We start from the raw sequence: 72,089 nt of genomic DNA, 5'->3' as shown, positions 1-72,089 counted from the left end.
AGAATTGGGGTAGTTCAGCCTGGAGAAGAGCAGGCTCTGGAGTGACTATTGAAGCTTTTAAAGGGGGCCTATAAGAAAGACGGGGACCGTTTCTTTTTTTTTTGCAGGGCCTGTTGTGACAGGACAAAGGGTGATGGTTTTAAAGTAAAAGAGGGGAAGATGTAGATTACATCTAAGGAAGAAACTTTTTACAGTGAGGGTGGTGAAACACTGGCACAGGTTGCCCAGAGAGGTGGTAGAAGTCCTGTCCCTGGAAGCATTCCAGGTCAGGTTGGATGTGCCTGTGAGCAACCTGACATAGTTGAAGATATCCCTGTTTAGTGTAGGGGGGTTGGACTAGATGACCTTTAAAGGGTTCATCCAACCCAAATTTTCAATGATTCCATGACTCTAAATGTTCCTCTTTGGTATCACACTGGGAAAGCAAGAGAAACTAGAAATTGTGCCTATATACTTGCCAGAGAGGAAGTGCAGCCTGCTTGCAGCCATCACATTTCTCCCACGAGGATGAGATACAACACTCCATTTGCTGCTCTCCATGTTAAAGTCTTCTAAGATTAAGAGATTTTCCATCTCTGGGTACAGGTTCAGCATCTATCAGTTCCATGCCATGCTGACTTTATTTTATGAGCTATGAGTCTGAAACTCTCCAGCCATATCCTTCAAGTTATGGCTGCAAGAGAGAAGTTAACAACCCATTTTAAACTCCCAGCCCCATACCTGTGGGCTTCCCTACAGCTAAAGGGGATGGTAATGACATCTTGCTGGCAGAGGAGATAGCACAGAAACTCCTGTTACCACCATAGCACTGGGCCAGCAGTGGATGTGCTGTGTTTCTAGGGCTGGACCAGCTCAGGACCCTTCAGATCCACCCACACAGAGGTGAAAGACCAACGTGGCAATGGGAAACAGCAACACAGGGCAATTGTTGTGCTGGTTAATGTTTAAGTAGCTCTTGGAAAGCCCCCTCCCTTGCTGCTTGCACTCTCTAACAAGGGGGCCCTTTCAACTCTTTGGCAACTTCCCCATCCTTTTGCTGCTTCTGCCTGTTTAAAACGTCCAAAGGCAGGAGGGGGAATGGCAATGTTGCAGTTTTTGCAATGTATTCTTGTCCACCCCATTTTCTCGTGATGTACTATGCTGCTTCCCTGCCAGCCTTAGAAACCTAAACCTAAGATTACTTAGAAGGAGCAATCTGTTAGATTTGGATGGTACCAAGATGACAACAGGTTGTGGGGAAGCAAAACAAACCAAAAAAATAGCTACCTACCATCCATACACAATTCTTGGAGCATGTGCATGGTTGTTCCCCATCCAGCAGAGCCATCTCTCCAGGAGAAACAGCCTTTAGCCTTCCCCAAGCAGCTGCACAGGTCTTTGTCTTCCATGCATGGCCAAGGAGTAGCATCTGGTGGACCCAGAGAGATGGGGGACATCCTGCTGATGTCTCCCAGGCTAGCCCTGGGACCTGCTGGTTTACTTCTGAGACTTAACAGCAGCTCTGGAGCATCTCAGACTAAGACTGGAGCAAAGATGGTTTAAAACTATCCCCTGCCAGTTTTGGTTACATTTTGAGCAACCTGGTCTAGTGGAAGGTGTCCCTGTCTATCACAGGGGAGGCTGGACCTAAGGTCTCTCCCAACCCAAACCATTCTATGATTCTGGCACCAAAACCAGCTGTCTTCCCACCCAGCCCAGCCTCTCCTAAGGTGCTGCCCCCCTTCATCACAAGGGGGTGATGCAGAGTCCCATGATGATTTGTCCCTCATCAGCTGCAAAACCTCACACAGGGTAAACAGCACATCTGAGGCCCCTTCCTCCTTACCCAGTGAGACTTGATTAGAGCAAAGTGGGTGGTAAGAGTGTTCATTAAACCTCAGCATCAGCATTTCTTTTCAGCCTGGCTGCTCTGTGTCCCTGGTAACTGCTAGGGTGTAAAGGGTGAAACTCAAAAGTGTGATTGCAGGCAAGGAATTCCCAGTGTGACGATGTGTTTGAAGAGAGCAGTGGAGCATGAGGACATCATAAACCTGCCAGAAGGTCACCAAAGGGACTGGTTTGGGAAAAGTGAACTCTGCTGGAGTTTTACTGCTGTGGCCTGAGGATTTATACCCCCTGAGGATGCTCTGAGCTGAGCAGAGCCTGTACTTGCTCATTTTAAGCCTGGGAGCTTAGGGTCCCTGAGCAATGTCCTTCCCACACCATCCTTATTGCAGGGCTGGAGTCCAGGTGCCTCTTGAGGCAGCAGCTGCCAATCCCCACCCAATTTATGGGTTACTAACACCAGAGCTTGATGTTTATCTTGTGGCTACCCATGGGAGACTTGGGTGCCCAGAGCTCCTTTATTTTTAGCTGGAAAACAGAGAGAGTGACGCAGAAGGATGGGAGGGAGAAGGGCTGGGGCTCTGTCTGCTGAGACAGCCTCAACCTTCAAGCTTCTTATCTGTAATTACTTGCCAATAAATCCTCAGTATGTTTTTATATATGTGTCTATGCACATTTATAACCAATCCATGTTCTGGTATATATATTTTATATATATATGTATATATATATATAATTCACAGCAGAAGAGTATACTGCAAGTAGTTCATTAGGTCTTGTATCATCAGGACCTCATTTTCCGGAGGGTTTCAGTCCCAGCAGGTAACCATACATCAGTGCTGGCATGGCAGGCCAAGTGTATGTTAGGAGAGGGACACACTGGGCTCACTTCAAACACAAGGTGAAGCTGGAAGAGCCTTGTCTTCACCAACTGAAGCATCACAGCTTATGAAAGCTGCTTTCCCCCATCACGTTCCTGCACTTGCCTGATGGCCCTGGGCACTGGGGTGAGGTGGGAGCCTCATGCCAACGCTGAGCTGAGTTGTCGCTGCCAGCTTGTGAGATTGAGGTCTGGCATAGGACTTATCAACTCCAATCCTTTTAAGAAGCCTTCTTGTCTACTGGCTGAGCCAAGGCAGGGCCTGGGCAAGGTAAGGTGTCCTTTTGGAGGAATCTGTTTGCCTGGGCAGATCACATAATCACAGAAACCTTCAGGTTGGAAAAGACCCTCAGGATCACCAAGCCCAGCTGATAACCCTACTCTACAAGGGTCACCCCTAAACCATATCCCCAACCACCACATCCAAATGACCATTAAACACATCCAGGGTTGGTGACTCAACCACCTCCCTGGGCAGCACATTCCAATGCCTGACCACTCTTTCTGTGAAAAAAATCTTCCTAATGTCCAGTCTAAACCTACCCACTCATAGCTTGAGGCCATCCCCTCTTGTTCTATCACTAATTACCTGTGAGAAGAGACCAGCACCAGCCTCTCCACAGCGTCCTTTCAGGTAGTTGTAGAGAGCAATGAGGTCACCCTTCAGCCTCCCGAGGGGATGGACTAACATTTCCACTAAGTCCTGAACTGGGAGTGCTGCAGTGGTGCTTTCCACTGGGCCAGCACGGGGATGGCAATCCAGACCCCATCACAGCCTACTCTTGGACAGACTCAGCCCTGCAAGGTCATATCTTGGTGATCCATAAAGCAGAGTGAGCGAGGCCTCATGCAAAACACTGGCATCTGTAATGGAGATGTTTGGAAACTATCCAGTGCTCCTCCTCCCTTGCCATCCAGACCTGAGAATTCATCAAAAATCAGCCATTTCATGGAAACACTGATGGCAAAATGCCACTACAAGGGTGAAAGAGAAGCAGGCTGCAGTGACCTTGTGCATTTGGATAAAGCTGAAACAACATTTCTGGAACGGATCATGTTTGCTTTGAGATGGCTCTTCACTGCAAATTTTTAAAGCTACGTTCTGTTGTTAAATACATATATAATAAAATCTACCTCGAAAGCCAAGGGGGGCACAAGGGCAGCCTGTGCTCCACAGTATCTCTCCCCCCCCTGCACGGCATCTCTGGCCTCCTCCCAGTGGGGTGATGTTCCTCAAGAGAACCTCACTCCAACACAAACAGGTCCTCTGGGCTCTCTGGGGAGGTCCTTCCACATCTTCTCCATGCTGTGGCTGTTTTCCCCCTGGGTATCCAGGATCTCTAGTATCAGTAGTCCAGAAATCTCAGGAAATTCTTGGGAGCAGAAATGGCAGCAGAAGAAATCCTATCCCTTTTCCCCCTGCTCCCAACCTCCTGCCCCGTTAGAGCTTCTTTTATGATGAAATATGCAGAAAATTGTTGAGTTGCTAATGATTTGAACTCCTTCAGTCAAGACAAGACTTGGCTTGCAAAGAATGTGAATAATTTATCTGAAGATAATAATGAGAGGGAGAGCACAAGGAAAAGGGAGTTTTTCTTTCATTTCCCTTGGTGCTGCTCCCAAGGCTTTGCCCTGCCCAGAATAGCTATTCCTGTTTATCCCAGGTGGGTGATTTATGTGGGGACCTTCTTTGGGTTCCGTGAGCAGAGCCTTCCTTTTGCTGTAATGCAATCCAGGATGGATGTAATTGCTAAATAGGAGGGAGAAAACAAATAAACAAAACAAACAAACAAACAAAAATCCCCCCAAATTTTTGTCCCTAGTATCCTAAACCTGTATTCTTTCTCATCCTTGCATATTCTGGACTAGCTTTTCTCAGCAGAAAGTCCTGGTAACAGTGCAGTAATCCAGCTTCCAGTTCCAGCTCCAACCTTGCTAACACAGTGACTCACTCTCAAGAAAACTCCTTGTGTTGGCTAAAACCAGAAGTCCTGACACTTCTTTTTTTTTCCTTTTTTTTCTAATTTTTTTTTCCCCCTGGGAAACCCTAGCAAGGGCAAATACTTACCTTGTGAAAAAGTATCATGGCAGAAAAAAAACCAAAACACCCAGATTTAATATTTGCAATGTCAGGAGGTTTTTTGACTGCAGGAAAATGCCTGGGAGCCTTACATGGTGTAATGCAACTTTGAGAGGCAGATTCAGTTCTTGGTTCTGTATAACATCCTGCAATGCTTCAGTGGGCCAAAGGCATAAAAATAATTGAAGATCTACAGCTCAGCTACTCTTTGCAGCAGGGGGAAATGTTGAAAAGGAAGGGGAAGGTGTTTGGAAGTAGGAAACAGAGACTCCAGTACATCTCTCCTCCTGATGTGAGCTCCCAGGACATTTCTAAGGGCAGATCATGAAAAGTCTACTCCTGCTGTCAAAACATAGCTGAAGGCAAGGAGAGACAGCAGTGGTTAGAGCTGAAAAGGTAATTCTGCTTAGAGATGCCCTTTTTGGTGATTGGCAACTTCAAGTCTGATTCACAAAATAATGCAGGGAAATTTCTGAAAAGCTCAGACTTTGTTTTTTTTCCCCCTCCCTCTCCCTCTCAAAAGGGACTGATCTGTTTTGTTTCAAGCAAAGAAAGGTTAAGCCTAAAAATCTAAATTCCTCAATCCATCCTCACACTGCTTCTTCTCTTGCCCTGTCTTGACCTTGCTGTTCACTGGGTCACTCAGAAAAATAAACCAACCTACATGGATAATTTCTCTCCTTCCCATCCTCAACACCTGTCTTTAGCAGAGGCTAGGAAGGGAATGAGCTTGGTTTTCTATCCCTGCTTGAAACCTTCTTTAGCCAGACCCCACATTAATGGCAAAACCCCTAAGGGTGATGTCTTGCCTGAGTGAGAAAGGACAGAGAGGGAGCTTTGCAAAGACAGTGCCTAATTAAGCTGATCAAGTTGCTTGGTGCAGTTATGTTGCATTCTGATAAACAAAAGATGCTACTTTGACAAAACTAGGTCAGCCTCTTGCATAGATCCCTCTTCCCTCGACACTGTTGGGGCAGGTGCAGACGGGAGCAGAGTCCTGCTGTGACTCATCTGTTTCTGGGTGGCTGGTGACAGTGGGGAAGCTTCCCCAGGGACATCCCAGGTGTGCAGTGGGGCCAGTGGAGAGGGCAAGCAGAGTCCACAGTGATGCATGGCTTAGAGCTCACCCTCTTGACTTCAGCTCTTTGCTCAGACAAGCTGGTGTAGGGCTGTGCAGGACGGGCACAAAAACGTGCCTGCGGATAACGTGACTTTAATTGCTATTAATTACTTAGTTGTGCTCTCCACGGCCTGCTTAAGACAACCATGTTAATTGCTCACAAACAAGCTCTGGACATGTTCAAGATGTAACAGAGACAGTAAGTCGTTTAAACCTCATCCCCTGCAGGTTTGGCACCTTGTCATCCTTCTTTCAACCTGCCACACAAGACACAGTTTCTGGTGCTCCAGGGTTTCTGTGTTAGTTTTCTGATCATTTTCAGGTTGACCTGGTGCCCCAAGGTCTTACTTCAGGGTGCTTCTGTCTCCTTGGGGACTATCATCAAGGCGTGGAAGATAACTTCCCACAGCTCAAGGGGCACATCTCAAGCTCTGTGTATCAAGGTCTGGAGGTACAAAGGAGTCTTTTCCCTACTCTGGTACTTCTTTTCTAGTTTAGCTTAGAACTGGCTCTCAGTCATCAGGAGAACTGGGAAGCAAGAAGAAGGAATGAAAGCCCAGGAGCCTTGCAAAACCTTGGCTGAACTGCATCCAGTCAGGCTGGATGCAACAACTTCTGCAAGACAAGAACAGATTGAAAAATTCAGTTTTGGGTCAAGAGTGCTTGGACTAGAGCTAGCATCTTCGAGAGAAAGCAGCACATCCTAACTGCAGGAGAATTAAAAGGAAATCTAACTGCAGGAGAATTAAAAGGAAATCAACATACAAAACAAAACACTGGCAGAATCTCAAACTGACATGGGCTCCAGGCAACAAAGTCAATCAACATCACATTTATCAGGCCATGTTGGTCTTCAGATAGAATCTTAACACAGGGTGGGAGGAGGAGGGGGGAAAAAAAAGCAAAGAAATTCATATGGGTGGAACCAAGAAAATCTACAGTTACAGTACCAAAAGCCACATTAGCCAAAATACAGGAAAGCCACATGGCAACCATTCCAAAGATGAGACAGAAGGAGGATATAGAGAGCATCAGGGCTTGGACAAGCTTCTTGGTCCAGTCACCATGACACTGTTTCAAAAGAGCTTTTTTGGCTTTGCTAGAATACCCTTACCACCTTGCATAGTCATGTTAACACCCCTTCAGCAGCAGCTGCTGCTGGAAGTTTACTGTGGCAGGAGACTGGAAAACCCACCACTGAGTAGCCTTTAGCCCCTTCATCATCCACCATCACTCCACTTCCCACCTCCCTGACCAACAACAGGGCAGCCAGAAGGAGCTAGAAGGTGTTTCATCCCCACCACCAGGGTTATTGCATCAGCATCTAAAAGAGAGGCATGTTTGAATCAATCTGATGATTCTCATATCCCCTCCTTTCCCCCCCAAAATAGCTCTATTATAAGAAAACAAAAGCAGAAATGTCTCAGAGTCTGGGCAACCTGACAGCTTTAGAGTCAGCCCTTCTCAGGAGCTCCTTTCTTGGATCACCACCTTTGGTGCAGGCAGGGAGGAGCAGATTTGACAGGGGGTGTGCAGGGGTGTGAGTGCACATGTGTGCCTGTGTATCACACCCATTTCACAACCCATATGCAGGCACAACTCTCGACTGATGCTCTTCTCATAACACTGACTCCATCAGTCTCAGTTATAAACAAAGCTACCAGAAAACTCCCTCCCAGGAAAGAAAAATGGTTGATGGGGGGGGGGGTTCCCTGAGCCTCCAAAAGCTCACTTCTGTCAGCTCCAAAAGCATGTCAGGCAGTAATTAATCACTTCAGGGTATTTGCTGATATGTAATTGCGTGCAGTGAAAGGTTTGGCAATGCAGTTTGCCATCATTCATCACTGCATATCACTCATGTAGGCTAGGACATTTCATAACCTGGCTGCCAGTTATTTCAAATGCTAGTTTCAGGTAAACTCTAAACCCCTGGATTTAATTTCCAGCATCTCAACTGTCTCATCTCACATTCCAGTTCTAAACACCTCCAGCAAGATCCTCTCCAGTCCAGCTGCACAGGAGACTGATTCACAGAGTGAAGGTTTCCAGAATCACACTTGGTAAAGTGCAGTGACTTTATGGGCAGTGTTTTATGGGGGGTGTTTTCTCTCTGGGCTGTGTAGAGATTTTCTGGCACACATACTCTCATCCATGAGACATTTACACAGCTGTGCAAAATGCATCCCACACTGTGCAGCAGGTTGTACGTTTGCAGGACTCTGCTGCTTGCTTTTCCTTAGGAACGTTACCGTGATTGCCACTCCTGGTAACTTTATCAGGAGCTTTGTGGTATTTAGTGGTTTAACAAAAGCTAAAGCCCACATCCTGGGGGTAGCTTTGCTCACTGAGGAGCCCTGCCTTCCCTCTCAGAGGTCAGAAGGAAAAGAGAACTTGCAGCCCCACAGGTGACATGGCAAATGAAAAGGAGCCAGTTCTTAACATTAAACAAAAACAACCCTAAAAAGTAACTCATGAGTTTTATGCCAGTTTCAAGATTTTTCAATAGTCTGATTCATGATTTTTATTTTTTTTTTAATTTAAGGATGTAAGGGAGCCCTTTCTACCTGCACATTCTTGATGCAGTCACAGCCCTCTTCCAGAAAAAATGAAATTCATAGCTTTCCTGCAAGTAGTGGCATGGCCCTCAAGTCTGTGGCTGTGCACTGAGCAGCCATGCAGAGGCTCAGTGCTTCACCAGTGCCCAGCTGCCCAGCAAGCTGCTCTCTCTCTTAGCATGTGGCAAGTCCCTTCTGGTCCCTGTCATAATGTGTCCTTGTGGATTTTAACTCTCTCTGGGAGACTTTAGCTTGTCTAACTCTGCCTACTGGAAGTGGTTTTCTTCCTTCTAACAGTCATGCATACAGAATTTGCATGCAAAGCCTTCCTTACGAGTCAGGCTAGGGAAGTCATCTAGAGAAAACACAGGATGACTGCAATGACCACAGCCCAGAGGGCTGGGGTTTTCCACCCACAAGGCAAACAACAAACTGCTGGCAGAATTGGAGATAAAATCCTGCTCTCTCAAAGGTCTGACTTTGTCCTTATCCTCAAGCACCCTGCTTCTGAATGCATAGAGATGCACCTCAAAACTGTGTTTAAAATAAGTATAATCAGCCTCCTGAGGATGGAACAGAGAGCCACAAAAGTCCAAAAATGCCAAGTTAATCATGCAGAGTCAAACATCACATCACATGCTCTCTTCCTTCTATACAAAGGAAAAAAACCCAAGTCTAAGCCCTTAAACAACACTGAGTGTGGGATGCTGTTTGGAAACTCATGTCAGAAGAAGATCTGTTAAGACCCATCCCAGACAGCCTACAAACACAGACCACTCATTCATGGAATCAGAGACACCAGACACAAATTTGGCCCTAAAGCTTTGTCTTGGGTAAAAGTGAGCAGTGACAAAATCAAGAAGCAATACAGCAAAAGGGCTGAGCCCCTGTGCCCTCAGCAGTTGGTTAGTTTATCTCACTGTAAAGAGTGATAAGTGGGGCACTGGGGAGCAGTGGGTGCTCTGCCACCCCTGTGCTGTGCCTCTGCCTGTAGGCCTTAATTAAATCCTCCAGCAACCATTTCGCTCTCCTCTGGGAGACTTAGCTCCCAGCAAAGTGCAGTTCCCATAGTGGATGCAAAGATATGATCTTCCTTCCTTGCTCACCCTCTGCCCATCAGTCACCACCTCTGGCCTCCATGCTAGCATCATTGGAGGAAAGGGGAAGCAGAGATGCAGAAGGAAATTCATCCCTGGTCCAGCTCCAGCCCTCACCCTTGCTGATCCCTCCCCAGGGATGTGCCCCAGCTCCTGGAGCCAAAGAGCGAGATGCTGTGTAGGGATACTCCTGGCTGCTGAATGGGTTGCAGGAATCACTGCAGCAGGGACAGCACTGTGGCTTCATCTAGGGGTGTTCAGTTGCATCCCTGGGGGAGAAGAGGAGGCAGCCAAATGGATGTGGCCTCCAGCCCCAAGTGAGCTGGGTTTGGTCCACCTCCAAAACGGTTCCTTTTTATAACACAGAGTTGAGCTGTGGCTGAGGGATGCACGTCAGAAGTGTGGCTTTTTCACCCTGCCATTTTGGGTAGGGTGGAGAGAGGGAACTTACCCAGGAGAGAGCTGCCAACATGCATTGACAAGCAGGACTGCTCTCAGCAGATTGGGATATTCTCCAGCCCTGTCTTGTCTGAGTAGCCCTGGCTCTGCTGGGCATAACACTTGGTGTGGTGTGGTGTGTTCCTCATGTTCAGCATCACTGTGCCTGCTTAGATCCTGCAGAGGGGCTAGAAAGGAAAAGAGAGAACCTGATGAGAACAATAAAAATAAGGCTACTATCTCAGTGCCAGGGGCATGGCCTCTCTCTAACCCTGTCACAACGTGCCAGCCCTAGGGAAGTCCAGCATCACATCTTTCCAGCTTCAGGGAGGGAGACAGGTTTTTGAGGTAGGCTGGACAGGAGAAGCAACATGCGCCCAGGACAGGGGCAGACTCCACCATACTTTCACTACCCTGTGGAGGACTAGCTCGAAGAGGGCATCCTCCCAGGAGACCCACATCATCCCCCAGCCACTTAGTTTTGCCCACTTGGGGCAGAGAGGACGTAGGGCTGGATGCCAGAGTGGATGAATATGGCTGAAGGTCCCTGTTGATCTCACCCGGAGTGGCCCAGGGAAGGAGCAAGCCCTTTCTGGTGGCCCATGGCTCCCCCAAAGGAATGTGAGCTATGCAAGGACCAGAGGTCAGTGCAATCAGGCACAGGGAAGGGTGGCTGTAAAAGGGAAAGATAAACCAAATAAATCAGGCTGTGGGAAGAGGAAGAGGGCACAAGTGCACAGAGCTGCCGGAGGATGGTACAGGGCAGCCCCTCCACCCCCAGGCAGAGGGAGGGGGGACGTGGGGGATAACCTGGGCCACAGACCAGCTCAGAGATGAGGGATGCAGACCACAGGCAGCACCATCACAGAGGTGACATGCACAGAAGTGCAGATGATGGGGAGTCCTGGGATCTTGGCCGAAGCAAAGGGAAAAGAAGTCTCCTGGTTTTCCTCTGGCAGTATATAAAAAAACCTAAACAAAACAAATCCTAAGTAAGGAAAATGCAGGGAAAAAAAAAACACATAGAAGTGGTGGATTAGATACAGATTGAAAAAGCCCTCAGAATATTCATTTTTGTTGTAATTTGTTTTATATTCATTCCATAATGGGAGATGGCAGCCTGTATTCCCTGCTGAAGCAGAAGACAAGACTCTCCTTGGAGGAACTTACAAATGGTTATGAAGTGTTTTAAAACCTGTCATTTTTTTATGCTTAGACAGGAGACCTCCCTTAGGCTTGAGCATTGTGCAAACATTCATTCCTGCAGCTCCAGCTCTGTGCATCAGACTACCTATCAGTGGCTTAGGGGAGATGGATGGATCTCTTGGAGACTCTGCTGGTGACTTGCTCCCCTTTCTTGGGCCCTCCGGGGGAAAACAGTTACCCAGACACATGTTTTGGAGACACAGAAGTAATCAAGTAGCTACACTTCCTTACCCAGATTGTGGAATAAGCCCTCAGAGAAAAGAAATCTATGTTGGTCCACATCGATTCTGTGTAAGCAGGAGAACTGTAATAAACCCACACCAGATGCTCTGGATCTCATCCCACCTGGTATGATCAAGGCTGATGCACCCTGGAGGAGACAACAGCAATATAATCCCGGCTTTCACAGCAAAACACTGAGAGCCCAGCTCCAGTGCAAATTGAGAAACAAAACGTTACCCTGCTTGTCTGTGTAGAAGCAGACGGGAGATGTGACCCTCGGTGCCTCCAAGAATAGTGAATTGTGCAGTCATGTGGCTTTTAGCTTGATTTCTTAAGATGCAAGGCTTGTGCCATTGGGACCTCCCATCCAGTCCACCATCCCAGTCCTGAGGAACTTTTGAACTCTTTGGTCAGTCTCCCCCAGATTTGGCAAAGGAGGTGAAGAATGACTGACATGAAGTGCCTACGAGCCTTGTGAAAATAGGTGACTTGCTCGAGAAGAAAGAAAAGAGCTATAAATATCCTGAGTGAGGGAAGAATTCATCACTCACTCAGCTCTTATTATACTGCAGAGAAAGCTGTTACAAAAACCACAAAGGCAGGCCCAAGTATGAATCACTCCTTGTGAGATATCAAAGAATCCAACCACAATGGTGAAACCCAAATGGATCCAGACATCCTTGGTGCTCCTGCTCCAGCCCAGGTATTCCTGCTCACTGCCTGGCTTGTGATCCTGTGATGGGCACCCTGTCCCTTTGGCTAAGAACTGCTGGGTACAGAGGGCTATCTGTTTCAAAAGAGATAACATCTTCCTTTGAAGATGCTGCTTGCAAAGGGACTGAAAAGTAACAACTACCAGAGCCTGTTTGCCATCCACAGCCTCGAATGTGCTCCTGAAAAGATCAGGGGACATGGTTTTGTGATGCATAAAATAGAAGAGAGAGGAATCAGCATTACAAACCCATCCTCTCTTCCTCTCACTGTGGCTCCCACTGTGTCTGATCTTCTTTTTGCCTGTGGCTGGACTCAAGAATGCCAGGGACTGGGACCTGCAAGTGAGGATAACAACTGCAAGTCTCAGCTGGACCAGGGGCTGCAAGGACAATTACAGCTCTCTGCTCAAAGTCCATTCCCACAGACCAAGGCATCTCTCAGCTTTTGTGAGCTGTTAAACCAAACACTCTGAATGCTGTGCTCTGGCTCTGTGGGGGTTTAGCAGGCTAAAGGAAACTCTTCCAGCATTGTTTGGTGAAGACAGTGAAATCAGGTGAGATGTGTTGGGGCAGAAGTGGCATGTGACAGAGAGGAGAAAAGGAGCAGCTAAAAGCTGAAGCCTGAAGGTTGTGGGGATGAAACTCCACATGATCATGGAGAGGGCTGGATAATGAATACCAAGATAACGTAGATGCCTAGAATAACCTAAATAGCCCAGATAACCCCTAGTCTGGGGCATGCCATAGCCATCCATCACTGAACTGGAGCCATGGAGCCTGCTATGATCTCACTCAAATCTTCACATACCATAGCAGCAGCTCTGCATTACAGACTTCAGGGTTGCTCAATGCATGGTCAAGGTCTTTGAATCTGCCACAGGGCAATGCATAGGAGGGTGATGGGGTCTGAGGCTGTTGACTTGTGCTGGAAGATTCTGCTGAAGTAACCAAGTTTGCCCTGAAGCCAGTGACAGCAAGCTTTTGGAGAGTAGGAGTGAAATGGATTCAGATTAGCATTGCACACAGGCAGTGGTGCCGAGGACAATGACCAAGTTGAGAGAGGGTCACCAGTGGTGTGAAAGGCCATGGAGAAATGCTTGTAGCATTGCAAATCCTACAGTGTCTATTGCTCAAGAGAGTGACTCCCACTGCACCTGTGGGCTGCTGCTCTCTCAAAGGTATGAGGACAGGCATAGGTTATGGAGGGGAAGGTCTTGATGAATTTGTTCCGCCTGATGAGCTCACATCTTGGCAGGATAAACCTGCAGGTGATAGAAAGCTTAGTGGCTTGTTTTCCAATCTCTCCCCATCCATGACTCAAGCAATGATACCAGGTCTTTTACTTGAGGTAGAAGCAATAGTGAAAGCTTTTCTGAGTCTTACCTGTTTTTCAGCTCCTTCTTCTTTTCTTATCTGTTTTCTCCTTTTCCCAAAGTCCTGTGAGTGCTGCAGCCAAGTCATCTCTGAAGTAAGAGCCTTCCTTCACCAACAGGCCAAACTATTCCCCAGTATAATCTTGGCTAAAACCAAAACCAAAGCCAAAGCCCCACATCTTCTCTCCTCAGGAATTCCTGAGGGTGGGAGCCCCAGGCGAGGAAGACAGCCCTGCTAACACAAGGGAGATGGATGGAAAGGGCAAAACAGATGTGTATTTACTTATTGTGTGCTCTTTGTTGTCTCTGAGAGGCATTTCCTGCAACAAATGATCACATCACAAAACCAGCACCCACAGGAGGCTACGGGAGCCAGCAAGCCCTGTCTCAATTATTACTCCACTCAAAATCAAGAGTTTTCAGCTTAAATTGTGCTTCTCTCCTAAGTCACCTTGACAACACTCAGGTATAAGCAGTTCCCAGGTTGGCATTTTAGAGGCATTTTCAAATTTCATCCCACACCATTCTTCAGGTGGAGTACTTGAGTCATGAGAGTCTCTGTCTCTGAAACCCCTGGGAGATCCCAGCAGCCCTACTCCATCAAGAACAATCAGCTGTAGTGGAGCATTATGCTTTGGTGCCCTGCAGGACATGCACATTGCCTTGATGATTTGACAGAAACTTTCCTTGTCTAACAACAGGCCACAGTGCTTAGTTTCCTCTTCTAGATTAGTCATTCTTCCCAAATTTCCTTCTTTTATATAGGGATTCCCTCTGTTTCCTGCTACAAGCTTCATTTTCTCTGTACCATAAGCACTTGGAAGTACTTATACTGCCAGAGAGACCAACTCATCTGTTCAGTTATTTTTATTCCTCCTGCCATAGCATCTTGAGAATTGTTTTTCCAGAATAATCTCTGGAGGTCAGGAAGGGAAAGAAATAATCTTAGATGCAGTTGAATGGATTGAAGGCAATTTCCTACACAACAGGCTCAAACAATCATGCTGAAGTCTTTAACGTTGATACTTGGTATGGAAGGAAGTTCAAATCAAAGTCATGCTCTGTAAGCATCACCTCCGATGTTCACATCAGGTCTGGGTGCTGAAGGTGCCAGCTCATTGGGGGAACTGCTGGGGAGCTCAGTGCATTGCACTGCTTAAGACTAGAAGGTTTTGGGTTCTTTCCAGGACTATTAAGCCTGAGCTGAGTATCCCTCAAAAATTGCTTTGCTGTCAGCACACTCAGGTCTGGCACCTGGAAAAGTGGAAAGATCAAGCCTCTGCAAATATGGATTTGTTTGGAAAAGGATAATTGAAATATTTCTGGGCTCTGCTCATTCTTCTTGGATGCATTAGTATCTAGGGAGTCAAGTTCCCTCTTGCAGCTTCTTGAAGGCAGCATGGCCATGCTGTAGCCATCCAGCCTTGCCCACCAGCACAGTACATGTGGAGTGTCCTCTGTGCACAGCTGCTCTGTGTGCAGGCACATGCAGGCACTGGCCTGGAGACCAGGGGATGTGCTGTTTAGGAAATACTGCTCCAGGTCAGTCACTGACTGCTCTGACAAAGCTGTGCAGGAGAGAGTAAAGTTTGCCAGTGGCTTCACTCTGGCTTCCACCACCAGCATCATGCAATCAGAATCATTTTGATGGGAAGAGACCTTTAAGATCATCAAGTTAACTGTTAACCCAGCACTGCCAAGTCACTACTAAACCATGTCCCTCAGAAACACATCTGTAAGTCTGTTAGATACCTCCAGAGATGATGACTCCACCATTTCCCTGGGTAGCCTGTTCCATTGCTTTACAAGCCTTTTGGTGAAGATTTTTTTCCCCAAATATCCAGCCTAAACTGGTCAGTGCAAGTTGGCACTCATCTGGTCCCAGCAAGCCCTAACATCTCATCTGTGTCAGCCATACTCCAGATTACACCTCACTTGGGTGCCATAGGGATCAGCCTACACCTGGTGGGTAATTATGGAGGGTGCAAGTCTAAACTAGATCATTCTTCTGAATTACCCCTGTGGATACTTGTAACACAAAGCTGTACTGAGCCACAGTGCAAAAACACATTCTCTTCGTTACATTAAACCAGAAAAAAACCAAACACATTTATTCCTCAGTGAGAACTTTCCCTTTAATCCTGAACATCACATCTGAATCAGTATGGCAAGCTGTGGGCAATCCAGGAGACCCCTGGCATGCAGGGAGGGTAACTTCTTAAGCCTGGCAGCCCTACCAGTGCAAGTGAGCTAGTTTTGAGATGCAGTGCAGGCTTTTGATCACAACTATCAACACTCTGCTTGCTCTTTGTCGTCTTTTAATGGCGTGTCACCAATGGTCATCTAAACCCCTTTATTGCCCACTACCCAGAGACTCAACCAGCTTCCCTACGGCCCTTTCCCTCTTGTTGTCACCATGGCCTCCTCTCTATTGAGGCATCATGCAAACTATCAAACAGGCCTGCTGTTGACTTTGCAGCCTTTGATCATTTATTCACAGGCTGGACAGATTCTCTCCATTATGAATTACAGAGCTCTAATTGGATTGAGAGCCAAGCCTGCACCTTCCCCTGTAATTTAGCTTTAATTAATGCCCATTTATTATTAACTGTTATCAGCTAGGCTTAGGCTTAATGTCAGCTGGTTATTATCCAGAGACCAGCAAGGATTGTTTTCATCTCCTTTATTACCCATTTCAATAATTTCCCCCTCCCTTGTTGACAGATGCACACAAAATGTGCACCTCAGCATAAAGGATCACTCTTAGGGAACAATGGATCTTTCAAAGCCACCTAACTCAAAGGAAACTCTTCCCATGCCTCTAGGGTCACTACCCAGGCCAGTGTGGACAAAGCAAAATACTCCTGCATACAGGAGGTACACAGTTTACTTTTTTTTTTTTTTCTTGAGGTACAAAATCTGTAATTGAGAGTGGAAACTGTTGAGGAACTATTTTGAAAGAATTGGGGCATTGTCATGTTCTTCTATATTTTCCATTTTCTCATTTCTAGCATTAGGAAAAAAAGAACAGAAAAAAAACCCCTCTCCTTCCTCTTCTCTTTTATCACGTTTCCCTCTCCCTGCCCCAACATAGCAGCAGTGAAAGCACCACAAAACAAACTAAAGAAAACAGCAACCCAAGTACTCAGGAGAGGTTCAGAGCCTGGTTAAAGAAAAAAAACGAGAGAGCTAGGGAAGAAAGAAGAATGATTTGCTTCCAGCCTGGCTCCATTTTCCATTCTGCAAAACCATTTCAGGAGGTCTCCTGAAAGTCCTCCAGCAAAGCCAGAAGCTTCAAAGCCAATGCAACCATGCACCAAACTTTTTCTCCTGCCCTTATTTGACCTTCCCTGCAAGCAAAGCATGTTGAAAGCTTTGCTTTCATGAGAAGTGATGAGGATTCTGAAACAACCATGAGTGAAATCCTGGAACAGGTTGCTCAGAAATGTGGTGGAGGCCTCATCTCTGGAGATCATTTAAGCTCAAACTTGATGGGGCCCTGAGCAACCTGGTCTATTTGGAGATGTTGCTGCTCACTGCAGGGGGGTTGGACAATATGACCTTTGAGATCCCTTCTAACCCAACGCATTCCATGGTTCTTGTGACTCTTTGAGATGATGCCAGTGTATCCACAGCTGCCATGCAAGAACAGGACATTGCTTTCACCTCTCCTCAGCCCCCACTCGTAGCTGCTCCCAGCAGATATATATGAAGGCTCAGCAAGAGCCCCAGTAATTTTGTGTATAGCTTGGTCTTTGTGTACTGAGGAGAAACACATCCTCCTTCAACTCCATTGCTACAGCCTGGCTGCAAACAAGACGCTGCCCCTCAGCCTTGCTCCTGACTCCCGGGGTGGATTATCTGCAGCAGAATTGCAGATAAATTTGGCCTCATGAGGTCATAGGCTCTGGGCTGAAGCATCTGGAAAGCAGTTCAGCAGGATCAGCTCTCCCCCACTGGGAATCTGACTCACTGCAGCTACTGTTTTTGCTAAAAGCAGTCAATTCCAGGCTTTACAAGAAGACAGCTGCCTGTTTAGGAGCACTTTGATGGCCAATGTTCAGCAAGCAGTGCGTTTTTAGCTTTTACACACTGTCCCTCCCCAAGACACTGCCCTGGCCAAGCTGTCCAAGAACATGAAATGTGCAGAGGACTGATAAAATGCAGTGTGTAAGAGTTCCTGATGGTCTGGGGTGCCAGTGTATGGCACCAAAACACAAGCAAACATCTCTACCGCATACAGCGACAGGGACAATCTGCGAGGGAAAGCCAGAAAATCAGAGGCAAGAAGAAGTAGTGAGCCAGGGGAAGGGCCCTTTCTCTCTCACCTGCTGTTGAAGACCTCTTTGAGAAAGATCAGGAATAGAAATATCCCCAAGGAGAGATGCAACATCTGACTTCTGGGTCCAGAAACACTGACGACTACTTTTGCTTGACAGTTTCCTCATCCTTAAGGAACATTCCAATTCACTATTTCATGATAATTGTTGTGAAATCAGCAGTTCTGGCCCCATTTAGTATTTTCTCCTTGCTTTGCACTGCGTCAACTCATAGATCTGTCCTGCATGAAGCTCTGAGATTGCAAAGGTGGCTTCTGGTTTTGGTGAGTAAAGAAACCAATATTCCAAAATTTTCTGTGTCAGAAAGACTCCAAATTCTACCTGGATCCCAACTACATACTCTCTGCCTCGGGTGAATCTCCTTAAAAACTTCCAAGCCAAACACAATGCAATGCCTGTCTCCATGTAGGACTCAGACCACAACAGACTGAATCCTAGAATCATAGAATCAATCAGGTTGGAAGAGACCTCCAAGATCACCCAGTCCAACCTGACAGCAATACTGATCTGGTTCTAATTCAGCCACGTCCTGTTCAAATCCACTGTAATGGTCAGCAAATCTTCATGATTGGATTGGATTAATAGCTGGATGGGGCTGGGGGAGAGCGAGGTACTGCCCCAAAATGCCTTGCCCCCTCTGCAAGCCTGCTTTATATCTGCCCACCAACCTCTAAGATGTTTTTCACGGGAGACACAGGCCACTTCTGAATGAACATAGCTATATGAAACTTCATTCCTTTGAGGGTGACAGAGCATGGGAACAGGCTGCCAACAGAGGCTGTGGAGTCTCCTTCCCTGGAGATTCAAAACTTTCCTGGATGTGATCCTGTGCAACCTGCTTTACATGAACCTGCTTCAACAAGAGGAGTTGGATTAGAGGCCCCTTCCAACCCTGTCCATGGTGTGATTCTGTAAGTCTGTGATTGCAACATAACCCACACAGATTGGTATCTCTTTGTTGTCATTTCCAGACCTCTGGGATGTGAGCCCACAAGTCTTCCCAAATCCAGAGATGTACAGTAGTAGGTTGGCTCAGAGAGGATTGCCCCTGTACATGGCATGGATTGGCTCCAAGCCCATTTGATCTGAGGTGATGGATCTTGTCAGTCAAAACTGTGGGACAAGTCTTTCTCAGGACCATGGGGAATATGGTAGGAGGAATTATTCAAGCCTTGATTCTGAACCAAGATTCCAGCCCGTGCACATAGGTGCTGTAAAGTTCACCTGCTGGCTATGGGCCATCAGAGAGCAAAGTGTCCTGCACAGGGAGCTTGAGAAACATTAGCCTCTATTAAATATGCAGCTTCCCAGTTAAATTGCATTAAACTTCTGTGTGGATGCACTTAAGAGGGATTCACATAGCTGTGATTCAAAGGGAAGTAAGCTGGATCACAGTGGCACCAGTAATTCTGAGTGAGAGCAGGCAGGCACAGATACCAGAGCATACACTGAAAGCATGTCATGATGACAGGGGATATCCCAGGTACATGCTGCTACTGCATGGCAAATGGAAAGGAGGGAGATCAAGGTGAAAAGGGCAAATAATCTCAAACCCACTGCAGCGTGAGAGCTGCCCCAAGCTGAGTGCATCATCCATCCAGGGGCTGTTCCCCACAGACTTCATTTAGTCTAATTACTCTAATGTGGAAATTGATTCAGATCAGTTTCCCTGAAGATACCTGCCTAGAGGAGCCCTCGAGGAACATCAAAACAAATGGAACTGGTTTCAGTTACATATCATCAGCTCCCTCAGATTTGACAAAAATAGAGTAAATGTGCCAACAAAATCCTCCAAAAGATGCTTTCCCACCTCGCTCTTTACCCAGGCTTTCAGCACAGTGAATGTCCAAGCCCTCAAGGTTGGGAAAAAATCCTACCCAAGGAAGAAACAGCTAGTACAGGAAGAGTCTGACCCATTTGTCAGGAGGATGATCAGTAGGGAATGGTGGCCCTGCATGTGCACAACCCTCATGGCTCCTCACCACAGAGCAATGCAGCCAGTGAACAAGCAAACTGGAGCGATGTCTGTAGCCATCTCTCCTCCCTGGCAGGAAAGATAAGGCAAAGATTTATCTGTATGCCAAAGCTGAGCTAGTAAAGTGCTACAAGGTGCACACCTGCATGATGGCTGTTCTCTGGCAAGGTGCCTGGCAGGAGATACCCAGGTGACCTTGCTATTTAATGTGCTGTGACCAGAGTGCTGTTACAGTGAGATTTAACAGCAGGCTCCTGCAGAGCCCTGCAAAGGAGCATCTCTCTTCAGGCATCTGAGTCAGCTGCTTTCCCCATGGACATGCTGCGGGTGCTAGCAGCACAGCACAGGCCCAGACATACCCCAGTATCACTCAGCACCAGTCTGGTCAACAGATCACTCCAGCATCAGTCAAAGGAAATGAGGAACATTCACCCTGTGCATAAGGAGCAAGCAGCAATTGCTTAGTGTCACAGTAACTTTTCAGCCCCTGTGCCTTGCTCCAGCCTATGCACAGCAGAAAACAGAAATCTGCATGAAGCCAATTACAAGGTGTTTTTGTTGAACCAGGAGCAGCAATGGTCATGGTCCAGCACGCTCCCATCCATGGGATCCATGAGGGCAGCTTGGGCTACCAAAGAAAGAACTGACTGTGACGACACCAGTTTGTTTTGGGAGATGTGAAAGGCTTCACTTTGGCTTTGCTTTGTCATGGGCAGCATGCATACCTGGCTGATGCAGGAGCAAGGTTTGGAAAGAAGCAGCATGCTGGCAAGGAAGGCTTTCTGAAATACTATCTAGCGCTCAGTAATGAAAAAAAGGCTGATGTTTCACTGAAATGTCACATCTAGAAAGACAAATCAAGATCAAAATACTGTCCTCTCCTTTGTGGTCCACCTCCTAATTCCTTCAGAGCAGGAACAGTGACTCCTGTGATCTCTGGCTCTCCCAGGTATAAATTCACCAGGTTTCACCCTGTGAAACAAGCTCTGTATGGCCTCATCTGTGGTCCAGGAACAAATAGCAGAGCAGGGTTCAGATCACAGATTTTAAATACCAGCTTTCCTCTTGCCACCAGCCCTTGTCACCAGCTGATAACCAGAAGCAAAAGGTTTGATATGGTGCTGTTTTCCAGTGTCCTGGATTGATACCCTGTCCTGCAGGAAACAGATGGCCAGTGTGCATCTGAGCATCACCTCAATTTGTTTAAAGGACGCCTGGCTGCCATACCCAAGTCCTTTCCTGTCATGAATGGATGTGTCCTGAGAGGTCTCCTGCAAAGCAGGAACTTTGCAGCAACTTTCTATGGCCCTTCCTTCCCATACAGGTGAGGGGAAAGGAGAGATGGAGCTGTGGTTTGCATTTTCTGACCCTCCACACAACAAGCACGCATGGCCCCTGACCAAGGTGGTGCTGATGATGCAAAGGCAGGGCTGGGGCCTGGGGATCAGCATCTCTGGGAAGCTGTTTGTGGGGAGATGGAAATGTGCCTCAAGGCACTGCCTTGCTGTCTGCAAAGCCTTCTCCCACGCTTCTCAGGAAACAGCATGCCCGCGGCGCGATTTCTCACCTCGCCAGCCCGCGCCCAGGGAGAGCAAAGGCACATACGGCAGCCGGCGCTTGAGGAGGGCTGGCTGGAGGCTGCCACGGTGCCTGGCTGATGGCAAGCTCCTTCCTTGCTGGGTGAGCCATCCTGCCCCAGCCCCTGCCAGGACCTGCTGCTCCTGGCAGTGAGACAGCTTGGCGCGTGGCACAGTGCCCATCTCAGAGAAGAGAAATCGTCCAGCGTGGCTCCTCCTCAAACAAGCCAGGAAAATCTCTGGCCAAGATTAACAATGAAGGCTGGAGCCTGCTGGCAAACTGAGCTATGGCAAACCAGGGCATGCCTGTACTGCTGATACCTGCCAGCCAGCAACAGGAATGGGTACTGATGCTGCCCAGCCCACACTGTGGCATCTCCTGATGCCACACCATTGCAGTGGTCTGGTGGTGGCCCAAGCACCGTATATACTCAGCATCAAGTCCTTCAGGCTGAGGAAGGGAAGGGCTGAGGGCATCCTCTATGAGGCTTTAACTCATGCTAGATTTTTTTCCTCGCTATCTGCAAGTTAATTGCTTCTGGCAACCAGCAGTAAGAGCACAAGTCTTATGAAGAGCAGCTGAGGGAACTGGGGTTGTTTAGCCTAGAGAAAAGGAGGCTCAAGGGAGATCTTATTGCTCTCCACAACTACCTGAATGGAGGTTGTAGTGTGGTGGGGGGCAATTTCTTCTCCCAAGTAACAAGCAACAGTTCTAAAAGAAACAGCCTCAAGTTGTGCCAGGAGAGGTTTAGATTGGACATTAGGAAAAAATTCTTCATGGAAAGGGTTGTCAAGCACTGGAACAGGCTGTGCAGGGAAGTGGTGAAGTTATCATTCCTGGAGATATTTAAAATATTGTAGATGTGGTTCTGAGGGACATGGTTTAGCGGTGACTTGGCTGTGCTGAGTTAACAGTTGGACTTGATCATCTTAAAGGTCTCTTCTAACCTAAATTATTCTGTGATTCTAAGAGCATTGGTGCAAGGCCATGTGGCTGGCAGAGTCCCAGCACAAGTAAAGACAGCTTGCAAAACCAGTATCCTTATGCAAACAGTTGCATTTCTCCTCACTCCCAGCCTTTCCCAAAGACTTCCTCAGCACACTTTCCAAGGGTCACAAAGCTGGCTGTGTTTGGGATTTGGGGACAGCAGTCTGTCCTCATATTAGAGGCAGGTTGAAAAAGCAAGAAAGCAGCAAACAAAAAACAAACCTGAGCTATTCTTACAGGAAGGCAAACTAGCATGAAGATCTGCCCTCCAACCTTTTGCATTGATCCTCTTCTCCAAGGCAGGTGGTGTTTTATATTCTGCTCCCTCCACCTCTCTGCTCCTGCCCTACTGCAAGAAGAGCTCCTGAAATAGCTGCTTCTAGCCACTTTATTTTGGATGCAAATCATTGGTATTCTGCAAGAAGAGCTCTCACTTGGAGGAGCTATCCTTCCAGACCTGTTCCAGCTGATTTCCTCATGGAGCTGAAGCCTTTTCTATAAAACCCTTTGGCTGCAAACTGAGCGATCAGCCAGAGTTTGCCTCTTTTCTTTTTTATGATTTCGAACCCATCCCTTCCTCATTTAATTTCTCTTTATTTCCCTTCCTTCACGTCTGCACTGCTGCAGAGCACAGTTAATAAGATTTATGGCTAAATATTATCTGGCATACAGGTAATTTAATATGCACTTGCTGGTCCGGTTCGAAAAGCAAACAGCTTTTCCCACCATTCTGCTTTTGGCTCAGCTACCTTAATTGCCTATGACATACCAGGCACAGGGTAAATATTTGGTCCCAGCTCTGAAGCTTAAAGGCTCCCCTCCTGCTCTCTGCATGTGGGTTGGAATCTTGGCACTCTTAGGGGATGCCCTTTCCCATGCCTGGTAAGCAGGCTGTGTTCAACTGCAGTTTGACTATCTCCAAAGATGAATTCAATTTGTCTGAAGATGCTTCTTTTCAGGCAGGGTTTCCTCCATTTTACTTAATGCTACAAAAGCAGGAGAGATTGAGAGCTTCTCCAGGACAGAAAGCAATATATTAAAACTAAGCCATGCTATGCCTCCAGCCAAGTAGGCAGAAGATGGGAAAAAATTACTTCTCCAAGAGGAATTATGCAGCTCAGTGACTGAATGGGGGAGACAGCTGGGATTAAGTTCATGCCATGCATCCTGTGGCAGCAGTGCTACCAAGAAGACCTTTTACAGGCTTTCACACTGAACAATGAGCAAGAGAAACTTGAGTATTATCTACTCCAATGACCCAGCCAAAATGGCCATGTTCAGTCAGCAGTGGGGGTAAATGCAACACTGCAAAGGGCACAAGAAATTTGGCACCTGCCTTGCAAAGTAAGAGGGTGTTGCTCACATGGGAAGGTGGCTGCAGTCCTTCCCTCCAGCTGGGTTGTGTGTGCAGTGTAGCATCAACAGGACATCCCATTGCAGCCTGCAAAAAAGCAACCCCCTGGTAAGAGGGAATTTGCAAATAACAGCAGGAATATTTTAAAGAGCTATATTCCTCTGATTAGCCCTCAGCAGGACCATGCTACGTGGCACAGGAGGCACTTTCATGATCTGATGACCCATACTTCTCCTGGTGAAAGAAGCAAGCTTTAATCACTGCTATGTTTGTGCCTAGCAAAGTAGGAGACCAGAGGCACCAGTGTGTAGGAGAGTCCCTGCTTTTCTGCACATGGGCCATGCCAGAAGGATCTCGCTGTACCAAGCTGCAGGTTACCCAGCTCCCCAAAGCGTGGTGATAACTCACGGTGTGAGGAGTGTGCTGGAAGGAGAGGAGCCTTTCCGTCAGAGCCAGATCTCCCTGGCAACTTCTCTGTAAAGCAACAGAAGGAAAAACAGTGCCAAAGTGTAAACTGAGAAACCACCCAAACCTACAGTCAGCAGGCACAGCAGAGGTCTGCCCTGGGACGGGAAATGTGTATCATCTGTCAACAAGAAACACACAATAACAGCAACTCAAGGAACTCCACTTTGCATCTCCTAGCTTCCTCTTTTACTGGCTGCTGTGATCTATTTCTTTAAGGTTGGCTATGCTTCCAAGAAGGTAAAGTCTTGTTCCCAGCTCCACTGGCCACTCAGATTCCTGTGCACCCTTCCCCTCCATTCCTATGAATTTCAGACCTTGTAATATTTATAGAGTATCACGCACAGCAAGACCTTGGTCCATCTCAGCCCCTTGGGTGAGAACATGCTGTGAATCTTCTGCTCTGCACCAAGTGACAGCCTTGCACAAAGCTAAGCGCAGCAAGCAGAGGATTAAGCATCCCAAAAGCTTTCTGCAAGGCTCACAGATGAGCAAAGAAAGACAGAGGCCACATACAACTGAGAGTGCTCCAGACAGCCCATCTGCAATGCAGTGCAATCAAGGAGTGACTCTGTGGCAGCCTGAACTCTTGATGAGACAGTGCAGAGCGCTGCGCGGGCAGTTTTCCCTTTAATGGAGGGCACTCCCTTGGAACAAGCGTTTGGCACCAGATGAGTGAGGAATGAGATGGCTCTAATCCCATAATTTAATTAGAGCTGTGTAGAGCTGCCTAACAAAAAGACCATTTCCTGAGCAGGCTGCAGCTCTGGGTGTCTGGCTGCTCACTCCAGGCTGGCAGCCTGGACTCTTGCTTCTGCTCTGCCACAGAAAGGTAGTGCAGTGCTTTTCTACCCCTGCTCTGGCTGCTTTTAACTTCTCGTGGGTTTTAGCCAAAGAAGCATCAGCTGGGACTCCCCCCAGCTGTACACCCTCATATTTGTGATGAAAGGACTAGCTGGTGCTGTCTGATAGGGAGGAGATGGGAAGGAGCTCTGGCTTTATCCTGCAGAGGCAGGACACGTCAATGAAACCCTAAGTTCCAGATCTCCCTCCATGTGTATGGGAAGTTCCAGGTCTCCTCCTATTTGGCAGCCAAGCAAAAAGGACAAGTAAGACAAGACAAGGACTGGCTGAAAGAGTGTGCTTTGAGTAGTCAGGTCCCATCCTGCATTGACAAAGGGGTCCCTGCACTCTGCTCTCACACCGTCCCATGGGTGGGGGGTCTCACTCCAGGTTTTCAGGATCTCCCCACCTGTGTGGGGTGCACTGAAAAGTCAGTCTCCAGATTATGAGATGGAGCAGCTCCCATATGCACTCCCATATGTACTACAGGATTACACTGGATGGACATCACTTTGGAGGTCAGTCAGTGCCTCTCCCAGCTGGCCTCGGTGCTCAGCTTTCCTGTTGTGGCCTGTTTATGTCCGTGATGGAGTAAAAGAAGCTAGGGATGAGGGAGCAGTGTGGAAGGCAGTGAAGCATAACCCTGTTCCTTCAACAGGCAGAGCAGCTTTGTCTGGTGCTTCACCTCTGTCTCATGGAAAGCATGCAGGCTAAGCCTAGCCTGAAATCTGAGTGGGGTCAGCTCAGCATGAGGTTTTGGTCTGAGCCTTTCTGGCTTGATCTGACCCAAGCATGCCTGGCTCCCAGCAGCCTCTCAGGGCTCAGCCAGCCACAAAGCTCCCCTGGTGCAAACAAATTCCTGCACAGCAGCAGAACCCCAGGCTAGCCAACAGCACCGTGCCTAATTAACAATAATGGGCTCCTTGCCACATATCTCCCAGGCCCAAGCTTGCACCCGCCCCAGTAATTCCTGCCCCATTATGTTTCCCGGATGCTCCAAGGTGAAAGGGAGCTTTGTACAGGAGCCTCAGGCGAGCCTGGGATGCAACAAGCTGGAAAGCAGTTGCTCCTGCACAAAGTGGTGACATTGGGAGAAAGGGAAGTCTGTGCTCCTCAAAGGGGGAGAAAGTAGTTCTGGCATCTCACTAAGTGTCCAGGCCAGTGTCCCTGGCCATGCACTGCTGGGTGCCTACACAGGTCACAGCCCACAGAAATAGTCCTCAGAAGATGTCACTAGCCCCAAGAAGATGTCACTGGCCCCAGTTCCATAGAAATGCCCACAGGAGATGTCACACAGAATCACAGAATGTTAGGGGGTTGGAAGGGACCTCAAAAGATCATCTGGTCCAACCAGAGCAGGATCACCCAGAGCAGGTCACACAGGAACCCATCCAGGCAGATGCTGAATGTCTCCAGAGAAGGAAACTTCACAACTTCACTGGGCAGCCTATTCCAGCGCTCTGTCACCCCCCATAGTGAAAAAGTTTTTCCTTGTGTTCATGTGGAACCTCCTATGTACTGGCCCAGTGCTCCAAACTGGAGGAAGCAACTGCTGGCTGCAATAAATACAGATGCCATGAGCCATTCTGCTACCCTGGCAAGGGTTCTGGCACCCCAGAACATCAGGGATAGACCACTGCCCAGAGCTGTGGCTCTGTGGTCTTACCGCTGGAGGTCCCCTGCTTGCCCCAGCTCTGAGGAAGGGCTGCTGCAGGCAGCTTCTAGTAACAGCTTCAGCTAAAGGAATTCCCCAGTGCTGGGGAATTTTCTACCTCTTTTTGTAAGCTGAAGGCTGCTTGGAAGGTTCACCAAGACCAAGGCCTTGTATTTTGTCCACCAACCTTTTTCCTAAGCCTGTTGCATGATGAGAGCTGATGAGGCCCAGCCTGGAGGGACCATTTCTTTGTGCTCTCTTGTGGAATCCCACACACAACACTGTGGTTAAACAGGGATTTCCCTGCTATGGAGCCTACTGTTTTGCTCACAAACAGACCTGCAGCAGGGGCAGGGATCGAAGCAGCTCCAGTGTTGGATGTCTTCAGAGGCAGGGAACAGGCAGGAACAGCAGCTGAAGGCCATAGAAAATTGGAAAAGCTCATCTTTAAGAACTGCTCCTGGTTTGCAAACAGAAACAAGAACAAAGGTTCATAAATCTGGGCCCAGCACTGCTCCCCTGGCTGCAAGGTACTGCTATCATTTGACTCAGGTGTGGTGATGCTCTTTGGCTGCATGTGAACCATCCTGCTCGCCACCCAAGCCTGTCCCCGCCTGTCCCCACCCTCGCCAAGCCTGTCCCCACCACCCCAGGCAGGAGAAAATCAGCATCAGGAACGGCCAGCCTCTGAACTCCAGAAAAACCTGGAAAAGCATTACGGTCGTGCCATCTACCTAACTTACTGGGTCCTCCTGAAGGACCTTTGCCATTTCTAGTGCACTTGCTACTGCTTTCCCCAAAGGGTCTCCCTCTCCCCCTTCCAAAATATCTAGGCAAAGGCTGAAGCATGATGTTTCAGAACCCAGGGAGAAGAAAATTGCTGTGATTTAACAGAGATTCTCACCAAGATGAATTCAGTGCCTCTGATCTCAGCAGCTCTGCAAGCCAGATCTGCTCAGTACCTCTGTAGAAAATTGACTCAGGTTATTTTCCTACTGTTGGTACCTAAGAGACTCCTAGGTAAGAAGAGATTCTAAAAATGGCCAGTTGCTTGAGCCAAACCTAGACCTCACTGAGTTGGTCTGCAAAGCACCAGGCAGGGTTCTTCCCACCAGTGTCCTTTTTTTTTTTTTTTTTTTAGAGAAATGGCATGTGTAGCTACATCTAGCAGAAGCAGATTAGTAGAAAGTTCCCTGCTCCCAAATCCCCACATCAGCCCTGGAAGTAAGTTTTATTCCCACAAAAGTCTTCTCTCTGCTTCTTCCAGCATCACATGTGCTGCAGCATTTCTGGCTTTCCTAGAAAACCCACTCAACACAAAACCATCTGCAAATCCCTCCACCACTGCTGCACATCACAGGTGTTGCCACACAATTGGCTGACTTCAGCTGTAGCCTCCACTACTTCCAGCCCTGATACAGAATTACCAGAATGGGTTAGGCTGGAAAAGACCTTAAAAATCATATAGTTCCATGGGCAGTGAGACCTTCCACTAGAGCTACAACCACCCTGGCCATGAACACTTCCAGGAAGGGTACATCCACAACCTCTCTAGGCAAACTCTTTCAATACCTCACCAAGCTCACAGTAAAGAATTTCTTCTTTATGTCTAACCTAAATCTCCCCTATTTCAATTTAGAGCCATTACCCCTTGTCCTTGTAAAAAGTCCCTCACCACCTTTCCTGTAGGTCCCCTTGAAATACTGAAAGGCTGCAATAAGGTGTCCCTGGAGCTTTTTCTTCTCCAGACTGAACAACCCCAACTCTCTCATCCTGTTCTCACAGCAGAGGCATTCAAGCCCTCTGAGTGTTTTTGTGGCCTCCCCAACTCCAAAAGGCTCATGTTTTTCTTATGTGCAGGGCCACAGAGCTGAATGCAGTACTGCAGGAGAGAGTTCACAAAAGCAGACTAGAGGGTGAGAATCACCTCCCTTGATCTGCTGATCTTGACATGACACTTGTTGGTCTTTCCTTTAAACTGCAGAGAAAGCTCCCTGCACACCCCAGCTAGCCTTGAGTTTATCCACCTTCTCAGTGAGCCATGTGGCACTAGGCTGTAATTACTCTCCATGTCCTTTTTCCTGCCACGAAGCAAGCAGCAGAAGTGAGTGGGTCAGGATTTCCAGCTATTTCCAGCTATTGCTTGTCCAAACACACTTCATTCAGCTGCCTTCTTCACAAACACACAGTGTGCCAGCTGAGATGAGTAGCACTGGCCTTCCAGTTTAAAGGTGTTGGACTTGTTCTTTGAGGTATCTTGACCCAACACATTCCTCCTCATACATTCTGCTCTTCAGAAACATAAGACACTGTGAAGTGAGGAGACAGTTCAGAAGAGGTTATGACACCAGCTGGGGACAAAAGATATGAGATTTATTATCCTATTCTACTTCAGGCTTTGCATGAATCATGGCTGACTCAGTTGCTTTGAAATCAAGAGGAGCTGGATCTCTATAAACAGCATAAAAGGCTAAGGTGACGTTAGTGCTTAGCAGACATTGATATCCACTTTTGAATATTGTTCCCTGGTGGTAACAGGGATATAGAACTGCTGGGGTGAGCAGTGAGTTTCACTCCCAAAGGCCAGCAATTGCTTCAGTAGCCTGCAGCAGGTGTGAGATGGACCTGAGCTCATGGCCTTTGCAGCCATCCATACCTGGGGAGGGCAGCTGTTTTGAAGAAGCTGTGCCCTTTGAGCCTGCAGCACCTAATTACAAGGGAAGCTGAGGAGAAAGAGGGAAAACAAACACCCCACAAGTAAAACAAAAGACATTTCTGAGCAATGATTGGTTTACCACAACTGCATTTCCATCAAATCTCAAAAAAATTTGGAACAATTCCACTCCTATGTCATCTTATGTAGTTTCTGGAGCTAAATAACTGCTTTGGGGAGGGATACAGCACTATCATTCTCCAGCAGAAAACCAAAACACTGGATTTATTTTTTTCTTTTTTCTTTTTTTTTTTTTTCCCCAGGAGGGACAGTCTAGTGATTTCTGGCAGGAATGAGGAGATATTTATACCAGGTTGTGCACACAACTGCAAAGTCCTTCCAGTACAAGGGAGAAGCCAGACCAGCAGGCTGGCAGGAATCCCTGCCAGGAAGTGAACTCACAAGCCTGTGAGATGCAGCAGTAGAATAAAAAAAAAGATAAAACAAGAGATTAGAGGAGGGCACAGAGGGAGAGAGGAAAAGTTGCAGCTACGGATGGACTTAGCAGAACATGAACGGCACAGGAGAGAAATAGAGGTAGCAAAGGGAGCATGTCAGAATCAAGTAAATCAGGCAGCGACATGGTAATTGTCCTGGCTGTCCCAGAGGAAAGGCGTTTACATCAGGAAGATTTTCTTCTGGGGTAAATCAGGACCAGGACAAAGCATTCATACAGCTCCTGTGCCTACAGTCAGTGCTCCTAACCAGCACTCCCAGTACATAGGGACAAGCCAGGCACTAGAAAGGGTGAACAGGTGATGGGGTCCTGCTCTCTCTAACCTGGAACAGTTTTCCTACAGGAAGCTGCATATCTCTCAAAACACAGGGAATGAGGGCAGTCTGCCAGCACACCTCATCAGGTGACAGGTGGAAAAACAACAATCTTGTTTTTACAAGAAACCTCCAAAGGTTTACAGGCCTGTCTGAAAGATTTTTGTGGGGATATTATTACATCTGAGTTGTCAGTAGCATGGCCCAATAGATATCCATCTTCCTCCCCCACCATGTCTGACCTCAGGAGAGGCAGTGGCTGTCTGCTCACTCAGGATGACTAAAGCAGGCAGCCCAGGATTTGATCCAGCTTTTCCCAGCCCACGATTGCACTCACACCATGCTCATTCTCCAAGGAAAGGATCTGGGGGTTGGGTTTTGGTAGTGCATCCTACCTCAAATTAAGGACGGTCACCAGAGGTGATGCCCATGTAAGTATTCTCCCTGTTACATATCATTAAGACCTTATCGTACAGACAAATTTATGTTTTTATCTTGAGGGTAGCCCTCACATCTTGGGAAGGTACACCACATTGCTTCACAAGGATACTGGGAAGATTAAATATTACATCAGCATCTCATCATATGTGGTAAGAGAAGTACAGACATAGCCCTAATGTGCCCAGCAGCATCTCTCTCATCAGCAGGCACAATGAAATAGGCGTCCTGATTTTTTATGCTCTCCTCATGCTGAAATACCCTCCCTGAGCAGCTGAAAATGCTCTGTAATTCATAATGCTGATAGTGGGAGAGAGTCCAGGTAATGCTTCAGATTTGCAGGGAGAATTTGGAGAATTCTGGATCTGCAGTTCATAAAAATGATAGTTCTGCACAAGTAACTCCAAGTTAGAAATGAATAAGCTTTAGCATAGAGATGGTAAATAAAACCCTGTACACTTGTTCATTGACCAAGAAGACATCTAGTAAAAGCTAGATGGGGCTACTGACCATGGACAGGAAGCACTAAGGAAAATAGCTACCAATATATGCCCAGCCTGAATACCATCTTGGTCTGATGCGTCTACCATAGACCTGAACCCTCCTGGCTGTGTGGCAGACCTTCAAAGTGAGACAGTGGTGGCTGAATTTCACACTGCTCATAACATGACACTTGGGAAGTGAAGCTTGTAAAGATTGGGTTCTGTGGTGATGAGACTGAGCTGCCTTTCAGCTACCAGGGCATGGGACAAAACCATAAAGTGGGCTGCTGGAGGGTCAGAAGATGGGAAAGGCTTTTTAGCACCAGGTTTTCTCAACTCCCACCTCCATAAGCCATGTCTTACTTCAGTCAAGCCAGGCAAGAATGGGGTATGCTGCCCACAGATGTTGAGTAATGTACTCTTTAGGGGTGGGCTGGTCCCTCTGATGAAATGGAGACCAGTAGAGAGGACAATACCATACTAAAGAATTCCCTTTGCATGCAGAGGGAACAGAAGAATATATCTGGTCTAGGCAGCATGCACTGAATGCAGGCAAGTCAGGACCAACCTGTTAACAGCCAGCAAGCTCCTACTCAGTAGCCTCCTTCAAAAAAGGAAATCGGGAGGAGCTTATGTCAGACTTGGCTTGAAGTGTCTACATGCATGACTGAAGGAAGAGGCTTCTGACTTGTGACAGGAGGCCAAGTGACTCAGTTGTGGTGGGTGGGGGCAACAAGAGAAGGGGATGTGGTTAGAGAACAAGGCCTGAGTCACCAAGGAAGCACATATGTTGATAACAGCTGGATAAACTCAAGTCAGAGACATAAGGTTTGCTCAGGAGAAAATCCAAGCTGTACTGGAAGCCAAAACCTGGAGGCAGCAACCTCAAGAGTTAGTGCAATAGAGAGCTGTAAATGCCTGACACAGGCTTTTCCTGCTCTGCAGATCAGCAGGGGTTGCAAGATGAGCACCTTACAACAGGCAAGGTGTGGCCATGCTGTGGGCTATGTTCTTGTATCTCAGAGACTGTGTTTTCAGCAGTCATGTAGGGTTGGAGTCAGTCCTGTTTACAGAGCTCAGTCAAGTACTCTCCATTATAGCCCTGCACCCTCATGTCACACGTCTCCTATCCCACATGTGCAAGCCCTGAGTGCTGCCTTTGGGGGCTTGGCTTCCTACAGGAACACTCTTGGGCAAGAGGCATGAGCAGTGTGGAGTCATGGGACAATACAAGTTGACCTGAAACCTGCTGCAATCTCCTCTTTCTCATTGCCATCCAAAGCTCAGCTAAGGTTGAAGTGACTTCAGACAGCCTGAGATCCCACTGAAGACAGTGGTGGTGAGGGAAGATTCATTAGAGCTCATTGGTCAATGCTGAAAGCCCGAAGAAATGGGTGGAAAGCCAGAGGAAATATGCAGAGGATTCAACCTCCACTCATGCCCATGAAGCTCACCAAATATCCCACCTTGTAGCTCATCATGGATGTGCTACCATTATATGGAAAGGCACAAATGAACCACCTTTGCCTGGTGTGAATGACACACAGGCTGCAAGTAAGTTCTACATAGCTCCTGGAGTACCCAGAGCAGAGATCTGCAGTGAATGTTTCTCTGGCCATACTCCACTTGCAGTTTGGCTCAGCTGTTCCAGTGCTTGCCACCACCATGTGACCTGGGATGGTGTCACCAGAGTACACTGCATGTCAGAGGATTTTTGCACTGTGGAAAGCCAGAAACGAGCTATAGGTTTCCAAAACACCTATGGCATTGATCCTGCAGCTGCTGAGGAACCTCAGGTAGGTATGCAGAGATCAAGAAACCAAGACTACAGATGTAATTACCAAGTCCCAGGGCCACTGAGGGTGTTGCTCACCCTTCACTGCTTAGTTGTGCCCACAGGCCTGGGAGGCCATGAAGGAGCACATGCCAGAGGCAGGACTCTTGCTAGGTCCTTTGCAATGCATTAGTCACCACCATGCAGAAGACGTAGAGGCGGCAGCCAGTGCTCCGTGTGGGATCATGCCTCACCCTCCTAATCCCTGCTCTCCCACAGATGCTGTCTAGCTCACAGCTCACACAGTCCATGTCTAAAACATCCCTGAATACCTAAACCCCCTCCCTCCCTGAGAGCATGGTCAGCTTCAGCTTGCCCACTCAGTTGGATCTACCTTCCATTCCTGCCTTCCCAGCAGATCCCTAGAGGTGTGGGCTCATTGCCTTGGCCACTCTGAAACCTGAGAGGATTGCTGCTGACTAAGAAGGAATGTGTCACAGTCACGAGCCCGCTTCTTAGCATCCATCGCAGCTGTGCTGCTTCCCCTTCAGCGGTGAAACGGGAGAGGAGCTGCAGCAGTGTGGCACAGGAGAAGGGCAGAGCCAGCCTGGGTGAGGGAAGTGATGCCTGTTTGGCAACAGCAGCTTTGTTTCTCTGGGACCTTGTGGTCTCACTCAGATCCTGGTGCTGCCCACACATGCTGGACGTGTTGGTGTCTTACTGAGAGGGGGCAGCAGCTTACCAAAGGCTTGGGGCACTGCAGCATGTGAGATGTGCTTGCTCACAGTGCCAGGGATAGGAGTCCTCAGGTGAAAGAATAAGGTAGGTGGTGGGCTGGAAAGAGGATGAAGAAAATCTTCGGCACAGAAGCTGGGGGAGGCTGGTGAAATTCCGGAGCACAGGGAAGCCACAAAACACCTGCCCATCTCAGCCAGGGATGCACAAGGACACTGACCATCTTCTCTGCAGGAAAATGTCACTTTACAATGAAACTCATTTTATATCTGAACAATCAAGTCACCCAGAGTGGAGTTGCTGAAGGAAAGCACCATTCATGCTGGCAAATGCAACTAGAAGAGAGTGAGGGCCCACATGCTCATCACAAAAACATCTACAAAAACTACTGATGGTAGGTTGCAGGGTGTCAGAGCCTGAACTTAAGGAGACAGTTGCAGTGATGTTTTCTTCCCGTGATCCCATGATGAGGAGCAAAGTACCCACAGCTGGAAGAATGGCTTAAAAGCAAGCACATGCAAAGAAGTCCTCAAGAAACTCAGCTTTCCCCTAATGTGGGCACCTTGGGCATTAGGGTAATCTGAACAACATCCAGCACTATGCAAACTGAACCATTTCCAGGAGGTTTCTTTCTAGTCCTGTGTCTCTGGATGCCAAGACCTGAAGGCAAAAACATGAGATCTCACAACTTGTTGACTGTAAGAGCACTTTGTTCATCCTGGGCAGATGAGACTCCTTTCTTCCATGTCTTGCCTTGACAGAGGAACAGAGCAATCAACATGTGTCTTGGAGCAGTGCACCATTTAGACATGTATCTGGAAGGACAGCAATGACCCACTTCCTTCCAGAAGAAGCTGCTAGTAAACTCTCCCTAAAATCTGCAGCAGAGCCAGGTTCTGATGTCCAAAGCTTCTCCTTTGGAGATGTAGGAGTGAAAAGCTTCCAGCTCTGTGCCTGTGTGGGCATCACCTCTCATTCGGCTTCATGTAGTGTTCAGTGTAAGCACCAGCTGGCAGCCAGGAATCCCATGGGCTTTGTGTGAAACAGCTTCCCACGCTTTCGCCTCTTCTAGTGTGTGGAGGTCACCAGGAGTTCATCATCAAATTGCCTACCCTACCTGGATGTGTTCATTGGCCACATTGACTTAGCCACATCCTGCTTTCGGAGCTGGGCAGTGCAGGACTGCCAGGGCTTTGGAGAGCTGCTGCTGGTCCTGCCAGCCAGAGTCACTACTCTGAGATGCATTGTTTGAGGCTGGGATGCTCCCACCATCCACTGCCTGTTTGGTGAGTTCCTGAAACCTCAGCTGACTTTTGCCAAAGGAGGTTTGATTACTCTGAAGAATAATCATGTTAAATGCTACATACCAGGGGGAAATTACTTTATGTCAAGCCTGTATTTGCCAGCATGTGCTGTAAATGAATATTTGATGATGTTAACAACCCTGATGGAAAAAAAGATATTTAAGTTGCCGCCTTTGAGCTGAGTACAATATCTAGTGCCTACATGTTGTAAAAACCAGCAGAAGCAATAGGAACCACAATTCTGCTTTGTGGGCCCTCAGCAAGGGTTGATTTAGTTTTTTACCGAGAAAAATTTCTTTATAGATTCATTAGCTAGTGCCTGCCCATAGGGGTTTCACAAACACATCAAGGATGCTTTTTCTTGCCAGTATTCACCTTGGTTGCTGCAGGTGAGGTATGAGGGCTAAACACAAAGAGCTCTTGAAGAGGTGCCAGAGTAAAGCTGGTTAGGATGAACAAGAGTTCCAGGACAGATCAGCTTCCCTGGAAAGCCAAGATGTGCTCTGTATGTTCTGCTAGATCCAAAGAGCTTATTGCTTTGCTACAGAAAGTCAACTGTGCTTGGTGTCAGGAGTGAGCCCTATGCTAGAGCATGTCCTGGGCTGGGTCCAGGAAACCCTGCAGGGCAGAGAGATTTGTGAAGCTGCATCCACACTTTTCCCAAGCCAGTAGCTCTCTGAGAGTGCGTTTCTTACCCTTCTTCTATCCACTCCCTCCTGAAGGCAAAGCGTGCTGTTGCTGAGCAGCTTCCAGGATAAACCTCCTATGGAGAGCAATTCAAGCAGTGCAGTGGTGGTGGGGCACTAGACCACGAAGGTACTAATTTCTGGCAGCAGGAACATTCACATTAAGAGTTACATGAGTTAATTACTCCAGGATTACAGTACTTCACAAAAGCCATGTAGGATCATTTCCTTGCCTTGATAGCCTTAATGATGCTCCTGTGTGTCAAGCTGGGAAGGCAGCTAACAGAAAGTTTACAGTTTTAGAGAAGCTGGAAATGGAGCCAGCTAAGATTGTTAGAGGAGATACAGGTGCACACAGACAAGTGCCCACATGTAGGCATGGGTGTCACACTGGTAAAGTGAAACCATCAGGTTGCAGCTTTCTCTTTTTTGCCAGTTTTCAGTCTGCCCTAGGCATGCCTTCACACTACAACAGCAGTTTTTCTGAGTGGAAATAGCTGTACACAGGTAAAGCACTTTCATGGCAGCACTGATGTCCTCACTAGGAGGATGGGAAAGAGACTGTTGAATTCCCAGCCCTATGCCTGCCTCATACCCAGCCCGTGTTCACCTGTTGTATGGCACAGTATCTTAATGTAGTGACCTTAGCAGGGGAAGCAGATAAGGGCAGAACCATACATATATTCAATTTGCTGTTTCCATAAGCCCACTCTTTAGCATCCCCTTGTAGGACAGGCTCTCCTCTGCCTGCTCCTCCATACCATTTCTACTGGCAGTTTGCTCTTCCTGAGCTATAAGCAGCATTCTGGAGAAAGTCTAATCAAAGCTTCGTACGGCGGCGGCAATGCTCCCCTCTCTGCTAAATACATCTCTTAGGACTGCACTAGCAACATCTGCCTGTGCCTGTAGTCATCCTGCAATCAGTTACTACTCCACTTCCTCTTCCTCTGGTAATTCACATGGATGAGAGTCAAGCACATGGAAGAAGGTTTTATTAATAGATCCAAACACACTACCTGAGTTGCAAGGTCTCACGCCACTTCTTGTAAACAATCCCCAAGGTTGTTCCATCCTTCCTGTGTGACATCCAGGCCTTCTTCCAGATTGGCAATGCTCTCAACTGTCTCATCTGCAGAAGTGATCAGTACACTCTTCCATGTGTGCCTAGGACACATTAAAAAAGATATCAATGAAGAAAGGTTCCAGAAGGAATCCTTGAGCAATGCTGATCACTTCTGAACACATCCTGTTGACTCTCTTTCTTCCTGTTTCCCACCCACTTGAGATTGCTGTAACAAGGCTCAGGTTTGCTCACTTCATTAGAAATTAAAAATCAGTTACCAATAAAAAGTTCTACGTTGTTTTGGCTTCATATGTTTAAGCTTGCAATATGACACAGATGCTCAGAGGAGCTGTTTGTGTGAGCACTTGCTCAAAACATTGTCATAGCCTACCTTGACTGAAAACAGTCCTTCCATCTAAGGGGTCCTACCAGTAGGTCAGAGGAGCTTGATACAAGAGATGGGATCTCAAGCTGGATGTCTTGTCAATGGCTTGGACTGTGGAAGCACTGATGTGTACATGGACGTGTAGAAGTCAGTGATGCTTCTACAGTTAGGGAAGAAAATTCTACATTAATGACTTCTTTGCTTTGAAAAAAATGGGCATGCAGCTGGATCTATAAATGGAAAGGAAATTAATGGTCCCATTCCTTTGGCACAAATACCCAATGATGCATTCTTCTGTGAAGAATATTTCTGGCAGAGCCAAAGGCACCAAGACCAAATTAGAAGAGGTCCAAAAATCAGCTAAAAAAACTGAACCAAATCTGTCTGAGGCTAGTGATATCAGTGATGAGAAGTATCATGGATTACCATTTCCAGAAAAAACTAGCCCTATCTTGCAAGGACAGGAGAGTCATGTGTTTCAAGGAGCAAAGCAACAGGACCTTGACCATTTAGAAGTCAAAGCATCACTAATTTCCACAGAATCAGAGATCTTCACCCCAAATGCCCTGAGACTAAAATAGTGACATCTGACAGAGGTGCATTCAACCACAGATACCTGGAGTAAAGCCCACAGGCACTGTGCACATGGCTAAGATGCTCAGGTTGAGAGTTCCCACCATCCTCCCATCAACAGCATACAGCTGCCAGATCTGCTGGGTCCTGCCCCTCTCACTGTGTGAGCACATAAGGCCACTGCAGACATCCCTTGGAAAGAGAGGAGAGATAGAAACATGATGTTTCAGGACTGGAGCTTTCACACAAGAGCAGATATGTAAGACCTTCTGCATTCTTGCTGAGAGATAATTTCCCAGGAATCCATCATGGGAAGTGGATGTTGTGACACTACCGTCACGCCAACATCTCTGTATCTCAGAAGGATCACTGCTTTGTCCTTCCTCGGGCAACACTTACTGCTCTTTACTGATCACTCACAGCTCTCAGCAGAATTCCTGCTAGGTGGAGAGCTACTAACTCAGCATACTGGAGACAGAAGAGAGATGATGACCCTTTAAAAATGCATGCAGCATTTTGTATGAGCTTTCTGGGACATATATGACTGCAATGCAGATGAAGGTCCAAGAGCATTTTGTGCCTCACACATCTTGCTGCCTAACGGCACGTGCACACCCTACTGTTGTGATTTAGTTACACTCGGTAACCTATGAAGGTGCAACAACTTGGTTGGCTTCCAGGCTCTGCCTATCTGTGCCTTGGTGTCAAACACTGGAAATAATTTCTGGAGACAGGGAAGCAGTTGCCCTAGGCAAACTTTCATGCATTAAATGTCTGGTGGAGCCATATGAGAGTCAATAGCCAAACCAATTAAAAGTCAAGGGTAGATGTCCTTCTTGGCTTTATAGGAAGTTTCACTAACTTGCACTAGGAGAAAACCATATCTTTTTAAGAAGTGATACAGAAGAGTCAGGATGGAGAACAGAACTCCAACAATCAATAAATGAGTATATTTGAGGTGCCCCAGAGATAAAGCAACTTCCTCTTCTTTGCACAAGGCTTTCAAAGATGGTCAGAGATCATTCAGGCACTAAAGCAACACCCAGACCAGGAGGCTCTCCTTCACCTCTCAGCGCATTCTGCACAGGTAGAAGTAAGGTCCAGGAGGACAATTCCAGCAGCACACTACCAGCCTTGCCAGCTTTTCCCTGGGGCTTGATCCAAAGAGGCTATTTGAGTTCAGTACATTGCAGCTGCAGGGGTTATGTGTTATGAAGCAGCCATCTCAACTGGAGCAGACTTTCCTAAGTGCTGCTGAATCATGCACTCCCTCCCCAGTCCCTTCTAGCTCGCAACTCCAGCATGGAAGGAACTCCAGAATCTCAGCATCTTTGCCTGCCAAAGCCCTGGCCCTAGTCATACATGTGCTCTTGCAGCACTGCATAGAGTCTGGCAGCTCTGAACAGCCCTGCCGGGGAACACACTGGGTGGCCATGCTCTGGAAGCAACCTTTTCCGTTGCAGTGCCAACAACCTGAAAAGATATCCCAACTTTCCCTCTATATTTGCATGGAAACAGTATCCACAAACTGTTTGGGGTTAATCTGGCTGAACTCTACCATCTGTGGTTTTGGAAGCAGGCGAAGGTTGCAGTGGGTTTGCTGCCAGCACTTTTCTGTGTTCACACTTCAGTCCTCAGCTTCAAAAGGTTGGACAGGTTCCTCTCCCTTGATGGGAATGCTAAATGAGAAATTTGCCATCTATCATCCCAAGCATGGCATGAGGACTACTGTGTGAGTCCCCTCTCTGAGTTAATAGCATCAGTCTGCAAGTGGAAAACTGGAGACTCTGGGACCCAGTCCCTGCATGTCTGTGGCAAAGGGACAGATGATGGCAGGGAGGATGCAGCAGCTGTGCTTTTTTCTTTCACATGGCAGTCCTGTCCTAACTCTGAGCCTGTTGGGAAACTCTAAGTCATGTTTGCTTGTCTGGAGAGTTCCTTTGATTGCACCTTGGGCTTGCAGAAGCCTGAGGAGTGGTGGATACCGGAGGTATCTGTGAGTTAAGCCCATGCTGTTCTTCTCAGGAAGCACTGAGACCTGGCAGTGGGACTCCCACACATCCCTACAGCAGCAGTGAGGAAACTGAGGCAGGCAGCTGCAACCTGCGATCTTGCTACCAGCACCCACCACAAATCCACAGCATCTCCCAAGGTGGCCTGACCTCCAAGGGATGCACAGGTTTTTTCCCATTTCCAGAAGAGTGGTTGCTATGGCAACAAAAAATGGTTTGCATTTTTAAATGCTTCCTCAAGAACATCTATTAAAAGAGGCTGATGATCAGAACGGAGGGATGTGATGCAACACGATGGCCCCATAATGGTACAAGCAGCTTTGGAACAAGCCCAGGTGTCCATCCATTTAAACCATGGACATGCTGAAGCACAAAGGCCTCCTCTTCACACTCCTGTTGTAGCAGAGAAGATCCAGACAGAAAAGCTCTGCTACTGGCAGATTGCTACAGTCAGAGAAAGAAAGAACCACATAGTCTCAAGAAGAAAAAAAGATTTTTTTCTCCAAAAGATACTAAAATTGAATCGTCTGTTCTCATTTGAATGGACAAGGACATTCAGGCACCATTTGCCAAGTTTCCTTCCCAAAAGAGACTTAGAGAAAGTCCTCTGAGGGATAATTAACTGGCTAACAGACAGGAAACAAGGATAAAAATAAATGGAACGTTTCCACCGTGGAAGAAGATTATCTGTGAGATCTATTCTTATGATTGCACAACTTGTTACAGAGTTACTCACAAGATAGCCACTCAGGCATGTATTTGGATGCTTGTCCACCACCAGAAAAGAGAGAAGTCCTAAATCCAGCATGTCATCTGCTGGGAAGGGACTCATCCACATCTGAGCTGCTGCTCAGATGGTGACCTGGAGGAGTCACTTCTCTCCCCACCCCTGCCTCAGTTACTATGTCCTACCTGCACACAAGTAGAGCACTGTGGAAACCTCTCAGTGAAAGGGGCGTAAAGTCACCTGGGGACAGCTGACATGGCCTGGGAGAGGGTTTTCAGGAGCAGGTCCTTCTAATTCCCTGCCCAGCAGGACAGAAAATGAAACCATTGCTGTGAGCTCCAGGTGTCTGAGTTTTCAAGGAGGTTTTGCTATTTCTGTGTCTTAGGTAGGGGATGATCCAGTTCACAGAAGATGCATGGCTAGAGGCTATGAGGAAAGGCAGTGTGGCTTTCAAACTACTCCTACCAGCAAAGAGCAGCTGGGGCAGATCAGTGATTTTTTGGAAGGTTGTGAATTTTAACAACATGCCTGCAAAGGAGAGGCACTGGCATGCCCTTATTGCAACACTGAGTGAAACTACCTGCCTAACCTTTGCCTGAGCATCATCTGTTCCCACCCAAAGCAGCCCTGTAGGAATTACATTAAAGATTCTTAATGATGGATGACAGAGCAGGGCCAGGGGCAGGAAGGAGTATTCTCAAGCTGTTTTGGGAAAAAAGGGCTGTGTTTGGGATGACTGCAACCTGATCCCTCCTGAAAAACAAAACGCCATCTCTGCAGCACAGAGGTGGCAGGAAAGCTCTCTCTAGGCAAAGGACAGAAAGAGTGAAGGAAAACATGTTACTGGAAGACTCAGCCCTATGAAATGCATGCTCCAGTGGGCAGGGAGCTCAGAGAAGTACTGAATCCCTCAACCTTGTGTAGGCAAGAGCTGGGGCTCAGTGTCCTACTTGTAGCTCTAAGAAATACTATATCAAGTGCCTTCTCCCATGTAAGGAAGGACTCTCAGGTGTTAATTGGACAGTCGCTGCAGTTCCTCTGGGACTGTGATCCCAGAGACTGACACTGCTTTTAGCTCACAGTGATCTTGAACCAAGCCAGAGAAGCTCTGCTTCTCTGCTGCCCCTGTAACTGAGTCTTGACTTTGAGGAGAAGACCTCATCTTTGCTGCATGCCATGGCTGAGTCACTGCATCCCTGTGTGCTGGGCTGGTTGGACACCCCTCCTCCTCCCTTCAGTTTGTGTAGTGGGTGATGTAGAGGGTCTCTGCATTAACACTGCCCAGAGCCAGGGTGTGAGAACAAAGAAACAAATAGCCCCTGGCACCTATCAAATGACTGTACTAAAGCCAGAGGTAGCTTCTGCCTTCACAACTGCAGCCTGGTCCTCATAGCCACCCCTTTTCTCTCTGGCTTGTCTCAACAGCTCTGTGCTTTGCCCAAGCCTGAAGTAGCCAAGCCAACGCATACAGGTTATACACATTTCCAGAATCAAAGGCACCTTCCATCACCTGCTCTTCTTTCTACCCTATATCATCAGACAGACAATTTACCAAAAGCACTTGGTGAGGTCTGCCAAGAGTGCTACCAGAGGGAGTCAATCCATAGCAGAGAAGGACATAAACAGACATCATGATTCCTCCTGCTCTAGCTATCAACCACTCCACGCAGCTTTCCCACCTCTTTGAGCAAGTGTCATTAAGGACAATTTAACAGCGGAATAGAACTGCCCAATCCCACAAATTTAAATCCAGTTAGGCCTCCCCTGAAGTTCATGCACTTCCCTATAATTATTGTAGCCACTAATGACTCTGTCAGTGGCACAAAAGCCACTGAGTCCTTTGGCAGGACCACAACAGCCCACGTATGCAGAGTACAGTTTCTGAGACTCTGTACCAGCTCAGCTTGAGTCCAGAGCCAGCAAACCCAGGAAAAGATGGCAAGAAAACCCTAGCCACAAAGAGACTGGGTCTGCTAAGGAAATGAAAATTCGGCTTAAGCAGTCAGCAGTGTGTAGGAAACATCCCCAGCAAGGCCAAGAGCTACCAAACTGCAAGAGCAGCTGCAGAAGCCAGACACCTGGCTAAAGAGAAGAGTATTTCCCATGGAAATAAGCAACCCAAAAAGCACATCCTCAGGGCTGAGCAATGCCCTGTGTGCAGCATAAGCAGAACCATAGAACCATAGAATCCAGCTATTCGGGTTGGAAAAGACCTTTAAGATCATAATTCCAACCGTAAGCCCAGCGCTGCCAAGTCTACCATTAAATCATGTCCCTAAGTGCCACATCTACACATCTTTCAAACACTGGGGATGGTGAATCAACTACATTTCTGCTTTTGGTTCTACATTTCTAACAGCCTATCAGTCGCAGCTGACTAGCAGTTAACATCTATGAGAAGAGCCAGAAACTGGATTTGAGGAGCTATAAGCCTGTCAATCTGACCTCAGGACCAGGGAGGGTCATGGAGCAAATCATCTTAAGTGCCATCCCACAACACATCTAGAACAACCGGGTGATCAGGCCCAGTTTATGAACTGCAGGTCCTGCTTGATGAACTTGATCCTCTTCTGTGACATGGTGACCCACTTAGTGGATGAAAAAAGGCTGTGGGTGTTGTCTACCTCCACTTTAGTAAACCCTTTGACACCATTTTCCACATCATTCTCCTGAAGACAGTGGCTACTCATGGCTTGGACCAATGTACTGATTGCTGGATGAAAGACTGACTGGATGGCTGAGCCCAAGTCATTTCTTCAAAGTCTTTTTCCTGGGCCTGAAGTTGTGATCTCTCACAGCCTTTGCCCAGCTTAATCACTGTTCTTATTGCTGGCAGCCCGTGGTGAGTAGCCACACTTCCTCTCTCCCCCTGCTACAGCCCCTTCAAAAAGCTGCAAGAGAGGATGCTGCACCTCAGAGGCACTCAGAAACATTTATGTCAGAGGGAAAAGACAGACAGTGGCAGAGGAGTGACTGTCTTGCTCCATAGTTTGCTAATGGCACACATGCCTGATGCAAAGTGGTGCTGCCGGAGAGCTTGGCACAGAGATGGCTGCATGGACAAATCCTGTCTTGAGAGCTGTAGCAATGCAAAGGTACCTGACAGGTGACAGTGTCAGAAGTGGAAACCCTGAGAAGTGGTGATGCTGGTGGTGAGACCTTGGCCAGGCTAGGGAAGGTATGTGGGACAGATGAACCTGCAGCAGAAGAATCGTAGCCTGGGCACTGAAGGGACCACAAGCATGAAGGCACATTTGTCAAGTGTCTCAGGGATGGGAAGCCAGGCAGCAGGCATTTGTGTGGGTCCTGTGCACAGCCCAGAGCACAAGCCACAGAGGAGAGTGGGTGTGAAGAACCAAGAAGTAACATACTGCCATGGGTAGGATAGTGGGCCAGGAGAAAAGCGAAACCCAAAGGGAGAAAAAGATATTAGCAGGGCTTTTATAAGGGGTAATTAACACACTTCTCCATGAAGGGAGGGATCTTTGAGGTCCTTACTGATCATGCTAGCACAGGGGAAGAGGCTGCAGAGCTGTCTAGGAGCTGCTGGTGGCCTTCACCACCCCATCAGCATCAGGGCTGCCCCCAGCAAATGGGCTGTCAAAGCCAGGCTGTGCCTGCTGGCAGCTTTCTGTGCTTATATAAAAGAAGGTGACTTTCATTGGCACCAGAAATAGCAGATTTTGGAGAGAGAAGAGGGAAGAGGACCAGAGTCAAGTTTTTAGCTATTGCAGCAGTGACTGAGATGGTGATGTTTCTTTCAACAGCTCCAGCAGCTGTGGTTTGGAGTTGCAACCCTGCCAGCCACGTGCATTCAAGCATTGTGAATGTCCCCAAAAGATGAGTGGCTTGTTGGAGAGATTTTATAGTTGTTCACAGTCCCTCTGTCTTCTGGGCTTTCATGGGTTTACAGCTTCTTTCTTGATCAAGCAGGGTTGTTCACAAACCTTTTTGAAAACCACCCTTTTGAAAAGGCTAAAGCAGATATTCTCATGCAGTTATATTTCAGAGCTGAGGTTTTGAGGAAAAGACAAACAATGAGCTATTGCTATGGACTGTTAGCAACACTGGGGTTTGGCTCTGGAAGGGGCCTGGTATGGGGGAGAAGAAATCTTCCTCTGCCAGTAAAATCTCGGTTGCTACAAATAAGCAAATTCCAGTATCCAGGCTCAAAAATTCCCAGCCTGCAAACATACACGTTGCTTGCTGCCCTGCTGCGAAGCTCCACATCTTCCCTCCTCCCACCCACCAGCTGTCTCTCTGGTACATCTCCCTCCCCTTCTTCTGAGCCTGCTGTAGCAAAAGATGATTTTCCTCCAAAAGAGCTTCCCCCAAGCTCTTTCCTCCTCTCTGCAGAGAAATGGCCTCTGAGGACCAGTTGCCTATGAAACCTGCTGATTCCCTAACCTGTTGTTATCCAGGCTCTTATTTCCATTCAGTTCCGAGCAGGCTGCCTTTCATTCTTCAGCTGCAGAGAGAGATGGTCTCGAGCAAGCTTTTGTCAGCAAATCAGGTTTCTACCTGCTTTGGTAACTCCATGCCAGGGACAGTAGGAGAGGTGCAAGGGTTAAGAAAGGCTATCATAGGGGCTTCCTACCCTTGCTAGAAAATATTTGCCTACTCTCCTCCTGACTTGTATCAAAAGCCTTGCAGGAAATAAAAATGTTCAAAACTATTTTTCTGGTTGCAATAGTTTCTAAAAGGTCAAAACACTGGCCAGCAGCAGTCACTTCTTCCTCCCACCATATCTACCATGGCAGGGTTTTATCATCCCTCCTTAATACAGGTTTTTTATTCTTCCTCTATTCAGGTTCTCTATCATCGGAAATGCCTCACCCTCTTGTCACCAGCCCAAGATGTAGTTGGGGCAGAGCAAAACACCTGATAATATCTGTGGGGAGTTCTTGCATTCCCCATGGTTCAATTTCCCCAGTTTTCTGAAATGACCTTGCCAACCTGTATGACCCCCACAGGCCATCAAGTTTTTCCAGTACTTGAAGGAGAAGAATAGGAAAAGTACACTTTAAAGGAAAAGTGGTGGAATGGCTCACTCCCTGCATGCATCTTCCACTACAAGAGAAGCCATATGGCAATGCATAACTGCACTTACTGTGCTGGAATTACTTGGCCTTCTGGTTTTCTCCTCCAAGACTGCCCAACTGTGCAATTGCCACCAAGCTGCCACCTGCCTGCCTGGCAAGGGTTGTCCCATTCCCTGGGCTCCAAACTTCTGTGGCCACTCCATTACCAGGTGGATGCAGCCTGTCAGTGCTGTTTTTATCTCACCTCAGCTTTTAATGATGTCATCCTTGTCTGCATTAACCTTACCAACTTTTATGCTCATTTGGTGTCCCTGAGGAACCTAGACCCAGAACTAGACAACTTTGGACACCACAGCCTGTTAAACTTTTAAAAACCTCCTTTTCCTGCTCTTGCTGCTATGCAGTTTGCAAGTTTTGTGATGCCTGTTTTCTGATGGCTTTTCAAGATATGAAGACACAAGCACTGGGCAAAGCAATTTGGGCAGTTCTGGCAGTGAAACATTCACATGTACTGAAGAATTTCTTGGAGCAAACCAGGACTCAGCATCTCATTGCTAAAAGACCAGGCTGAGGTCTTGAGGAGAGGGTAGCTACTAGGGCAGAAGTCATGCAGTGTCAAAGTGACAGTCACCAGAAAGCTTGGGAATATTTTACAAGTCTGATGCTCCTTTACAACCTGATATGCCTTGGATTTAGAATCATAGAATGGTTTGGGTTGGAAGGAACCTTTAAAAGTCATCTAGTCCAAATCCCCTGCAGTGAGCAGGGACGCCTTCAACTAGAGCAGGTTGCTCAGAGCTCCATCCGATGTGACCTTGAATGTTTCCAGGCTTCTACCACCTCTCCAGGCAATGCGTTTCATCACTCTCATTGTTAAAAATATCCTTTTCCTATCTAGTCTAAATCTCCCCTCTTTTAGTTTAAACCATCACCCCTTGTCCCGTCACAACTGACCCTGCTAAAAAGACTGTCCCCCCCTTTCTTATAGGTCCCTCTTAAGATCTGAAAGGCCACAAAATAAGGTGAGGAAATTTAGGATGGCCTAGCTTTGAATGATCTTTCACAGGGCCACCTGGCAGGCAAGTGTGCTGCTGCTGGTACCCTCCAAGCCCCCAGCCATCCCCATAAGCTGTTCTATAAAGCAGCATTTTGGGCCAGCTGCTCCTCACCTTTCTCAGACCGCATCATGCTTAACAATCCTCTTGCTGAGTAGCATTTGGGACAGGAGGCTTGGGAATAGTTTTTTCCCCTATGTCTTTCTGGCACTTGTTCTCTGCAAACTGAGTGAAGTCCCAGGTAGAAAATCCAAAACAAAAAGCCAACAAACCTGATTGTGAGGTTAGGATATCCGTGTCTCTTGCTTCCACATTATGTTGCATCACTCCTGATGTCCACACCCTAACTCAGTCTGTGCCAGCTCTGCCCATAAAGGCTTCCTGTGGGAAGAAATCATGACTGAAGAAAACATTCCTTTTTAGAGCAAGAAATGGTCCTTTGCATGCAAGCCAGCGCTAGGTAAGAGGTTTTGGTGCTCAGGGCTCATTCTGTATGACAGGACCCTGGCAAAGTTCTGCACTGGGAACTCCCCATCCCCATCCCAGTCTGACAGCGAGGTTCCCACACATCTCTGTCAGCCAGCACCTGCTCTGGTGCTGGCTGAACACCATGCTCTTCTCTGCAGCAGGAGGACATCAAAGTGACCACAGGGTTCCTGGCAGCCTTGGATTAGCATCTGATCAGTAAGTTGTGCTTCTCATTTAGGTCAGTTCTTGAAATCAGGTTTTTTGAGAGTAGAGTTGATGGAGTACCAGCTTTGGCATCTGTCCCCTTCATGCCTCTCCAGCAAGAGCATGAGCATGAGCAACTAAAGGGTGATGTTCATAGACCTCAATAGCTTGAAACTGTAACAGGAAAAGAGAGCTTAGCGTGCTTTGAAAGTTAATGCAAAAGCAGAAATCGTTGTAAGGGAAACCAGGCAGGTGTTAAATCATGACATCAGGTAACTGCCTTATGATCTTGTCCACAATAGTGTTAAAGATAAAATCCATGTCTCTGCTTTCCTGTGAGAGAGAAGAAAGCAGGGAGGCTATTCCACATTACAACCCAAGCAGGGAACAAGGGCTGGGACCCTCCTATGCTGTGTGGACTGGCCAAAGCCCAGAGATATGTATCCACTAGAAATACAGATCTTACACAGTTGAGTTAAAATAGGGCTACAAGTATGGTTAAGGGACTGAAACATCTCTCTTGTAGTGAAAGGCTGAGAGACTTGAGGCTGTTTAGCCTGGAGAAGAGAAGACTTCGAGGGGATCTTCCTAAAGTTTACAAATATCTGAAGGGTGGGTAGCGAGAAGAAGGGGCCAATTTCTTTTCAGTGATGCCCCATGATAGGAAGAGGGGCAACAGGCACAAACTGAAACACAGGAAGTTCAACCTCAACATGAGGAAAAACTTCTTTCCTGTGAGGGTGACAGAGCACTGGAACAAGCTGCCCAGAGAGGTCATGGAGTCTCCTTCTCTAGAGACTTTCATGACCTGTTCAGACGTGATCCTGTGTGGCCTGCCCTAGGTGATCCTGCTTTGGCATGGGGGTTGGGCTCAATGATCTCCAGAGGTCCCTTCCAACCCCTAACATTCTGTGATTCTGTATATTAAAAAATACATTTGATATCAAACTCAGTATAACTGGAAGGTGAAGCTCACTTCAGTCCTGGGAAAGAAGATCCATGGTGGGTTTATCTGCAGCTTAAACAGATCACTTTACAGGTTAATCCAGGTCTACTCTCTTAGGGCACCCAGCCCTTGATTACTACATGGTTGGCCATGTGAGCCTGACAAGACTGGAGTTGTTTGCTGGTCTGAGATGTGCAGCTGTGTCAGTCCTGGCAATGCCTCAGTGTCTCACCAATCTCTTCTGTTTTGGTGCCAGCAGCAGAGCAAATGGTCCTGATGCCCATGTGGGTAACACAGGCAGACTAGGCTGGGCCTGAAAGAAAGGTGAGGGAAGAACAGCAGCTTGAATGCCAGCCCAGCTGCTAACAAATTGCCTCCAGTGGCAGTCACCTTGCAAAATACTCTGTCTGCGAGCTCATGAGAGCTTAGCTGGAGAGAAGGGTGTGAGTTGTGCTGGCTTGAATCGATCCAGCCCCATGCAGAAGCATGCACTTGGCAGCTCAAGCACAGCAAGCTGCTTTTTTCTTGGGCTCTGCTCATACAGCTCGATTATCAAGGCTAATAATTCCTGCCCCAGACTTGCAGAGGGATCACAAGTGGGTACATGGTCAGGCCACTGGAAGGGAAAGGAGGAGCTGTTCCTACAAGGGATGCTACTACTGCCCAGCCCACCTCAAAGGTGGTGCTTCAGCAACGCTGTGCAGAATTTCTGCCCCACTCCGGCACTGTGCAGCATGCCAGGGGATCAGGGGCTGTCTCATAGACAATGCAAAAAGAGCACCCATGAATTCAACTTGCTTTGCAGAAAGTTATATATATATTTAGTGCTTGTGAGCAGTGCCAGATTGACAGCATTATAAATAGAAGACTTCTATTCACCCTACAGTCTAGGTACCGCAGTGCTAAGTCAGTTTTATGACCTCAATAAATCCAGATTAGGTGCTCTCAAGGATGTGTCACCATAGGAATAACACTTCCTCTTCACTTTTACATGCATGGCTAGGGGGATGGATGGTGCTGAGGGATGGGTGCTGCCCTTCTAAGCCAGCCTGATGCTTTCTGATCTGTCTTAATGCAATGCAGGTTGACATTCAAACAACACAGTGGATTCCAGCTTCCCATCTCTGAGTCCTGTCTAGAAGGTGATTACATACCTTGTGTTTTGGGGTGAAAAGCATACAGCAGCACAGTGAGACAAGGGTCTGCCTCAATCCAGGACAGGGTGCATCACAGGATCTCTGAGCAATGGCCAGGTGCCCCTCCAAGCAGCATTCAGACAGCTGATGAAATTGTGGTGTCCTTGCCCAGATCAGCCTTAAACAAACAGGGTGACAAAACAGCAGGGCTAGAGGTAAGAATAGCTTGCTGCTCTGCAAAGACAGGAAAAATGGAGACAGCAGGAGAAAGAAAGGTATTTGGCAGAATACCTTATAACCTATTGCTAAGACCTTGCTTTTCTACCAAGCTCACTGGTAAAATTAAACACCAAAATAATTCTCCCCCCTTTAAAAAAAAAAAGAGAGAGAGAAAGTAATCCCCCCTCAATTCCCTTCTATTTTCTTTGTCCTTTCACCAGCTGACACTGCTTCATTAACTCAGTGGCATTATATCAATGACCAGCATGACAAACACTTTCTAAGGGTCACACACCTCCCTCTCTGAACATCCTCTGCTGCTCCTGGAGAGGGGATGAACAGCTCAGCAGCAGGTAAATGCACCTCCTGCAAAGGTGAGCATTTCAGGAGGTCTCCTTCAAAGTGTCACCTAACTCCTTATGCATTCATTTGAGCCTGCGTCCTCCTGTAAAAACCAAATATAAATGACAAAATCATGGAATACCAGGTTGGCAGGGACCTCAAGAACCATCTGGTCCAACCTTTCTTGGAAAAAGCATGGTTTAGAAAAGACAGCCAAGCACCCTGTCCAGCTGGATCTTAAGTGTCCAGTGATAGGGAATCCACCACTCCCTGGGGAGATTATTCCAATGGTTGATTGTTCTCATTGTGAAAACATTTTCCTCTGGTGTCTAATCAGAATCTCCCCAGGAGTAACTTGTACCCATTATCCCTCATCTTACTGAAGTGATTCCTTATAAAAAGAGAGTCTGCATCATCTTCATAGCTACCCTTTAAATACTGGAACATGGTGATAAGATCTCCTCTAAGATGCTTTTTCTCAAGGCTGAACAAACCCTCTCTCTCAGTCTTTACGGATATAGCACCTTCCCAGTTCTTTGATCAGCTTTGAGGCCCTTCTCTGGACCTTAAGACTGACCAGTCTTTCTCTAGGGTTTCTGCTGTCTATCATCAGCAATGAGGGAATGGCAAGGGGGAAAGGACTAATGGCTTTCAGTTACCCTGAAATTACTTTGTTCCTTTACCTGGGAACTGACCTGTCAGGGTGCTTTGGTCTCTGCCATCTCTACTGGGAGACCAGAGTGAATACATTGGGAAGCTGAGCATATCAAAGAGCAGATAAATTACAGCAGCTGCAGGTTTCTGATCCTTTCATTCTCTGTGAGATTTTTTTTATGGTATTCAAGGCTGGAAGCCTGCATAAGTAGAAGCTGCTTGGCTCAGATGCAACATTTTGTCCAATCAGCTGCTTGGCAGGAGGAAGCAGGGTGCTGGTTTGGGAGGCACCACACCGCCTGCCTGCCCCAGCTCTGCAGCAAATGCCTGCTGCAGCTGCTGATGAGAGCTTGCTTCTCCTCACTTGAACTAGAAGTGGGATCTGGAGGTCAGGCTGGTGAAAAGGAGTGCTTCAAGCTTGCTGGAGCCCACTGAAAGAATGAAAAAATGATTGTGGAGAGGAACAATTCTTATTGATTTGCTCAGCCTCAGTATCTGGGGGGGGGGGGGGGGAGTCACCACTGGACAAGACCAGAGGTTTGACTGGTGTTGTACTGGGGGCTTCTGTGTGCATGGAAATGAAAGCAAAATGCAAAATGAGACAGGGTATGAAGAAAAGGAAATTCAAAAGAAAAGGGGGAAGGAAAAAGAAAAAAGAAATAAGAAGTACTTGTGCTATAGCAAGGCAAGAAAAAAAATAAAGTGAGCCCTAGTGGCAGTGTGTGTTATTTGCTAGACATTGCCATCTGATTTTAGAGTCACAGGCTGAGCACTGAAACCACCACAGAGTCATCATGGAGATGCAAAGCCAGCCCACGCTGCTGAACAAGGATTTCAGCAAACCTCCCAATACTCATGAGTGGCACCACACAACTCACGTGCCAGGCTGGGATGAGATTTCATCACAATTGCTGTAAGGCACATAGGCACTGAAGCTCCCTAGCAGATGATGATCCCATTTCATGGCAGCTCTTGAGGTTTTAAAATGAGTTCTCTTGCCTGAAATGAAAGCAGTATCTTTCTGATTTTTTTTTTAATGGAATATTGTTGAAATGTCTATTTTGGGATTAAAATCTGAAGCTTTTTCAGAACAGAACAGATATTGTACTGCACGAGGCACTGGTTGGGAGAATGAGCTACCCTGGCTCTCATCTCTACTGCCCTGGAGGCATGGGTGAAGTTTGCTACCCCAGGAAGCGTGAACATACCAAGCTCAGTAAGGACACCCCTGTGGCTACAGTGCCACATGCTTCTAACTGGTAAAGGGAAGAAGTGAATCAGAACTCACCCAGGTAATGCTATTAAGCGTTTGGCAGGGGTGTCCTGTGGCTTGCTAGCACCCCCATCTGGTCTGTCATCACTGCCTTCCCTTCCAACCCAAAGCCAATTCCCAGGGATGTGCCAAGGCAACAGCTCGTGCCTTGAACGTCCCAGCTCTGGCCTCTTCTGCCTGCAGACAGCTCTCCTCCTGTTTGCTCCTGACACAAAGTCTCTCACTGGCAGATGTGGAGGTGAGCCTTTTGTTAGTTTTCCATGAACTCTGCCTGAGCTGCTATGACTGGTTCATGCAGCAGTCTCCTGCAGGAAGCCCCAGCTCCAGAGAGTGGGCAGCAGACGTCCCCTTTGGGAGGGTCTGGACCATATTTTGCTCATCCAAGGACAAGCAAAGCACTCAGCAGCAGTATCTGTCCCTCTGGTTCCTGCACAGAGCAGACCTCACAAACACACACAAAGATGCTCCAGGGGAGCAGCAAACAGGCTGGAACTCTGACAGCTAGCTGATCATGTTGGCTTTACTTGGATCTCTTCATAAGCTGCCAGCTCAGCTAGACAGAAAGCTGTTTTCCTACTTATTTAATAATTACTTAAGACAAAGGCATCTTCTGGGAAGCTCATTTTTCTCCTTTACCAAATGAGGTTACAGTACTCAGCTATTTGCCTAAAGATTTACACCATGCTGCTCACAGCAGTGTCAGAGATGGAGTTGGGAGTCGATGCAAGGTCTTGCTGAAGGAGACAAAACACATTCACCATCTACTCATGATGTTCAAACAACTGCATGTAGGAAGGCAACCATTTCCCTTCTCCTGTGCCCAGCAGCACACAGCATGAAGCCTCCAGAGTTCAACCCAGAGCTTCCTTCCTAGGTTAATACACTTGACAGGGAGTTGGGGCTTTCTGCTTCCCTGGTCCTTCATTCCCAGGGCTGAGGACTGGCAGCCTGGAGGAATGAAGCATGCTACCCCTAGCAGCACAACGCTGTGGTTCCTGCTGTCAAATGTCTTAATGCTTTCATTTTCATTGCAGAGGGAAGCTTAAAGGAAAAGTGCTAGTGTGCCTCTTTCAAGTTGGAAGCAGAGCCTGGGAACACTGTGATTTTTAAGATTCAGCCTCCCATGTGATGTGTAGTACTGACAGTGCCAGGTGGGCTCCTGTTCAACAAGGCACTTGCTGTACCCTGTATGAAGATGTGCACTGCATTTAGCTCCACAGGATGCTTCAGAAACAGTAATGGTTTCGGATTAAATAACTTCATTACAAACTGCTGCTTGGTTAAGGTTGAAGTATGTCACATGTGGTGGCTTAGGCTTCAAAGACTTCTACCAAAGCAGGGAAGGACATTCTGCAGGGTCTCTAGGAACACTGTGCAATCGGCAGCCGAGGACATTCCTGCTCCTCAGAAACTTTGCTTATGTCAGAAAGACCCAAACCTGAGTTTCAGAGCAGCTTTGCTTTCTACCATCTGGAAAACACTATTTTTCCAGCTCTTCTCTGCTGTAATTAATTTCAAGGCTAGCTGTCCCATTGCAGTAACCATGAACTCACTGCAAAAATCACTCCTTCCTGCTCTGAGTTGTCATATTCTGAGCAAGACTTGCCAAGCAAATATCATCAGCCATCACAAAAGGAAGACCAGCTCCTCAGCCTCAGTAAGTCAGCAGAGTTCAATCACTCTGAAACCATTTAGTCCATTTATTGCGCTCTTCAGTAGAAGAACACCCCCTCTCTAGAACTGTGTTTTCTGTGCAACAAGCATGTCCTAGCACAAGCAGAAATGCTTGCAGCTTGGAAGGGCATCTCATTCCACAGAGCCTGGGGAACACCTTGGTTATGGTCCCAGAACTGTCCCTCCCAATGCTAAGGCAAATCCTCCAAACCAGGAGATGAAACTTGATGACAGGGAGTTTAGAGCAGAAGAAACATGGGGTTAATCTTTCTGGTTCCTAGTACTTGAAGATGGGCTCAAGTCACAAGTCTCTCAAGCTGACCACAGTTTATTTTCCTCCACGGAAGCTGAGTGCTTGAGAGCCTCTTGCCTCAGACTTCTGCCACTAACCCTTGTGCAGAATGCATGGTGAGGCGCTCTGCACACTGCTGAAGGGCAGCTCCACAAGCAGTGCACAGTTCTGACCCCTGGAAGGGTTTTATGCTGCTCATGAGCACATCCAGTCAACCCCAGCACAGATACCTGAGCTAGAAGCCTCCACTGGTCATGGCACCTGTTTAAAGAGACTGCAACCTACAGCCAGCACCAAGAACTTTCAGATCCCCCCCTAAAAAAATCCCAGCACATGACTTGGTGCTCTGTCTCCAGCTACATCTACAGATTCAGACAGGAGAGATGTCTCAGCACCAAGCAACAGGGGTCCTGCTGTGGCTTCAGGGATACGGCATGGCATTGGGTGGGGATTCACTTCTTGGACATCACTCTACCCTCCAAATATCAAAGCTGAGGCTTCAGAAGGGCTAGGCTTGTAAGAAAGCATTGACTTTGCCTCCCCCCCGCCCCCAGCAGTAGTATAGTATAACTTCATTGAAGCAAAGCTGAGAGCATACAGTTTATGTATTTCTAGATCATCAAGCCTTCTCCTAGCGACAATGTTTAAAAAGCACCGTGACGTTTCATTCCCTTCTCCCCCCTCTTGCTGTTTGGCTTTTGAAAATTAAAAGATAAGCTTTATAAATCTCACTGAGAAGAGGGAACTGTCACTTTAGCTTTAGTAGAAAAGCCAGTAAAGAAACAAAATTCTTCTTTTGGCAGAGGAGAAAAAAAAATCCATTATTAAAGGCTTAGAGACAAAAGCTCTCAACACAATTAAAGGCAAACCTAAGCCTTTGAAAGCAGAGGGCATGACATTGGAAGACACACAAGAGGTAGAGATGAAAGCCTCCATTGTAGGACTATTGAAAAAGCAAAAGAGAAAAAAAGTTTCAATGGATGCATTTGCCTAAACCAAACTAGATGAGAAGCTTTCTAGAGAAGGACTAGAGTCTTCCCATGTGTTTGCACAATGCCAAGAGCTGCTGGGCTCAGTCTTAATTAGGATCCTGGGGCATTACTAGAATAACTTGGGGAGAGAGGGTCACAACATTCATTAATCAGAAAGAAAACAGAGCTCCAATATTTTCTGTGGGAAATTTTCCACCTGGGAAACCTAATCTTTCTTTCCAGCCTGTTGAGCTGAAGCAGAAAATGTTTTGATTTAATGTTGTCAAGGCATTTGTTTCACAGGAGAGTTTGCTGAGGACATGGTGATACTCTCTAGGCACACAGGTGGCGTTCAGCCCGGCAGTGGTCTGAAGACATGGCTAACTCCATGTCTAGCACCTGCTCCAAGCAAATCCCCTGTCTTTGTTATATTAAACACCATTGCTGAAGTGCTTTGGTTCTAGCAGGCAAAAGCTGCACCTTGCTCTCAAAGCCTCCAGTCAGCGGCACCGTGAGCTAAACACTCCCCATAAGATGCTCCTAGCTAGCAAATGGCAAAGACCCCTCGCTGCCAGTTGTGACAGTCTGTGCTGGTGACAGACCATCACCATTCAGTAAAATCACACTTTTGCCATCCACCCTCTATTACAACTGCACAAAGCCAACTCTGGCCTTGACCCTAGACAGTGCAGCATGCTGGGGAGGTGATGACTTCCACTATCTTAAGATTTATCTCTTCTCTGAGAGGCTCAAATGTCTTTCAAGGAGAGCAGCTCCCTCTTCTCTGTGGATCAGAATGGGTTACAATGGCTGACGTGTCCCTGGAGGGGGATGCTCCTACACAAGCAGCAGCTGGTTTCCCCTCCTGGTGTGTCAACATGGGCAGTCTACATTTTTATGAAGGCTGGTTTTAAAGCAGGGTTTGCAGAAAGGGCAAACGATACTTTATGCCACAAGTCAGCATCATTATGGTCAGCTTAAAGATGGAGACTGTATGGTAAGGATGGTGTCTGAGGTCACTCAAAGAGCTGCTGATAGAAGCTGAAGGTACAGAACATTTCACTTGTGGTTTCCTTGTTTGCACAGGGGCTGTGCTGGCATCTTTTCCCCTCATGGGAAGGAAGGTGTATCATTATAGCTAGCTGATGGCTTAATCCTGTTTTTATTCTCCTCTCTTAGGATGCTTCTGGGATAGGTGATCCTGATTTGGGATGACTTGGGTTGCTTCTACACCAGACAGAAAGAAAGAGAAGTCAGGAGATGCATCAGGCATGCTTACCTCTTGCCCATAGCCAGAGGATGCCCCTTGTGATGGTGGTGAGACCTTGGGGAGCTTCAGGAAGCTATTCCAGAGGCTGCTACTTTTCTAAGCCCAAGCTTGGGGTCACTCCTTCCACTTAGTGTGTCATCCACTCTGAAAATCCCTGAGGGTTTACCCATTAATGTCAACTCAGCACAGTCTCTGATGAAACCAGTTATCTGTTTGCAAGGCAAAAGGTACCTCATTCCAGTTATAAGGCATCAAAAGCAGCTTCCCACTGCTATTGACTGTTTATCAGATATGAATCAGGTGACTAAGAGCTGAAGGATTATCTTAATGCTTGTCCCCCTAGCCTAGATTTCTTGCTCCTCTTTGCCTATAGGAAACTGGAGCCCTCTTTTCTTTAAGGATATTTGTCCATCATGGACAGCCAAGCAATTAAACCTGGCATCATCTGCTGTCCAGGCACAGCTACAAAAGCAGATAAGAGACACTCTAATTCACTCTCCTCCACTCTGAAAATAAAAGCAAAGTCCATGGACGGTTTTAGCTTCTTTTTCCCTCTGTATGTTTTCTATTGGTTGGTTTTGTCACCAAGGAGACCAAATTCCTACACTCCCTGTCTTAGACATTTGCTGGAACACAAATTCATGGTTGTGTGCCAATGGCCATCACGGCATAATTACAGAAGGTACGTGTTGGGCTTGCGAGCTACAGCTTTGCTTACTGCATGTGTGATCTGCCAGGTTGTTACTCCCCAAAGTAGAAAACAAAGTCCTTCATGCATCTGCTCTGAGCCCAAGACCCTCCTTGCACCATGGCTAGGAGTTGTCTTGAGTCTGAAGTTTCCTGCCACACGCTCCTCACATTTGTGTACAAAGTCCTGCACAAAACACACCAGCACGTTGCAGAAAGGAACATAAATTCTGGTGTGCTTCTGCATCAGCAGCTGAGGCACAAAGTCAGACAATATCAATGTAAGCAGGCCACTTGGGGTTCCTGTCCTCAATGAGTGGCAATGGCTCTGTAAGCACAGACATGCCCCTGCTCTCCCTAATTTTTTTTGCCCTCTCCCCCCTCAAAACTGCTCCTAAGAGTGAGATCAGTTTTCAAAGCACTGAACAACAGCAGCAGCATTTGATGGTGTTAATGGGAATTCTGTGCCCTGGATGCCTTTCAGAGCACACACTTGCCAAGTCTATACCAAGTCCCTCAGGACACAGGCTGTCTCATGCAGTTTGGGAGATGCCTGTCACACTGGACTCCATCTCCACAGCAATCCACAGAAGGGAATACCTGGCAGGAAGATGCGAGTCAGAGCTTCTGTTCATTTCAGCAAGACAACGATATGGACCTGGCAAGGCAATGTCCACTGTGGGCTGATCACTTCAGCTGGGGTAGTGCAGATAGTGGGGGCAATGGCCATGGGTCAGAGATGCCATCAGGGCTTTCACAACTATGAAATCTCAACACAAGGCAAACCCATGTCAGGTCACTTACATAAATGGTTACCTAATGATGTGTCTTCCTGTATCTGCATCACACTGAGTATCTGTGATGATATGTCTCTGGTAACACGTTGTGGAAGATGTGTCAGGAGAAATTCACAATCCTGAATGCTGGAGGCTTCAGAGGTGAAGGCACTGTCTCTGTGAGCTCCCACAAACCGTTCCAAAGGAGCGCCCATCAGAAAGGCAGGCAGAAAGCTCTTGTGCTGTTCAGCAGCCAGTCAGCCTACCCCTCCCCCTCACTCCTCAGTGTCTCTGTTTTTGACCTGTTAACCTTCCAAAATACAGCTTAAATACATCTGGTCTTCAACCCTTTTTTTTACATCAGTCCTTTTCTGGAATCAGCAACTAAACTCGTTCTTGAAGCAACAGCTGGTTTACATGATCTTATTTTCAAGCCAGCTCCTTAACAGATAGTCCCCTTTCCCTCCTCCCCACTAATTTTAGCTGTTGCTGCTCCATCTGGTCCCCCTGTGCTTGGAGGAGTGCCAGTACCTCCTAGAACAACAAATAAAAATCTCTTCAGTTTGGAATTGTTGGGATAACGTGAACAGGCAATGACAACATCTGCATTCATTTCCAGTTCCAATTCTGGACTGTCCCAGGAGGCTTTGGACAGCTCTGAGGCTTAGCTCTTTCTGCTGCCCAGTGGAGGTGGTCTCCATGGTCATGCAGTGTGGATGAGACAACTGCAGGTTGCATGTGAACATCCTCATTTTCCCCATAGGCCAGTCTTAGGTACAGAAGGGAAGATATCTACAGCAGAGACAGAAGCTAAGTGACAGTGCATGAAAAAAAAAAAAATCCTGCTAGGGTTTTAAGTTATGTGCTGACTTGAGGCATTCCTTTCCTCCTGCACTTCTCAAAAAAAAAAAAAAAAAAAAAAAAAAAAAAAAAAAGAAAAGAAAAATAGGAACTTCTAAGGATGCTGATGAAGTCAGGGGAAGTCTTGCAATATTTCTCTATAACCCATCTGGTGTTTCCAATCCTAAATCATGCAGAACATGAGCAGAGATCCCTCTTCCATCTTGGCACGTGCTCTTCCCTCTGTGTTCTGGATGTGACAGTTTCTTGCCTTTTGAAGACTTGCTGCACTGGCTCTGCTTTCCTGATCCATCCTGGTCCCAAGCCATTGACAAACACAGCAGCATCACCCTTTTTTTTTTTTTTTTTTTTTTTTTTTTTTTTTTTTTTTTTTTTTGTAGGAATGGGGACAGAGGACACATGGTTTGTCATTTCTGGATAAACATTTTCTACTCCTGAGAGCTTTCTCAGATAACTCCTTGGAGCCTCATTGGGGGTGGGGAATCAACAAGAGTTAGAAATCTGAATTTCAGAGCTGTCAGACTAGACAAGCACACTGGGAAATATCAGGAAACCCAGTCCAGGATGAAGTAAAGGCTCTGGAGCACTTCACATTGTTGCTAGCACATTTGAGGAAAAGTTCCTTTGTTTTAAGGACAATAGCTTGCTTGCCTCCAGGGATCCTAGTGTGGGCTCCTTTCTTCCCTGCTACAGCTTAGGAACAAAAAACAAAGAATGAATTGAGGAAAGCAACTATGAACAACCCCAGGAAAGGGTGGGTTTGTGCTGTCCTGAGCACAGGCTATGTTAGGCAGCAAGGGAGGTGTGAGATTCTGGTAAAGGGGCTTTTCCCTGTATCACCAGGAACCATCAGCCACTTCCTCTAATCCTTGCAGGTCTAGCTCACAGGCAGCAAGCTCACGGTAGAGACCTATAGCTCCTGTACTGCCTTGATACTCTACAGTGGGGGTGGCAGAATCTTTTGATAAATGCTAGGATACAGTTGGCCTTCTGGGCTGTGAGCAGACATTGACAGCTCCATCAAGTTGTTCAGGTTTCCCACATGGCATCCTGTTCATCAACTGCACTCCTCAGATTGGTGTTCTATTCATCATACGCATGCTAGAGGTTGATGAGACCCATATGGGACAGAGCTGCAAAATATGCAGAGCTCAGAACCATCCCATGGAGCTGTAACCCTGAAAGCAAGCACAAGCAAGCTCAGCTTACCTCTCTTCCAGTGAGGGGGCTGTCTTCATCCAGCTCCTGTCCTTAAGCTGCCTAATCAGAGGAGGCAGCAAAGAGCCTCACACGGAGAGTCATCCTCCTGAGAGCATGGCTGTGCCTCCAAGGGAGGTGCCTTCCCAGCAGGCGAGGAGGTGGTTGAGCCCTTTCTGAGCTCGGGGAAGGCATCTGATGCCCAGGCAGGTGAGGTGGCAGCTGGCTTATGCTTGTGACAAGCTGTCTTCCAGGCAGTGACCTCCTGCAGCAGGCATGTGATTTCCTTACTGAAAGTAGCCCAGAAAGGTCTCAGGTTCGTTCAAAAGCAGAAGGCAGCCTAGGTACTTCCTAAGACCAGCACAGCTGGAAAAGGATTATCTTGTCCTTAGAAACACAGTGACACAAGTTACTCTTTTCTTTGAAGCCAACATCCCCCAAGTCCTTCCCCACTATGCACACACATAGAATTTAAAGGCATTCTGTATGAAGTGTGCACATCAACAGGGCCTCAGATCCTCTGTGCCTCCCCACTGTGTCACTGAGGCTCCACTCAAGAATTCATAGAACTTCAAGTTTTTAATCCATGCACAAATTCACCTTTTAAAAACTTCACCTTTGCTTTGCTCTTCCAGGATCTGAACAGACAATGAGCAGGGCTGCAGAAGAGGCAGTTCAAAATCTTTCATCTCTTAGGAAATATTAATAGTCTGGGAAGAAAAATAGTACTTTTCTTGGAAATATCTAGTCCAGTTTTAAGAGCAGATGCAGAGTCAAGAGTGCAGGAGCCATGGCTTGGGAGGGACCTAAGAGGCTCCTTGCTCTGGATCAAGTTCTGCACTGCAAAATGCCACCCAAATTCCTGTCTTTTCCCCACCTCCAGTGTGAGGATATGAACAGGAGGGTGCAAGATGCCTCTCTGCTGCCCTGTGTGTTACCCTGCCCAGCTTCCTCAGGAACAGGATTTACTTGAATTTTCAGAAGCTGGACAACAAAGGTGACGAAATTTTTCTGAACAATTCATTGAGGTTTTTGGCTTCCTGCCCAAACTAAGATTCAAAGTAAACGCAGCCAGGCTGCAGGGAAGGTTTTATCCCATGAGAGAGGGGTTTCAAATATGTAGTGAATCTTCTTACAAGGGGTAGATGAAAGCAAACTCTTTAGTAAAGAAATAAAATTCCTGATGCAACAAAAGATTGGAGATACTGTATCCCTATCTCAGGAAACTGGAATGGAGCAAATTAGCTGAGTAAAAATAGTTGGGTAAAACATGACAGAGTGAGATCATAGAATGGTTTGGGTTGTAAGGGACTTCAGAGATTACCTAGCCCAATCCTCCTTCCATAGGCAGGGGCACCTTCCACTAGAGCAGGTTGCTCAAATATCCATTTAGCAATCTCTTTCAGCATTGGGCATCCATAACCTCTCTGGACAACCTGAGGTTCCAGTGCCTCACCACCATCATGACAAAGAATTTCCTTTTTACACCTAATCTAAATCTCCCCTATTTCAGAAGGTAAAGCCATTAATCCTTATCCTCTCACTACATACCCTTGTAAAACGGTTATATTGACAAAGTCTAGTTGTGTGGTGAGAAGTTCCATGGCTCCAGGTGCTAAATTCATGCTCTGATCTCAATGGCCAGACTAATAGTCTGCTGAAAGGAACAGAGGCTCGTATTCCTTTTCACAACTCTTAATTGATAAAGCTAAGAGCCTTCTGCATCACTGATAATTGTTTGTGGAGAATCAATGAAAATTAATTAGGGGCTAGGAAGCTTCAGTTATGGTGCTTTTCTCCAAGAGAAAGGAAAAGCATCTCCCCAGTTTGGGACTTCCAGGTTGTTCATTGTCACCAGTCCATCTTAGCTGAGCTCAAGGCAGCAGTTTCACTTGGCCAGCCATGCTGCCATAACGTGGAACTCTGCTTCATTCCACAACCGTGGTCCCTCTCAGACAGCACATATGTTAAATCCACCAGGACAAAACTATTTTCCAAGGGCCAATGCTTTTGCCCCCAGTTCACATGCACAGTGTTGTACTAAAATTTGGCAAGTGTGGTCTCCACACCTAAGCAACAGCAGAGTCACAGAGGCTGTTAAACTTCTCCTGCTTCCCTAATAACCACTCCAAGCAGTCACCTCTGAAGACTTTTGACTCTATTATATTTCCTCAGTATCTGTATTCTGTATGGCACCAGGGGAGGTTTAGCTATTAGGAAAAAATTCTTCACTGAAAAGGGTCATTGGTCACTGGAACAGGCTGTCCAGGGAACTGGCGGAGTCACCATCCCTGAAGATGATTAAAAGGACAAATATATGAGGATGAGGTGGTGCTGGATATTGAATGAGGTATTTAGGGACATGGTCTAACAGTTGTGTACAGGGAGATGTTAGGTTATGGTTTGACACAGTTATCTGAAGGTCTTTTCCAACCAGGTGATTCTATGATTCCGTCATTTCAATAGCTGCATTATCTGATGCTTCTTCTTTTTGCATTTTCTTTCAGATCTCTCCACTGATGCAGAGGTTCTGGAGAGGCAGGTCTGCCTCCAGCAGCTAATCCTTTTCCTGGCTACCCTCCTCTGAGTACATGACAGAGAGCTTGGCTATGTACAGGACACATTAGAGCTCTAGTTTTAGTAAAAGACTTCTCAGACCCAGGTGTATTGCTGGCTGGATCTCAAGAGCAGATCATACTGCACTTGTGCAGGTAGCACTGATTCAGGATGCTGGAAATGACTCAGCTTCTGCCCCTTTTATACCTCAGGAGTTATCTAAGCTCTTCACTGCTGTCAAAATCTCAAATTTCCTCTCTCTGCTCTTCTTGGTTGGTATCTGGCATGCCTCATGTTTCTCTCATTAGGGTCCCTTGTTTATCTAGCACCAGCCACTTTGTCCTTCATGGTCTCCCTGGAAGGTATTTATTTACCCAGGTGCTCCCTCCTTGTCCTACCTTGGTGGGAGAAATTGCCCTTTCTCTTTCTACACCATCTCCACAAGTCAGACTTTGACTCTTGCCCATGTAGATACTTTTGCTCAGGTGTACAGGGAGACCATGAGGGAAGGGGTAGAGCTAAGGGCATGTCCTACACACACACAGCAGTGATGAGGATTCACAGGGAGTTGGCCTGCCAGCACCATCCCCCAACAAGAAGCAGCAATGACCCCTGTTTGGGCTCCTGATGGCTCTGCAGCTCCTCTGGATCTTAAATGGTGTTAAAAAGAGGCGTGTGCAGTACACAAGCATCTTCCTACACCTATCCCTTGCTAGGAGGCTTGCACCTGCCTTGAATTCATTTCAGGTCCTTACAGACAAGCTTAAGTCTTGGTCCAGTCATTGGCAACGTGGGCCCTTGTCTTTCTTTGTTGCACATATCACAAGTAATGGTTCCTGTTGCTGACACCTCACCCAAAAGCAGACAGGGCCAATGAACTTACCCAAGATGAAATTTAGCCTTCATGTGACCCATACTCAACATCCACATGAACCAACTGCAGACATGTAGCCCCAAATCTTGCACATCGAGACCTGCAAGCAGTGACATGAAGCAGGACCAGCCTTGCTGCCTGCCTTCTGCTGCTCAGCTGTACAAGGCAGAACACTCCTTCCCTTTGAATCACCCCTGAGCATCACTTCTGCTGCACATGAAGCATGACTCATTGATGGATTAACCTAGATCTGTCACAGCAAGGCAACATGGCAGGACAAAAAAAAAGAAGGCCAATACAATTGTGCAGAGAGAGACCCTTGCCCATGGAGTGGGAAAGTAATCCTTCCTCTCTACAGAGCCCTGGTAATTGCATCTGGACTTCATTGAGCTCGTGGCAGGCCATTCCCAGAAAGGCTGACAGACCAGAGCAATCTCAAAGCTGATTAACACCACACACCCAGTGTCTAGGGGGATTGATTTATGTGAGTTCAATAAGGCTTGCTCAGCCAAGTTATGATTAAAGAAGATAACAGTCTGGAAATACCTGTGGGCTTCAAATCTGATGACCCATCATTGTGGGGCTGCCCAGAGGTTAACCTGAAAGCCTGGAGATAATGAAATACACCACGTGTCAGGGGGAGCCTGCACCAGTCTCAACCCCACCAAGGACTGAAGGTGCAGCTGCAGCCACTGTCACAGGACAGTGTGACCCAAGGACCAAAGCAATATGAAAGAGAGAGGACCTCTTGTATGGTTCCAGAGGGGCAGCAGAGCTTACGTTAAGCCATCACAGAAGGAGGATTTCATTTCCCATGGGACAACAAGGAGCAGAGCATTAGCTGTTATGCAGTTCTGGGACAGACCACAAGTTTGGGGCTCCTCTGGGCTTCTTTACCTCATTTGGCATCCTATGAAGCAGCTGGTCAGCTGCAGGTTGGTGCTTTCTGCTCCAAGCCATTAGCATCAGCAAGGCCTGAGAGAGCCCAAAAGTGAGCACAGCACAGGGCTGCCTCTGCCCAGCAACCGATTCAATTTGCAGGGTGATTCAGCAATGTATTGATTTAACTATCTGCAGACAAATTACCTCTCTCTGGGCCACGTTTTTAGTGTAGGGCTTCAGAATTCTGCATTAATACTTTAATAGATTTATTGTGCAGTAAACTTCACCTCAATAGAGGGAGGGAGATGAGGGTAGGGTTGGGGAGAGGCAGGAGGGGGGTTGGAGGAGAGTACAAGTTGGGAGGTTTGGATTTTCTGCAGATAGGCAGTGAAATGAAGATTTTTCACTCCAAGCAGTACCGTTTTCTACTGGTCTTTAGGTCATGTTTGCTTAGCACTGCCCCAAGAGCCAACCACTTGGCTAGACTTCTCCAGCCTGCAACTCACAGAGGGCAAGTCACCGAGATGCAATGATAGCAGACACTGAGCTGGGCTGTGCAGGGAGCACAGCCACCAGCATCTCACCCAGAGAGCTCACCTGCTCTTGTTCAGCATCATGAGAACCCTTGGCAGAGGGGTTTCTGCATGGCTGCAGAACGTATCTTCGACAAAATAAAAGTTCTGTACACTTGCATGCACACATTCAAGCAGCAAACAAACCATAAGCCAGGACCTAAGCTGTTAGCACAGCCTTGGAGGCATCCACATGATCTACATCAACTGAGATCAGGCATCCCCAAACTAGAGATATTTCATCACCATGTGTCTACTGCGACAGTTAAAAATGCAATCCTGCACCACAAGGGATCATCTGTATCCCAAAGCCAAACATCCTGTATTATTCCCTGCGTCAGAAACAAATTGCTTTTTGCTATTGTCAATGATTAGGGCTGGGCCAGCCACTAAACAAGTGACAGACACTCTCTATTAAGCTCACTCCCTTCCCAAAGGGGAAGAGACGGGGAATAAGGGAGAGACTTATGGCTTAGAAAAACCTGAAACTACTTTAATGAAAATAATAACAATAAAATGATATATATATACATATATGCAATGTCAATGTCGAGCCAAACCTCCCTGATGGCAACTAGTCACAATCACTGCTGATGGAAGTCCCAGTGCTGATGAAAGTCTGTGGTGGAAGTCCCAGACTGGACTCAGCAGCAGATTCAGGACCTAGATTCTGGACTTCAGGAACTCATGGATCAGGATTGAGGGCAGAATGGCCAGAGTCCTCCTTGGGTACTTGCCACTGAAGAGGAGAAAGGAAAAGTGCTTTGACCCCTGTGATGCTTCAGATTTACACCAAATATGAGGTATGTAGATTGGAACACCTCATTAGCCAGTTAGAGGATGCCTGTCCTGACCCCTCTTATTGGAAGGTTGACTAAGAGATGCTTCACAAGGTAAAACACCTTAACAGGGAGATAATGGAACATCAAGCTTAAAAGGAGGCAGAGATAACCTTAAAATTGCTAAACTGGAACTCTTCTCCCTTGCTAATTACAATGTGACTACCCCACCCCTCGACAGAGCCAATGCATTGTCAGAAGGAAAAGGATTAACAAAAGGTTTTAGATTTCACAACCAGGGGTGGGGAGTGGGAGGTGCTATCACACCTGGATAAGCACAGGTCCCAAAAGATAACAGGAGCATTGAGATAAGGGAATGGTAAATTTCTACCTACATATGTAAAGTTAGGAGTGAGGAAATGACTGCCTTGCTCATACAGAAAACATCCACAAAGGCACAGTTTCTATCTTACAAGGTGTGTTAGCTGCTTTACATCATGCTGCTTACACCTGATCCTGCACAGGATCATCATAAACCTGGTATCTCATCTCTGTGTGTGGATTGGACTTTGCACACCGGGTGAAGAACCCATTTTTGGGACAACACTTTCCTCCCTGCAGGTGCAGCTTTTACCCTGCACCCCCAACCTGGTGCACAAGATTTAGCAGTGGCCTATGTCTGCACACCAGTCCTTGGTGCTAGCTGGAAACATGGAGCCTTATCACGGCTCGAAGCAGACACTGCGAAGACATGCCCTTAACTTCCAAAAGTGCAGTTAGAGCAGGCTGAGCTGAAAAGCCAAGTCACTGAACAGAACTAGTCTTGTTCTAACTCAAATCAGGACAAACTTCAGTTCTAACTCAAATCGTGAGCTTTCAGACCCTGTGATATAGCTCCTTTACTTCCTGCTAATCCATAACCAGGACAGTTCAAGAAGGGCTGTGGTCAATAGAATACCATGCAGATGTGGTGTCAGCCCAGACTCCCAGTTCAGCTCTGCCTCTCTTTCTCTACACAATCCCATTTACACCCTTTTACAGAATTAACAATAAAACCTCAAAAGTATTTGGTTTGATGCTCTCTCCATAGCATCAAGCTGCCTTCATCTCCCCTGGACAATGGGAAGGATGCCAAGGTGCTGCTCTTTTTCGCCCAAGATAGCAACCTACCACCAAACTCAGATGCAGCTGGGACCTTCCAATGTAATAAACTTACTTTTCCAACTCACTTCTGGGGATTAGCTGCTGCCAAATTTCCTGCAGGCCTGGTCATCAAGCACATGGGTTTTGATAGGAAAATGAGGCAGAAGCTCCATGACTGTAGAGGCTCAAGTCATTTTGAGAGGATGAGCTTGTCCCTTATTCCTTCCTTACACTGAACTGTTTCCTTGCATCCAGGACAAAAAACTCTGCCATCCAGCCCCATTACAAAGGACAATGTTTGGAATGTCCCTATGAGCCACTGCAATATTGTGAGCACCTCAAACCTGAGTCATTCCAGCTTTTCACCCAAAGCCAGCCTGCACATTATGCATAGGCACAAGTCATTGCAAAACTCAAGAACAAGGCAGTGGACACAAGGGAATCCCACTCATAGCTTACTCTCCTAGGCAGACCTCAAAGTCAGCTTTAGTAATAAAGCAAAACAAAAGTCCACCCCAAAAACTGGAAGTGAGCCACAGGCACCACCTATTGCTCCTTAGAGTGACACAGGCAGGTCATTATTTCCACTCATTATTCCAGCCTCACTCGAGGCTGGTGATGAAGAACCTATACAGAACCTCCAAGTGCAGGTGAAAAAACCCAAACATTTAGACCACAAAATCCTGGATACACAACACCAGAAAGGCTACATTTGCCCACAGATTTCCAGGAAATGAGTCAATCAACATAGGAGAATCATTGTGCCACAAAAGGGAATGGGAGCTTAAGGGGATTCTTTTAAAGTCAACCAACAGAGCCATTTGAGAGGCAGAAGTTACTGAATTTGCCCTTAGGCTTTAGTAAATGAGTCATTTTCTTTTTCTCTTAGTATAAATGTCATCATTCAGTGATTTTACCTTTTAATGTAGTTTCCCTTTCTCTGCATAGCTGGAAGATGAAATGATAGGTACTGTTAAAAGACAAGATTTTAACACAGGGAAAACACTGTTGCTTCCCCAGTCAGGTGCTTATTATGACATTTTTTTCTCCTTAGCCTGAGGTTGGCAGTGGAGGGGCACTCGGGGGGGGGGGGGGGGTCCTTCTCTGCTGCTTTGACTGGCTCAGCCAAGAATGGGAGGAATGCAAGACAACCTTTTGAATCTGATCTGCAGAGCACATGGCTCCAGCTCTCCATGAAAGTGCTAGTTCCTGCCCATGGCTTCAAATTTTCAAGAAATTAATAATAAAAATATACTTTTTATCCAAAAGTTTTTAAGTGAGCCTGGAGCCTAGAAAATAAAATCAGCCAGGAAAGTGACCTGAGCCACAGCAGCAGCACAAGGCCACAGACAGCTGGGAGACCCATGACAGATGAACTGTAGGACAGTGCCACATCCTACACAAGGACTCAAAAGCCACCTGCATTCCTCTCTCCAGAACTGGCAACTGCTGAGCCTGGAGTGAGTTTCATCTACGACCTTGTAGGGGATGGCAGGAAGAAAATGCCTGTGCAATTTGTCAGAGGCAATGGCTTAACATTCAAGTGACTCTTATCAACTTCATCTTGCTGACATTGGCCTTGTAATCCAAGGTCTAGCTAAAAGATGTCCTGTCTAGATGTCAAACGTGATTGCTTCAAATCTCAGTAACCTAGGAGACTCTTTCCAACTGTAAGACTTCTACTAACCAAGTTCCAAAGCTTGATCTGGCCAGAGCATTGGTGCTTTCCTGGACGTGGGGATACCACATTTGAAGGTCACCAGCCAGCACAGACTCCAGAAGTGTAGCAAACACAAGAGAACCATATCTCAACACCAGCCTCCAGTGAGACTGTAAGATACCTCTACTGCAGAGCTGTCAAGTGCTAGGGTGTTGGTTTTTCCCTTTCCTTTATGGCCTGCTATTCTCTTAAAATACTACTAGTAGTAGTAGCAGTAGTAATAATAATAAAGGTTGAACATTAAATTCTTGACAGGGAAATCACATTGCTGAGAGCAAATCTCTCCAAGATACAGTCATAGATACAGAGCTCAGTTACATGCCAGTGGAGTCCCTGCAACCACTCTCACACATGTGAAAGGGAAGCAAGCCACATGATATTTGCAGGATGCCCTCTGCTCTCAACCCATGCTCCCGGAGCTGGCACACAGCTGTGGGCTGTGACAAAAGGTGGGGACCTGTAACTAAAGAGGACTCTAGGAAGGACTCTAGAAAGTGTGAGGACTCTAAAAAGGAAATAGTCTGAAGATTTTCTGCCAGCAACTGTCACTGAAGAGCTCTTTCAGATCTTACCCTCTGCTGCATGTGTACAATCACTACAGAAGATGTAGGAGAGAAGGTTTTGAAACAACAAAAAAAGTTAAAATTCCCTTCTCTTTGAAGCCTGCACTGTTTCATCTGCTGCCTTTGCACACAAGCTGCTGTCTGAAGATCTGCCCTGCTGTCTCCCACTGTGGCTCCACAGGAACATGACACAGTGGGACAGAAATGGACTCTTCCTGCCCTCCCTCAGGACCAAGAAACAGACTCTTATCCCTTCCCCAGAAACTTTATTAGGGAAGTTGTTGAATTGGGCTTCACACTGGCTGCTGCCCTCTGCACCATCACAAATAGGTTTGTACCAAGGGTCAAGTAGCAGAGAAGACAGAGCTGATACAAACTCCAAGTAGCTCTGCCTGTTGCTGGAAGTGTTAACAGAGGTACAGACCCCAGCCATGGGTATTTGATAGCATCATCCCTCCCTTCTGTGTCTGAGAGAATCACTTTGGCTTTGAATAGGCATAATGACACAATAAGCCAATCTGCAAAATATGTGTATAATCCTGGACAGTTATTTTCCAGCTGACTTTTAATGAGATGTGGTCTCCTTCCCTGCCAAGCTCCCCTTTAGGTTAACTTTGTTCTCTGCTTGACAAACTGAATCCCTTCACAACATACATCTCAAACTGCTGCGTTGTGGCAGCAAAGGAAAGGCATCCTAGAAAAACACAACTTTCCCCTTCACGTCCATGGCCACTGCACAGACAGCATCACCACAGCAGAGAAAGCCATCCTCTTGTGGCAGGGAGAAAGCTGAACCCTTCACTGGGTTCAGTGGTAGGACCAGCTGGGTGTCTAATTGTGAGCACATGCTGAGTTATCCCACGTGCACAGAGTGCAGCCCCAGCACAGCCCCTGCTTTGATGCACCCGCCCATGGAAGAGGAGCAGATGTGCCCTGCACGTTCGGCAGTCAGCATCGGGAAGTTATCAACACCATGAGGCCCACAGGCAGGGAAGCAAGTTTCCTTTGGCTGGAGATGAAGGCACCTTTTTGCTTTGGACAATGACAGCTGCATCCAGCTCACATACCCTGCAACTGCCTTGGGTCTTTCAGCCTTCTCCTCTCCAGACACAGCAGAATCTGACCTCTATTTTAGCAGCAGCAGCTGTTCTTGCCCAGTCTCAGGAAGGAGACTCCCATATTGACTCTCCAGTGGTCAGAGATGTAAATCTGAATTTCAGGGACAGTGTCTCTACACACAGCTGCACTGCCAAATCCCCATCTGTCCTTTCTTAGGAAGATCTTCACTGCACTCACAAGCCCTTTGCCTGATACAGGTGTCGGTGTTACCTGCAGACAGCAGAATACCCATTCTGGCCATGGTCAGAGTCACAGCCACAGCTTCTCTGCAGTGTTAGAGGATGAAAGAAATGCTTTCACTGTGTGGCTCTGAGCTACAGCAAATTCTGCTCTTCCCCATCAACTGTCAGATGGGAGAGATCTATAGTAATTCTTGCAGGAAGGGATATTCCCCTCCTGCCATTATAAATACCCCATTTCAGTGTCAGGGGAACAGAAATAATCAAAAACTGTTTTCCAAACTTTGTTTTGCTCAAAAAAAAAGCACTTTCTGCAAGAAGAAGCTTCAGTTAACTCTAGCACAAGGCCTCAAGTGCACACAGTTTCCCTGCTAATGTTAACCTTGCTGGAGAGGAGGGTCATGAACGTGGTCAGAGGGCTGAAGCACCTCGCCTATGAGGACAGGTTGAGAGAATTGGACTTGTTCAGCCTGGAGAAGAGAAGGCTCCAGGGACACATTATTGCAGCTTTTCAGTACTTACAGGGGGCCTGCAGGAAAGATGGGCAAGGACTCTTTACTGTGGAGTGTAACAATAGGACTAAGAAGAATGGCTTCAAACTGAGAGTAGATTTAGAACGGATATTAAGAAAAAATTCTTTATGGTGAGAGTGATGAGGCACTGAAACAGGTTGCCCAGAGAAATTGTAGATGCCCCCTCCCTGGAAGCGTTCATGGCCAGGTTGAATGGGGCTCTGAGCAACCTGCTCTTGTGGAAGGTGTCCCTACCCATAGCAGAAGTTTGGAAAAAGATCATCTTTAACTCCCTTTCAACCATAACTGTTCTATGATTCTGTGACTCATAGGCAAAAGACTGTAGACATGGATGAACAGAATTGGACAGACTCAGCTGCAGGTGCATGAGAATAAGGTAACGAAAAAAGCTTCACAAAGAGCTGTGGGTTCCTTTTACCAACCATATCACTCAAGCCTAGCTTGTTCCCCATCTCCTGGCTACCCAGCTCACCATGAGAGCTCTTGTCTGGGCAACCAACGAGATTCAAGAGATGCAAGAGCTTACTCTGCAAAAGTATTTCTGAGAAGTGGTCTAACTTGGTTCCTCCATCAATAGGTTGTAATAGTTCAAGCCAGCATACCTGAGATCTCCAGCAGCAGATACAGCTGTAGGACTCCTCAGCAAGGACATCCTAACCTCAGCACACAATGTTGTAGCAGCCCTCCTTACCTGCTGGCCTCACAGAGCTTTGTTGTTAAAGTGGAAGAGCAGATCTTCTCACAGCACCCAGCAGAGGCAAGCAGAGGGGCAGAAGTGGCGAGTTCTCATAGCTCAGGCACCACAGCAACTGCAAGCTCTGGAGCCCATCTCATCTTACCTGCAGTGGATCCCTGGAGAGAAACACACACCTCTGTACTTCAGCAAAAGGAGCAGGGGCTCATCCTCTCTGTGCAGTCTGCTTGCAGACCATGAGGCACCGTATGTGCAGCTGTGGCTTTCTTTTCAACATCAAAAGAGGACTGAAGTGAAAGTGGTAGCAGACCACATTTGTCCTCTGTATTTTGGCTCCACAAGCATGTACCAAGCCCCAGCTAGACCTCAGATGCCTCTAAATTCAACCCCACCTCTCCTCATTCCAAGGAACCCCATGGACCTTCAGAAACACTTTGCTCAATCAATCAACACTTGCTCGCTGCTCCTGGGACAAGCTACAAAGCCTTGCTGTCAACAAGGAGCCCTGAAGGGATGCCACAAGTCAGCAGGACTGCCACACTATAAAAATAAACAGCAGCAGGAGATTTCCAAAGCCTGTTCAAGGTTCAAGTTAACTTATTCCTCTACATCAGCTCCAGCAAAACTGGAAATATGATGGAGGAGAGTGGAGCAGGTAGAAGCCTGCAATTCTCTTGTAGAACCATGGTATGCACCATGCATTTGGTTTCCCCAAGATTGGAGGATTACCATTTTTTGCCTTCAGGGGAACTGGGATCCTCCAAACTCAAGATTGAAGGATGAGTAAGAAACTAAACATAGGAGGTGAGAGCTCTGCATGGATAAGCAAGCAGTTTCTGGAAGAACTCAGATGGAAAAAGGAAGATTACAGTAGGTTGAAAGGTCACTATAGTGGAATATTGGGATGTTCCCAGAATATGTAGGGATGCTATAAGGAAAACTAAAGTCTCCTTGGAATTAAATCTGGCAGATGTAAAAGACAACAAGATGGCTTCTTCAAGTACATCAGGAGGAAAAGGAAGACTAGGACATGACTACTCA

Source organism: Indicator indicator, chromosome 5 (assembly GCF_027791375.1).
Source record: "Indicator indicator isolate 239-I01 chromosome 5, UM_Iind_1.1, whole genome shotgun sequence".
Classification (NCBI taxonomy): Eukaryota; Metazoa; Chordata; class Aves; order Piciformes; family Indicatoridae; genus Indicator; species Indicator indicator.
This window is presented reverse-complemented; position numbering follows the sequence as displayed.